Raw genomic sequence first — 72089 nt, forward strand, 5'->3', positions numbered from 1 at the left:
CTGATGCCGATCAAGGTGTGTCCCTTATTCTTATGTTTGCTTGTATAATTTTTAAATGAGATCTGACTGCCTTCATTTTGTGTAGAGTCATTTGGAATACTCTTATATTACTTTTATGGAATAAATGATTGTGTCTGTACTTGCGTCTGCTTGTTACATCTTTTATATTGTTGAGAATTGGTTAGGTTCAGGAGTAGGGGTTGGGTTGGGTTAATGGCTCAAAAATATAATTGTGTAATGCAACACATTCTTGTAACTAAATTTACCTGTCTGTTACATGACAATAATTTGTTAGGTTTAAAGATAGGGTTGGTTAGGGAATCTAAAATCTCAATATGATAATAATGTATTTTTAAGTATAATAACACATATTGCAGTTATACACACAATAATATCCGCAGATTGCCAAGCCTGTGACAGAATAGTCCAAACTGAGGAGAGATTGTTCTATACGTGACATTTTCAATGGCAGAAAAAAAGCTACAGTGATCCTTCGCTTATGAGACTGCTTGGAAAAAGCTAGGCTGGATGAAGTTGATCTGGTGCTGTCTAGCTTGAGAGCCAGCATAGCCATGCAAAACTTGAACTTGATGAAGCTTTTCGCTGGTGGTGACCAGCAATCCTGGTCTTTTCAACCGGTGAATGAAGGTTCCAGGACTTCTAAAGAAGCCCACTGCAGGTGCTACTAAGCTCCTTGGAATGTGTTGACACTAATCCCGTTTCACTTTAACTATTAAAGCAGCTAATATATTTTGATTTATATCAACCCCGTTAAGACCCTGTTAACATGTGTGAAGCTACTGCATTTCAGGAAAGGTCAGAGGTTATCGCTTTTCTGGAACTCATAGTCAATGCTCTCAGTTGGAGTCTCTTCATGTTAGCAGAGTACACTAGGGACAGATTAAACATATGTACTTATGGCTTTACTAAAAGCTTCCCTGCGCCTTGTAATTTTTGTGGACCAGGCCCTGTTTACTTGTTACTACAATTTCTTTTGAAGTGACAGTTTTATGGGGTATGTATGCTCAGAGAAAGCAATTAGCCATGCTTTCCTGGTTTAGAAGTGGGAAGAAGCCACTTGTCAGCATCTTAATTAATGACATGGATGGGCATTTATGGGTTTGAAGTTGCATGACATATACAGTATGTCTGCAATATGACCCTTTTTGATTTGTTGCTAAGCAACTTTGCACTAAAATGAGCATCAAGCATGTTATCTATGCACTTGTTTCTCTTAATTGTCAAACAAACTGATAGATACAGGTTAAGCATGCTTGTCTCTGCATACCTTCAGTTTTGCTCCTTTGCTTTGAAGTTCAAGATGAAGGGAAGAACAGCTGGGACACCTGAAGCCAAGGGTAGAGTATGGGAGTTGGTGTAAAGTGAAAGTTAAGCATTGTGGGTAAGTGTTTGTGTTTGTGACAGGTGTCCACTGTGTCTCGCTGGAAAGAGACAACATCTATATTTAGCACTTCTGACTAGTTTCCACTGATCTTGTCAGGCTACTACATACCCATAATTACAGCACGTGTGTACGTGTTTCTATTTTACTGCATTTCACAGGGACAAGAGGTAGCATTAGTCTAGTGTTTTACTGTCAGATGCTCACAGTAGATATTGAAAGAGTTCTTTTTATGTGTGTAAAATTGTTTTATATTATTTTATATTTCATTATACTGTATTATTCTATTTTTATTTTACTTTCTTCCACTGTTTGTTGGTTTTTGTGTTTTTATGATTTTCATGCAAACACTATAATTTATTAAAATAACTGTTCTGACCATAATTCATATAAATGTTCATGTACTGTAATTACTAAAACAGTTTTTGTTTCATCAGTAAAATTCGTGTTATGTTATGCTCTACTTTACCTCCACCTAGTGGACAGGACCAACATCATACAACAGCAAGGTATGCAGCAACGTGTTCATTTTCAGATGTTATGGGCTATTTGATGTATGTAGAATGTAATGTTGGTATTGCAGGGCCTTGTTCAAATACTACATTTCACTTCTTCATCTTCTTCCTGAAAAAAACAAATAGCATAAATCTTGGTGTCAAATATATGAATGAGAAAAATATTGAAAGTACTGATAGGCAGAGTTGGGAAGGTTACTTTGGAAATATAATAGGTTACAGATTACAAGTTATCCTATTTCAAATGTAATAAGTAGTGTAACTATTTCAATTACTTTATTAAATTAATGTATCTGATTACATTTCAATACTTTTCTAAATTTCTTCAATTGTTAATTACTTTCAAATATTTAAACCGGGCAGGGTTAACCTTACAGTTGTATTTAACACTGATTTCAAATCCAGTCAGATTTTCAAAATCCTTCATCACTTGAATTAAGATTATAATAAATTCATTTTAAAGCACAGCCACCACAAATTCAGACTTTAGCACCTCTTTTTACTTTTAGTTCGTTCTGAGGTTAAATACAGATTTAATATCATTGGTGCCCTGAATTTCACAACTCAATGACCTCGTGAGTCATTAATGTAGGTTATGCTACAATACTGAAATAACTGGAATATTAGATCTGACATCGTTACCAACCTTATTTAAGAAGGAAAAACGTTAGCTAAATATTTTCTGTCAAAGGGTTCATAAATAGATGTGGCTGGTAAAGACGTCTTTAGCTAGCTAGCAGACTAGCTAATTTGTTATGAATAGAGATTAACAACGACTGGACATGCACCAATCAATACAGAGCTAAAATATGTCTTGATTAGGCCTACACATTAGTAGCATGGTGTGGCAGGCGGGAGTAGGCAACGCATTTCCAAATTTATTTAATGACTGCTTGGTTAACTGTAGGCTAAGTTCCAAACCTGCAGATGCTTCCTATGGTTCGACATTGAAATCTTCGATTTGGATTGTATTTTAATAGTTGCCAAACATATTTTGCCCTGAACTGTTATATTTGCGTCCTTTTCTGATTACTGGATTTAATGCACTTTTAACGCATTTTTATCACTCGCCATTGTGGCAACTCTCAGACAGGTTGTAGCCTAAAGCTTTCAGTGGCCATGTGGATTGATGTAATTGGCAGACGTAGTGAGCTGCAAATTCAAATAAGAGAACCCATCAAAAGCATCAGAATAGCATCGCTTTACTAAACAGCCTTTAAATGGCAGGAGACATCGTGCACATCAAAAACAGGCTAAGCAACAATAGCCTTTAACAATTATTCAGCATATCCTAGATTTTTACAGAAAATATTCAGATGTAACTGCAACATAATTAAAAAAAATTCTCAGTAACTGCAACAGATTACAGTTACATTTAATTTGTAATTAAATTACGTAACGCCATTACATGTAACTAGTTACTCCCCAACACTACTGTTAGGGAATTCATAGTCAGTCAAATGTCAAGATGATAGATAGATAAGCATAGGGATGATTGCTTCTGAATGGGACGCACCAACACAGGAGCTGGATGCAAGGAAAGTTGGAGTTTATTTATATTTTTGTGCAGCTGGAGGTTTATTGGGATGTAGCCTACAGCTTGAATAATTGTTCTTTATTCTTTATGCTTAGTGTATTGTGTTTCAAAACATGGATATATTAACTTTTACTAATTTCTAGTTCATCTGCATTGGACAGCGATGTGGTGTTTGCGTTTGTGGGCTGGTTATGGATTCATGTTGTCTGTTAGTTCATCATTCTTTTCTCAAGTCTTTGGAAAAGCTGTATTGAGATCGCTTCTCAAGTTTCCCTGATGAGCAGCTCTGACAAGAGCAGCATGGTGGAAGGGGATATGTTTGTGTGTGTGTGTGTGTAAACTAAAGACTATTGGCCATTTGTTTAAATGGGACTAGTTGTTCCACATGTCCTGCCTACACTTTCTGTTAAGTGTAGGCAGGACTTTCAGTAGGAAATGCATCAAAACACCAAATCGAACGTAAATTGAGTATAAAGTGACCCAGTTGCCCAACGTCATACAGTATGCTTGCTGTGCTCTATTTACATAATTGCACTACCAAATGAGCTCTAAAAGCATTTCACAACCTGTGCCTGCACACACTGTCTTTTCAAATTTGGTGGCAATAAAGTGACTGATATGTGTATGGAAACTGTTTAGCTGAACGTTCTTTCAAGGGAACAGAGCTGTGGGTTTCCCTGTCAACACCATCTTCTCAGTAGCAGATGAGGTCAGACAGGAGGGGGGTGTTATAAACTGCCAACAGGATGAAATTTAAGACCCCCATTCCCCCACCCCATCTGTGACACCTCCAATCTGAGCTCACGTCGTTCCTCTTGATGTCTTCTTAGATTTATGCAGTTCTCTGTGGACTTTCTTTCGGTTTGCAACATTGCGATAGGTAAGACCTATGAATATGTTAGATCTGCATGGCTACACCTGTTATACTTACACCATATAGCTGGATTTGGGATTAGTTTATGTACTATCAGATTCCCGTGAAATTATAAATTGTCCGCCTGGAGTGCAACATTTCATGACCTTTGTAAGTTAGATGTATGGACACCTGCAATGAGGACAAACACAAGACAGAGCAGCTGCAGCATTATATACTTAAAGTTAGCAACATGTTTAACCTCTCATATCTTTGTATTACAAGTTATAATGTATAATATAACTGGTATTATAAGTTATTTTAGTGTGTATGTATGTATATATATATATATATATATATATATATATATATATATATGTATGTATGTATGTATGTATGTATGTATGTATATATATATATATATATATATATATATATATATATATATATATATATAACATTATAAGTATATTTTATGTGTAAATAAACTTTGAACTAACAAAATCGGCTAATTTATAAAATTACAAAAATACTTTTGGTTTGCATGGAGTGCTGACGGCAAAAGACATTGCGTTGTGGAAATGTCGCTGACACAAGTACTTCAGACAAATGTATAAACATATATGCCAACCCCTTAACATCATTCGATACCTGCTATAATAGGTTCGTCCTCTGCATTAAAAATGTAACAATAAGTTAAGTTTGAAGTCACGAATCCTAGCTTATGAATATTAATATAACCACGCCGATGTTGCTTCCAAGCCTTTTTGCCGCTTTCAGTCACGTGACTATTTAATATTCATGAGCTAGGCCTTCACCGTAGTAGGATTGGTGATTTCGCTTTCAATCTAGGAAGTCAAACATTTCGCGAATTGATTGAACGTGCTGAAACATCGATAGCGAGATCTTGTGTAATACGATGAATAAAACTACAAACGAACGTCTAAACTGAGACGGTAGGCTGTTGTTTACTTTTACGTGATTTACTATTGGTGATGTGGAGCAATAGCCATCATCCATACATAAACCCATCTTGTATCAGCATCTATCCTTCATATCAATAACACTTGGCTTCGTTGCACAAACGTTTCAGATACGTTTTTATTTGTTAAGAGAAACATTTGTTATGCGTTTTGAGGCACTCATCAATAAATCTGTGTGAATTTGGGATTTGAGATTGCTATGGCAACATGACATCAATGCATGTGGACCAAAAACATGAACATCATAGTAAGCAGGGATCCAAGTGATGCAAACCTTACGTATACATTATACAAATTCAAAAATAATAGCATTTTTATTAGTGATTGACCTTACTGTATGTTTTGTACTAAATTACACCTCTGTTATTGTTGGTTTTATCTGCATCCATTTTTAATGACCTATCTTTGATTGACTTGCCATTGCTCTGAAGGACAGGAATTGGGGCTTCACCATGGCAGGAGACGAAGTTCGGCAGAGAAAGGGAGGTGGCCGCAAGAAGTCCAAGAAGGGGAAAGGGAAAAGTGGTCTGGATCGGACAAGCAGTCTAGATGGGCAAAATGACCTTCTTTTACCCACTCCTATTACACCACCCAAGAAGCCTGTGGAGGAGAAGGCCAAAACAGCCCAGGCTAAGATAGAAGATGAGTCTGCCATATCTATCTGCCTGCAGGTGGTGTTCCCCTATCTGCTGGCGGGGATGGGGATGGTAATGGCAGGCATGGTGCTGGATAGTGTACAGGTAAGACAACTCTTGCACTCTGAGAGCTTTCTGGCACTGTCTATGATGTTTTGTGCCTGGTATTATTTTCCAACTGTTACACATACATGGTTGATGCTATTTCTGCTAATGTGCTCTTTTTATATCCAGCGAGTCATAAAGTGATATTTATGAGCCACAGTTATGGGAAGCAGAGGGTAAAATTAATGTGATCATTTAAAATGTGCTTGGAAATAGAGTGACTGGACTAGAGTCTAATCGTGATACATTAAAGGAATGGTTCACCCAAAAATAAAAATTCTGCCATTATTTTGTTAGCCTCATATGTAAGACCTACACTCACCTAAAGGATTTTTAGGAACACCTGTTCAATTTCTCATTAATGCAATTATCTAATCAACCAATCACATGGCAGTTGCTTCAATGCATTTAGGGGTGTGGTCCTAGTCAAGACAATCTCCTGAACTCCAAACTGAATGTCAGAATGGGAAAGAAAGGTGATTTAAGCAATTTTGAGTGTGGCATGGTTGTTGGTGCCAGACGGGCCGGTCTGAGTATTTCACAATCTGCTCAGTTACTGGGATTTTCACGCACAACCATTTCTTGGGTTTACAAAGAATGGTGTGAAAAGGGAAAAACATCCAGTATGCTGGCAGTCCTGTGGGCTGAAAATGCCTTGTTGATGCTAGAGGTCAGAGGAGAATGGGCCGACTGATTCAAGCTGATAGAAGAGCAACTTTGCCTGAAATAGCCACTCGTTACAACCGAGGTATGCAGCAAAGCATTTGTGAAGCCACAACACGCACAACCTTGAGGCGGATGGGCTACAACAGCAGAAGACCCCACCGGGTACCACTCATCTCCACTACAAATAGGAAAAAGAGGCTACAATTTGCAAGAGCTCACCAAAATTGGACAGTTGAAGACTGGAAAAATGTTGCCTGGTCTGATGAGTCTCGATTTCTGTTGAGACATTCAGATGGTAGAGTCAGAATTTGGCGTAAACAGAATGAGAACATGGATCCATCATGCCTTGTTACCACTGTGCAGGCTGGTGGTGGTGGTGTAATGGTGTGGGGGATGTTTTCTTGGCACACTTTAGGCCCCTTAGTGCCAATTGGGCATTGTTTAAATGCCACGGCCTATCTGAGCATTGTTTCTGACTATGTCCATCCCTTTATGGCCACCATGTACCCATCCTCTGATGGCTACTTCCAGCAGGATAATCCACCATGTCACAAAGCTCAAATCATTTCAAATTGGTTTCTTGAACATGACAATGAGTTCACTGTACTAAAATGGCCCCCACAGTCACCAGATCTCAACCCAATAGAGCATCTTTGGGATGTGGTGGAACGGGAGCTTCGTGCCCTGGATGTGCATCCCACAAATCTCCATCAACTGCAAGATGCTATCCTATCAATATGGGCCAACATTTCTAAAGAATGCTTTCAGCACCTTGTTGAATCAATGCCACGTAGAATTAAGGCAGTTCTGAAGGCGAAAGGGGGTCAAACACAGTATTAGTATGGTGTTCCTAATAATCCTTTAGGTGAGTGTATATGACTTTCTTCTGTGGAACACAAATTGAGATGTTTAGGAGAATGTCAAGGCTGATATTTTACATTCAACGATAGTAAATAGGTACTGGGGCTGTCAAACTCCAAAAATGATGGAAAACCACCTTAATACCTCAATAAAAGTTGTCCGTATGACTATGTGGACTATTTTCCACTATTTTCTTTTGTGCATAGCACAGCTGCTGTAAAGCAGTGGAGGAAACTACTAGTGTTATTTACATTTGTTTAAAATCACTGTATAATGCACACACATATTGACTGTAGAAGTAACTGTTTGACAATTTAAAAAATACTGATAATGTGTGAATGCCATGTACTTTATATCCCCATATTATGGACTTTTATTAAAATCTCTGACTACATACGTTGACAAAATAATATTAAGTTTACATTAATTTCGTTTTCCTTTGAACACAGCTGTTTCCTTTTGAATGAACTGTAGAGTAATGGCATCTAAGGGCACTTAAATACCCACCAGATGGCAGCATTTATCGGTAAATCTGATATTGAAAAACAGATGAAGATTAATAAAAAGTGTAAATATCATAAAAACATCCGAAAATTAATGCTGTTTTTTAATTGTATTTCTATGTAAACATGAGCTAGTTGGACGTGTTTGACTGCTTTTTTGAGTGTCTTATGCAAGAGAGCTGCACTTAAAAAAAAAAAAAATTCTTAGGAACTTCAGCTTTTAAAAACGGATCTCGAGACACTCGCGTTCTGTTTAGCTTTTTTTAGTGCAGGAACGTGTCTGGCCCCCTCATCACATCAGTGTGTAGTAGTGATTTGGGGCTGAATGTGCTGCGTCACCATGCTGTGCTCACAATGAAGCTGTTTTCTTTAGCTGAATCATGCCCCCTCGCTCTTGATGTGTCCTCTACGTGGCAACTGAGTAATTGAACAATGCTTTTACAACCCCATGGGTTCTGAGTCTGTCTATGTTTCTCAAACACACACACACACACACACACACACACACACACACACACACACACACACACACACACACACACACACACACTTGTTTTCTCAGACTATCTCTGTTTCTTCTCCTTAGTCTGTTGAGCACTCAGCCCCATTCACAGCTGATAAGACAGGTTTTAGTACGTCAGAGGGGACATAAGCTGAGAGAGAGACAGAGAGCAAGCTGGACAGAACGAGAATGAGCTAGAATAGGGACAGACAGAAGACGTCTCGAACGGCACTTAGAGGATGGAGGAGAAAGGAAACGTTAGAACGGATAATGGTACCAGTGACAATTAGAGGGCTTGCTACCTTGGAAGGAGTAAAAAAAAAAGCTTAAACATGTGTTTCTGACACATTCTGGACCTGTTTGACCAGGCCTGGTGACAGAGTGACTAAAGACAGTGGAAGACTATACATTGAGATGACAGGATTTTGTGAGTCACGACTCCAACTGGGAATGCGACACTAACACGGTTTGGACATCATAGTGCTCACTTGTATTGATGTTCCTGCCATATGAAAGAGATAGAAAGAAAGGCAATTTTGGGAAATGCTTCAAGAGTTCTCCAGGGATGACCGTGTCAAACTTCTAGATGCTTCGTCTTCTCAGACATATGATGGTCTCAAGGTTTTGGAAGTGAAAACCGATGAAGACTATGTCTCTCAGAGAATCCACTCAAGAAAATGATTACGAGATGCATAGCGGAGATTGTTGAGAACAACTTGAACTTGGTTTTGATGTAGCAAAAATGTTTTTTTTTTACTTTTGAATGTGAAGGCACCTGTTCGATGCATTGATAGCAGAACTAATGACCGCTACATATCCTTGCAGAATATTTATAACAGCTTCCTGGGTGCCTCAGATTTTTTGGCCTACTTGTGGAACAATATGAAGAAAAGTTATCCTAAATTGCCTTGTCCTGTTTTTCAGAGTCAGCATCTTCTTCCAGACCTAATTACTTCATATTCATCATATGCCTCTTTGTCCTGATGTGTCCTTTGAATTTAAACATTTTGAAAGAAACATTCTGACATCTAGAAGGGTGTTAAACCTTCCAGAAACCCAGTAGAACTCAACAAACCCTTCAGTTACAGCCCCCAGGTAACAGAGATGGTGGTCACTCAGTTAGAGCTGGAGCTCTGTTATCAGGGGAAGAAGCTCAGAGGATTCAACTGCAAGCTCACCCGCTCAGCTCATGGCTTCCTGCCTGAGAGCTCGTACATCATTGCTGCACATGTCTTGTTGCCATATCTGCTGGGAGGGCTGGGGATGGTGGTGGCTGGTATTGTCATGGATATTATTCAAGTATGACCAATTTAGATAAGCTTTGGTGAATTTTGTTGTATGTTGTTGAAATTGGAAGTTTGAAGGTCTCTAGTGTTTTCAAACTATTGAAAGCACAGTATGGATAACATTTTAAAAGTACTGTGAAAGAACCATGGCACTTGATAATAGTGATAATGATGATAATAACATGATACTTTGATATACGCTCACTGAGCACTTAATTAAGAACACTACTGTCCTAATAAAGAGGCCGACCTGGTCTTCTGCTAGTGTAGCCCTTCCGCCTCAAGGTTTGACATGTTGTGCATTCTGAGATGCTATTCTGCTCATTACAATTGTACAAAGTGGTCGGGTTAGCTGCCCCTAACAGATCTGTCAGCTCGAACCAGTCTGGCCATTATCCGTTGACCTCTCTCATCAACAAAGCTTTTCCATTCACAGAACTGCCGCTCACTGGATGTTTTTTTGTATCCGGCACCATTCTGTGTAAACTCTAGAGACTGTTGTGTGTGAAAATCCTAGGAGATCAGCAGTTACAGAAATACTCAAACCAGCCCGTCTGGCACCAACAGTCAAGCGACGGTTGAAATCACTGAGATCCCATTTTTACCCCATTCTGATGGTTAATGTGAACATTAAATGAAGCTCCCAAGCCATATCTGTGTAATTTTGTGCATTGTAATGCTGCCACACAATTGGCTGATTAGATAATTGCATGAACAAGTAGGTGTTCAGTTGTACCTAATAAAGTGCTCAGTGAGTGTATACCATGATGCCCAGTGGGTACAATATTTGCATTCCATGGTATTTACAATTGAGTTTTATTAATGGTCAGTGCCAATATCAATATCTAGAGTGCAGGGAGGCCAATATAATGTATTTACTACTTAAAATCACAGCAAATATTTAAAAACAGAACATCTGCACTATCCATTTACAAGGCTGTTGACACGAAGTGGAATTATTTTGAATTTTTCAGGTTCAATACAAGTTAAACTCAATCGACAGCATTTGTGGCATAATGTTGATTACCACAAAAATAAAGTAATTTTTCAGTAAGGCACTGATAATGGAAGTGGATTGGTCCAGTTGAAAAACTTTATCACCCTAAAATCATGTTAACATGTATACTTTTTGTGTCTTGTGGCTTTACTTTTGAAACAGTGTGTTAACGTTTATGGCTGGCTCCATTCACTTCCATTGTACAGTATGTTTTATAAAAAAAATTTTTCGAGTGCTTTCAGAAGTTGTAGACTGCGTTCTTAAAAACATGTCATAATACCACACTGTACTTGCAAAAATCTCTAAAATGTCCTGATTGTCAAACTTCCTTTGCATCTTGCTGAACAAAACACAAAGTGAATCTAACCTCACTGCCTTGTGAAACCAAATATCCCCAAGTAAACATATAGAATAGTTTGTATCTACAACATTCAATCATTTCATGGTATAACAACAGTACTCTGCACAATCAAATGTCAGCTTCCAGTAACGGTCCCTTGTGTTCCTGACCTCCAGATACAGTAGATGTGGTTGGCATGGACTGTGTTTTTGTGTCTATTAATTGAATTTCCGTGGAGGCGGATGAGATAGTCCTAGCAAGATATGAAGCTCTTGTTTTAGAAAGCTGAGAGAGAGCAAGAGAAGTGGGCTTGCTCCCAGGACTGGGCTGTGATGAGACATCAGCCCCTTAAAACAACTTGGACTGTGCATGAGTTAAAAATACTGACCTTTGGCTGGCAGGTTGGCTGGCACCAGTCTCTTATCCGTTCATTTAAACATTAAGGTTATTTTTAGCTTCATAAGTGGATTTGTAAGCAGGGGAGCACTCAAATTGTATACTGACACATACTAAATGTGGCACAGCATTAAGAGGCCATTCATTTTCACTGAGAAGCTCCACCCTCATAGTTTGCCATTATGCAAAGTCACGCAATTGGTTTAGCTAGAAGTTGACATGCCACTAAATCTAAGGGAACAATATTTTTAAAGTGCTACAGAGCCAGCTTTTACATTCTTTGGGGAAATCAACCTACAAATGGCTTACTTACTGTAGGCTATAATTGTCTCTGCATTAAGAGACATTATTTTAACATCAGGAAAAAATTATTTTTGGAAGTTGGTTCACATAAAAATATGTATGTATATGCATTACTGGTCTGAATTGGCTCCAAACTGTTTTCGGAGATGAGACTAATCAAAATCAGCTGAGGATGTCAGTGAATTGTAACAGACTGAACTGTAAGATTACAATGTAAACAGAGCACTATATTAATATTAATTAGCTTATTATGACGTTGGTTAACCCGTGTAGAGCTATAGATCAAGTGACCTAATTAATATTCATGAGCTAGCTCAGGGCCCTGGAGAGGCTTAACCCGGCCTTGAGTACTATCATACTGCATACTGCAAAGGGCATACTGCCTGCTATTCTTAGAAAATAGTAAGTGGAGCATTAAATTATATTATAATTGCTATTTAGGCCTTGAATAAAATGTTCAAACTTAATTTGATTTAATTTAACTGTAATTAATTGCAATTAATCATGGTACATTAAAATATAATAATACATATATTTACTTTATACTTTGTCTTAATTAACTTGCAACAAATCAGTCAGCCATCATTTATTTTAATTATTTAAATATGTAAGTTAAAATGTTCAGTTTCAGATAGAGTTAATTAGACACATTTTTACAGGTATAAATCATACATGTATAGGTTTACATGCCATAAAATCAGTAGATATACATGCTGTAATTACAAGTTGGGAAAAATCTAATGCTATTTTCCAGTGGATTTTTTATATAATAGGATTGGGTAGTTTCAATTCATATAAAGCTTTATTCACAAGATAAAATGTGTACAGCATCAGTCCATTGTTAGACACTATACATACAGATAAAGAAATTGAATGCTGAAGTTTAATTTGCTAAAGTAAAAAAATGTGTCTTTTTGCTGTTCAGTCTTGTACACACGCATTTGTCATGTGTAACGAATAAGCATGCACTGCTCCACACAATCAGATTCTAGGATGTGCAGTTTAGTCAAGCATGTACCTCCTGGAAATTTAGATATGCCAATTTTAGCCACAGGAATTGGGGAAAACATTAGTGAAGTTTTATGAAGTGAAAAAAAGTCAACTATTAATCAAAGAAATTTTCTCCTGAAGTCCATGATTATCTCCACTGTTTTGAGCCTGTTCAGCTCAAGGTTGTTGTGACCACACCAGAAAGCCAGCTGATCAAGCTTCCATCTGTATGCAGACTCGTCACCATCGCAGATGAGGCCGATGATCGTGGTGTTGTCTGCAAACTTCAGGAGCTTGACAGTGGGGTCTTTTGCAGTGCAGTCATTTGTGTACAGGGAGGTGAAACACCATTTGGGCCTGAAGCTTTCCTAGTCTTTTGTTTCCGAAAGATCCGGCACACATCCTCCTCACAGATCATAAGTGCATATAGAGTAGCAGGAGGGGGTTTGCAGGAGGTGTTTGTGTGTGAAGTGAAGAACAGAGCGGGGGAGGGGTGTGAGACTGGGCTTTTCAAACCTGCAGAACATTCAGGTCATTAGCCATTAGTTGACTCTCTACAGAGCGAGGGGGAGGTATCTTGTACTTAGCTAATGATTTTTAGGCCTTTCCACACAGATGAAGGATCGTTGGCTGAAAACTGTTTTTTCAGCTTTTCAGAGTAGCTTCTTTTAGCTACTGTGTGTTCCTGGCCTGGTTTTACAATGTTTTATCCCCACTTCTGTATGCATCCTCTTTAGCATGACAAAGCTGTCTGAGTTTTCCTGTAAACCATGGTTTATCATTATTGAATGATAAAAATGTCCCAGTAGGAATGCACATATCCTCACAGAAACTGATATATGATGTCACAGTATCTGTGTGATGTCACAGTATCACACGTGTGTGACTGCAGCCTCAAAAATACTCCAATCAGTGCAGTCAAAGCAGGCTTGTAGTTCCAGTTCTGCTTCATTGGTCCAACTCTTTACAGACCATACTACAGGCTTAGCTGATTTTAGTTTCTGCTTGCAGGTCAGTAGAAGATGATCCAGACAATGATCAGAGGGTCTTAAAGCTGCACGTGGTACAGAGCAATATGCATTCTTTACAGTGGTTTAGCTGTGGTGCAATCTAATTCTTTCTCTGGTGGGGCATGTGATGTGTTGTTTGTATTTTGGCAGTTCATGGGTAAGGTTAGCTTTGTTAAAATCTCCCAGAATAATGATAAGAGAGTCCAGGTGTTGTTGCTCCGTGTCTGTGATGTGATCAGCCAGCTGTTGCAACGCTGCGTTCACACTCGTGGCAGGATATAAACACTCACCAGAATGAACGAGGAAAACTCCCGCGATGGGTAGAAAGGTTTACAGTTGATGAATAGCGCTTCTAAATTAGGACAGCACATCTTCTTCAACGCTGTTACATCTTTACACCAACATTCGTTGATGTAAAAGCATGTTCCACCACCTCTTGTTTCCCCCAATAACTGCGTGGTGCGATCCGCTCTGAATAGCTGGAAGCCCGGCAGATGTAATGCGCTGTCCAGGATGGCGTCTTTCAGCCAAGTTTCCATGAAACACAGAGCAGCGGAGTTAGAAATGTCTTTATTTGTTTGAGTGAGCGGAAGCAGTTTGTCCGTTTTGTTGGCGAGGGAGCGGACATTCGCCAGATGAATACTCAGCGAGTCCTAAAGCCATGTAGACGAAGATGCACAAGTGCACAGGCTCGCTTCCTAAGCGTGCATTTTTTGGATTGCTTGTAGAGCACCGCTGTGCCTCCAACTAAGAATCAGAATAATCAAACACTGGCAAAATATTATCAGAAATGCTCTGCTGAATATTCAGCAGTTCATCCCTGGTGAAACTGATTGGGGAGGTGACAAAAAACATTAAAGTAACAAAATCTCAAGAGAGCTCCACACCGAAGCAGCCATCTGCGGTGCCATCTTGAGATTTATCAGTACATGCTCTATTATAGATTTACAATATCATTAAAACATTTTTGATGGATTTTTTGGAAATTGTTGAATTACATGTGTCTCTTTTGATATTTATTCTATATACACTTTTTTCACAGTACCAGGTCAAACTCAATACCATGAAGAACCAAGACAAGATAACAGTTTAAAACCATTTGTCTTAATATTGCTTTTTATGCGTTTCAGCACTGGGACGTATTTAAAGTGATCACGGAGATCTTCATCCTGGTACCTGCTCTGGTCGGTCTCAAGGGAAACCTGGAGATGACTCTAGCGTCTCGACTATCTACTGCTGTACGTAAAAACTAAAAAAAGCAAAAAAGTGGTACATTTGTCACACTTTAAATGTACTATATGCATGTCATTGCATTATTTAACAAAATATCAAAGAAAGTGGCATTTATTTTAAAGAAAGGTATCTCAAGCACACTTTTCATGCTATCAATTTCACATAAAGAAGTTTGTTTGATTTGACATGCTAAAACAATAGCTACGTATACCAGTCAAAATGAATACAGAAAGAATCTCCAAAGTTTACTCTGAATGGTGCCAAAAACATAAATTGAGCTGCAGTTCTGCAGACGGAAACACCTTGTTGATGAGAAAGGTCAGCAGAGAATTGCCATAATGGTTCGGGGTGAGTGAAAGGCTGCAGTAACTCAGATAACCACTCTGTACAATTGTAGTGAGCAGAATAGCATCTTAGAATGCAGAACATGTCGAACCTTGAGGCGGATGGGCAACAATGGCACAAAACTACGTCGGGTACTTAATTAGGACCATTAGCGTTCCTAATAAAGTGCTCAGTGAGTGTGTCTATTAAAAATTACAGACACCTATTGGTTAATTGCAAAAATGGCTCAGAAAAGTGAAGTTAGTTCTGAGAAAAGCTCTAGCATCATTTGTTTGAAGATGCCAATTAATTCGATAGTTTATCTAATGACAATGACTTTCAGACATTCTTAAGCATGACACACTTATTACCTAAATCAATCTGTAACCGTGGCATTTAAAGGCATAGGTATTATCAAATGTGCCTCAATGATTAAATTAAGATGCTTCAGGCTGTAACCTACTTCACTGCTTTTGATGGCTCTTTTGCAGGCTAACATCGGACAGATGGATGACACCAAACAGCAGTGGATGATGGTGACCTGTAATCTTGCTCTTATTCAGGTGGGTGAGTCTCAAACACAAAGGGCCCAATGGACTGGGAATCACTATTGATATTTTTGTGTAATCCACAGGAAACAGGCTTTAAGTAGTAGCTGTCAAAGTGAAAATATATAGGTTACAAACATGAATAAAAATCATTAAAGGAATATGTGCAATTACTGTAGAAGACTTCGTGTTGAAGGAAACCTTAAAAACCTTGAATAGTGTCTAGAATACCAATGAGTACTCATTATAAAAATTTATTTTTAAACTCCCTTAATTATAAAGGAAAATGATCTGCTCTGATGAGCTGCTGTGATTGCCGAGTTGGTTCTCTGCACACTGTGAATATTTGGCTGAGTCCCTGTGCTCTCCTCCTCAGGTTCAGGCTACTGTAGTGGGCTTCCTGGCAGCTCTTGCGGCCGTGGCTCTTGGTGCTGTGTCCAGAGGCAGTGTTGAACTGGACCAAGCGGCTGTGCTGTGTGCTAGCAGCGTTACTACTGCATTTGTGGCAGCACTGTCTTTAGGTACACCGCTCTCTTTATAATTTAAAGTCAACATGAAATTGACTCTATTTTCCTTTCTTAAACACCCCATGAAATCAAAATTATTGTTTTGTTTTTTCAGATCATGTTTGTTAGCTTTAAGGCCAACTCTATGCAAATGTTCTCTTGTACATGGACAGAACACTCTTATATACACAGATATACTGTACGCATTTTGTACAGACTAGTGTTGTCAAAAATGCCGGGTCTACCCAGTACCCATGCAGAGTCGGGAACTTTCGAACACTCACAACAAGCAAAAGATTGCGGCAAGCAAAGCTGCTGCTGCTGCGGAGTCTCAACTGAATCATGTTGAAAAGAAAAGTGGAAAAAGCCAGGTTTGGAAATTATTTGCATTTGAGGCTGATGAAAAGGGAAACATCATAGATCAGCAAAAGCCTATTTGTAAATGCTGCTTTCACAATTTTCTGACGAAAGGAGTATTTTTTTTAATTTTTTTTATGTAGATCCCAAAGTATTATAATGAGCGGAGGCGGAGCTCTTTAAAGGAAACATCCCGGCGTAACATCTTAAATGCAGTAAAACTGCTTTATTAAAGTTCAAATAATACAGAAGCAGCTCATGTTAATAACTATAAACTCAGAAACTGGCATTTCTCTGTGTGGTCGGTGCCTCTTCTATGAGTTGCGTGAATGTCCCGATCTAAGGGGGAGAGAATGAAACTGCACCCGGCTGAGAGAGACTCTGCCTCGGTCGCTCCTCCCTCAAGCTAAATGCAGCTAGACTAGAACTTATTTAATCATAATATATATATATATGTCACTGTGCATTTCTTATCATGAAGAAAATTGGCAATATGCAGCTTTATTAATACGAGAGCACTTTGCACATTAGTTTGGAAATAGTTTTTTATTAATTCTATTGTATGCTTGTTTATTTAGGCTTTATTTTAGTACTTTTAAAAACTTAAAATAAAAGTTGCAAATGTTGAAGCAAATCTTATATAAGTGTTCAAAAATACTTTAAGCATATATTGTTCAGTTTTGTTATTATTAAAAAATAATATATTTAAATTAAAGTGTTGCTCAATGGCATATTTTTGTTCTTAGTTCTGCTGCTAATGTTTTGTAGACTTGTAGAGTGTTGTTTAGTAACCTGTTTTTGCTTTGGTTCCGAAAATGGTATCGGGTAGCGTGAAATTTCACTGGTATTGGTACCGACTACTGAAATTTTGGTACCGAGACAACACTAGTACAGACCAAAATATTGATGACTCATCTTGCACTACACAGATTTGTTGTCCAAAATAATAATAATTTCAGAACTACAAATACACAACTGAATTTGGTAAAATTGTGCATGTCCAGAATTCAAATGATCAAATTTCAGACTCAGTTAGTCAAAATGTAACTTTCTATAAAATGTTCTTTTTCTTTAAAACTACCTTTTTTTTGCTAAAAACCTCATGGATGGGGTAAAATAACATATAATAACTAAAATGACAATTCACTTTTACAAATGCTAAAATCAAGTTTCGCTCTATAATATTTAGTTTAATTCTGAAATATGTCACATTATGGAATTGTAATGCATTGAGAATACTGTATGAAATATAGTATACAGAAATGCATATGTTGTACTGTATAGGCACTCTCACAGAATAATTTTGGAACTTGGTTATTGACAACGGAAATTGCAACCTTTTGTTTTCATTGTGCTTATATTTTTAATGAATTGTTTTAAAACCTTTGAATGCAAAAAAGGATAATGCATCATAATCTTTTAGCCTTTGTGTCTTTCATATACCTAACATGTCCCCTGAAATCCAGTAATCAGTTCTACTGGTCTTTATTCTCTGTCTGCAGGTCTGGTTATGATTGGTGTGATCATTGGCTCCAGGAAGGTGGGCATCAACCCTGATAATGTGGCTACACCGATAGCCGCCAGTCTGGGAGATCTCATCACTCTGTCTTTACTGGCTGGAGTAAGCAGCACTCTGTTCCAGTACAGAGGTGTGTGAGCATACAGTAATTTAGTCTTCTTGACATTTCCTAATAATTCCATGTTTTATGCATGGAAATACATATTGTTGCTTATGTTACAAAGCAGGTTGATATTTATTAACAACCTTAAAGAAGTAGTTCACCCAAAAATGTAAATTCTGTGTTCATTTACTCACCCTCATGTTGTTCCAAACCTGTATGACTTCCTGTGGAACACACACAGAGATGTTAGGCAGAATGACCGCTTTAGTCACCATTTTTGTAATTTGTGTCTCTAAAGAATTCGCTGTTTAAAATGTCAAATACTGCTTAACAGGAAGCATTAGACATGTCCCCTTATTTAACACATGCATACACAATGAAAAATACTGTTGGAGACTATATTTTTAACTGTTGCGAGAATATGGTACTGTTGTTACATCAAGGTCCCAGAAGAGGGCAGTAGAAATGTACTAAAAACATTTTGGTTTCTGTGATTAGACACTGAGTGAATTTAAAGAAAGATACAGTACTGGGAATCTCCTCCCCTAGGGAATGTCCTCTTGCTCTTTTGTTTAAAAACACAAATTCCAAAGAGGAAGTTGTTACATGTACAAAGTTCCAAAAATATGTTTAATCCATCAGAGGTGCAAAAGTGTTTAAAAGTGAACATAAGACTAAGTTTACATAAAGAAAAAACAGTCTAAAATCTAGACCCATTTATGGGACTAAGAGCAGTACCTACTCCCCTCTCTAAACAACTTAGGCTGGAGTATATTTGCACTCAAACAGTGCTGGCATAACCTTGTCCATGTGCTCAAACACTTGTCATCCATCTTTCTCTCTCTCCCCTAGTGGCGGCTGGTTTAAATACTCAATTTTCCCGCCTTTGCTAATTGGAACAAATCATTATTTAAAATGTAATTAACCCTCCCCATTCTTTAATACAAATCTTTGAATAAATACATAAGAATGAGTTCAAATGAGAGTTAAAAACAAAACTAATAAATAGGACTGATGAAACTTTTGCACAATAAAACCCCAATAAATATTGAAAATTGGCAAGTAAAACAATAAATAAGTCCTTTGAACACGGTAAAACCCTGTGATGAGACCGACTCGCAGGCTCTCCATCACAAAGTGCTTATTTAGAAACCTTAAAACCCTAGATTTTCTTAATTTACTTCTGTATGATTTAATGGGATAATATATATTGTCTCATCAATATTAGATTTGTGTCATCATTACTCACCCTCATGTTGTTCAAAACCTGTATGACTTTCTACGATGGAACACAAAAGGAGATTTAATTCAAAATGTAATGTTTTATTGTTTAGTTTCATTGTATGGAACAAAGATACAATGAAAGTGAATCTTGACTGAGATTAACATTCAACCTAACATCTTTTATGTTATGGAAAATGTAATCCTTTGGGGTTTGGAACAACATGAGGGTGAGTAAATTATGATATCATTTTCATTTTGGGGTGAAATAACCCTTTTAAGTTTTACAGGTGGCATCAATATAATGTCAAATGTTTGTGTATGTTCAGATGTATGGTACTTGTCCCCTCTGGTGTGTGGCTTATTCCTTCTACTCATTCCTTTCTGGGTGGTCATCGCCAGACGCAGTCCTCAGATTAAAGAGGTGCTCAAGTCTGGCTGGCAGCCTGTATTAGTGGCCATGTCCATCAGCAGGTACAAAGACATCAGAATAAAACATCAAAATAAGTATAATCAGATTTAAATTTAAAATTTATATTGTGCCTGTAATAAGATTTACTGAAAATAAAAATATTTATGTTTTCATGGTTATGGAAAACCTGGAAATATCAGGGAATTTGAACGTATCTGTGAAAGTCATAGTTATAAATAATATATACAGTATATGTGTGTGTGTGTGTGTGGATATTGTTTATTATTAATATCACTATAAAAATATAGCAATATCATTTTTCTAGTTATAATCTGCTGTAAATGTTTCAAATAAGAGAGCAATATCTATACAATTACTTGTCCATTAATCATTCATGACTGAAAAGTCATGGAAATTAATTTGTCTAAAGATGTGGGAACACTGTTGGCTAGATTTGAGTTTTATTCAGTTTTAATTCAGAAAATCCCCCCAAAATTCTGTTTGTACACTGTTTATAAAGATACTTTTTTAGACATTACTCATTCAAGATGTGAGTTTAATTATGTTATATAATAATGATTGATAATAATTTTATATGACTGTGAATTTTATTTTAATGAATCTTTCCCCATTTAAGTTTTGGAGGTCTTATTCTTGATAAGACTGTGAGTGATCCGAACTTTGAGGGAATGGCTGTCTTCACACCTGTCATAAATGGTGAGTAATCATTAAGGATAAAACACTTCTCGTTTCTTCAATATTCATATTTGACTTAAATAGTTTATGCCAAATGTACAAAGCATTCTTTGCAATGTTAAAGCTACTTATAATTTAGAGTAATTAAACTACAGTTAAGTTACCCATTTGAAAATACAAACTACAAGCTACATGTAAAAATGTTGCAAAATACACTGAAGCTATTTAAAGGGATAGTTCACCCAAAATAAAAATTATCTGATGGTTTACTCTTCCATCATGCCATCCCAGATGTTTGTGACTTTCTCTCTTCTGCAGAACACAAATTAAGATTTTTAGAAAAATATCTCAGCTCTGTAGGTCCTCACAATGCAAGTGGATGGGTACCAAAATTGTAAAGCTCCAAAAAGGACATAAAGGCAGCAAAACAGTAATCCGTAATACTCCAGTGGTTAAATCCATGTCTTCTGAAGCGATATGACAAGTGTGAGTGAGAAACAGATCAATACTCAAGTCCTTTTTTACTGTTAATCTCCACTTTCACATTCTTCTTCTTTTGTTTTTATATAGAATAATGCAAATCACCATGGAGGAGAATTTATAGTAAAAAAGGACTTAAATATCAATCTGTTTATCACCCACACCTATCATATTGCTTCCGAAGACATGGATTTAACCACTGGAGTCTTATGGATTACTTTTAAGATGCCTATGCTTTTTGGATCTTCAGTTTTGGTCACCATTCACTTGCATTCTGAGGACCTAAAGAGCTGAGATATTCTTCTAAAAATCATACATATCTGGGATGGCATGACTGTGAGTAAATTATGCAAATTTTTGTAGCGCTTTGCCCCACTACACCGCTATTTGTTGGAAAAAGTAGCTTTTTACTAGAAAAGCTACAGTATGTTATTCTGAAACAGCTGAACTACTATCACACTACTGAAAGAACGTTAATAGTGTCGCTAGTTTTAGTTAGTCGCTCCCCAACAGTGGTACAATATAACAGTTTGCCTGAAAAACAAGTTTAGAAATTTGCTTAAGTATTTCTCTCTCCAACTTCTAATCACATTAAAATAGATCACATCTCTCATACTCAGCTTGAGTTACTGCACAGCTTGTTGACTTAGGACGGCAATTTGACTCTGCTGCCAAAATAAAACCTTTTTCCCAATAAATCAGGTTACTGGTTCTTTGTTTGCAACTTTCTATTGTACATGAAAGAATTCAAGAATTTTGATGGGAATTTAAGTAATAGATTTAAAAACCCAAACTGAGGTTGTCAATGGCAGAGTTTGTTTGGTTTTACGTAAAATATTAACTTGTGGTGATTTGTGAACTTTTTCAATCTGTTTTTAATTTTCTCTATCTTCCTATCCAGCTGCACATGTGCACTACCAATGTTCTGTCCCTCTAAAACAATTACTCAATCTGACGCAAGAATATGTTGCCAGAAATTGCATGCTTCCCAATGGGAATAGAGTGCGTAAAAGTTTGTATAAACTGTCTGATCCAGCTAATAAATGGGTGATTCTCATTAAACCTGTCAGTTAAATGTCATATTTAACCCCAAATCAATGCAAAGAATATTAAATTAAATTAAAATGAAGCCTACATTTAGGATATGTAAGCCTACATTAAGATATTTTTGCATTGTGTCATTATTTTCAGGACACTTAAAGCAATAGTTCATCCAAAAATGAAATTCTCTCATCATTTACTCACCTGCATGCCATCCCAGATGTGTACGATTATCTTTGTTCTGCAGAACACAAACAAAGATTTTTAGAAGAATATTTCGGCTCTGTAGGTCCATACAATGCACGTGAATGGTGGCCAAAACTTTGAAGCTCCAAAAATCACATAAAGGCAGCATAAAAGTAATCGTATAACTCGAGTGGTTTAATCCATGTCTTTTGAAAGGATCCAATTGGTTTTGGGTGAGACAAAAATAGAACCCCTTTTTCACTATAAATCTTGACATCAGCAGTCTCCTTGCTGATAAAGATAAAACTTGATTACTCTTCCTAGCGCCGTCTAGCGCTCTGCACATGCGTCAAGCACTGGGAAGTGTAATCGAGCTTGAAATCATGATTGTGCCAAGAGACTGCAATGGCAAGTTGTACAGTGAAAAATTAGTTATATTTTACTCTGTTCTCACCCAAAACCGATTAGATCACTTCAGAGGACATGGATTAAACCACCTTTAATTCTCATCACCATAAGTCTTTTTTTTACTGTATTACAGTAAATAAACATTGTTGAAAAAAAAAAATTTTCATTGAAATTAGTGAAAATGTAAAGCAGTACTAAGCGAGTACTATTATGATGTATAAATACTTTAAATTTTAAATAATGTAGAATTTTGTCGCGTTCTGAAAATATCATAATGACCGTCTGTTTCTATGTTGCAATAATGAAAATTGGGGGTGCATAACTGTCATTTAAATAACGTCCTTTAATAGATCCAAAATCAAATTTCTTATTTGTTACTTTAATTTTGAGTAAAATAGGATCAGGAAATTTTTTGACAGGTTTTGTGAGAATCACCAAAGAGTGCAGTAACTTCTCTGCAGTAAACTTTTCTGACATCTTCTATGGCTATTTGTCTGGATCTGGCACAACGCAGACTATTTTTCCAGCTTAGTCCCAGACAAACTGCTTTTAATGAGGAACACAAGGTGGCAGTGATTCAGGAAGACTAATTTGATATCTCATTAACTGGTTCGATATTCAAGTTAAGGAATGCCCTCCTGCTGTCATACAAAACCGTCATTTGGCATTTTCACATTATAAGTGTGGAAAAGCTATTAATTGCACACATAATACTTTGATGTGGCGAAATGTGCTGAAAAATATACATATTTATGTCAGTGTGCATATTCTCCTACCTAGACGCATGCCATTGACATGAATAGTTAATACGTTCCATTTCTTTCTGAAATGAGTGAATATGAGAATTGTAATGGTGTAATGATTGGAAAGCTCTCACATTCTTTCCTCTTTATTTTCAGGTGTGGGGGGAAATTTGGTGGCCATCCAGGCGAGTCGGATCTCCACCTACCTTCATTTCTGGAGTGTCCCTGGAGTGCTGCCCTATAAGATGAGACAGCACTGGCCCAATCCCTGTGTCACGTTCTTCTCCTCTGGTGAGGTCACTTCTAAACTATTTGTGTGCCAAACATGGATTCTCTCACTCCTATGGGTCCTTGAGATAAAGTTCCTAATTTTGATCATTCTCAGTCATATAATTAAATGAGGCCCTTTCACCTTTGTTGTTTTTCTCCAGGAGTGAACTCCAAGTCAGCTCGGGTGCTGTTCCTCCTGGTGGTACCGGGTCACCTGTTGTTTCTCTTTGCCATAAATATGCTACAAGGTGGTCACACTGCCATCACGCCAGCTTTTACCTGCTGCTACCTGGGCGCTGCTCTACTTCAGGTGAGTCCTATGGTTTTTGAAAAAGAATTAACTTTGATCATAACCCAACACCAAGTTTAAACCAAGAGTCGGAGCGGTTTACATGGGAAAATGTGAAACAAGCAATGTAATATACGTTCACACTGATTGTTTCACATAGTAGCTCCATTTTCCAAGGAAAAATGTTTTGGGGATTCTTGAAAAAATTGCTAACCAGAAGGAAGGAAAAAAATAATTGAAGCTTAGAAGTTAATAACACGATTCGTTTCACCTCCTACTATTACTTAAATTAGTACGTATGTGTGAAACTACGTCCATGTTTTTCAGTCCTACAATGTGACATCTCTAAATAACAGATTTTCAGTATTAATAAGACTAAAATAAGTTAAAGCTTTACTTGAATGCTAAATTATTCTATGCTGTTTGCAAAATTGTAAAAACCACTTCATAGCTTAAAACTAGGAATGCACCGATGTTATTAGCTGCTGATATTTGTTGGAAAATATTTGAACAAATTAAAACCATGAGCATGTCAGTCATAAGCATGAAAACGCTGATATGAAAAATTGTTTTTCTAAAATTCTAAAAGAACTCTGGGAATTTTAATGCAAAATTGGGTTGCTTAGTGAGTAAAGACACTGACTGCCACCCCTGGACTGGAGTTCACGAGTTTGAATCCCAGGGCATGCTGAGTGACTGCAGTCAGGTCTCCTAAGCAACCCAATTGGTCCGGTTGCTAGGGTGGGTAGAGTCACATGGGGTAACCTCCTTGTGGACGCTATAATGTGGTTCTCGCTCTCAGTGGGGCACATGGTGAGTTATGCTTGGATGCCGTGGAGAATAGCCTGAAGCCTCCACATGCGCTATGTCTCCGCGGTAACACGCTCAACAAGCCGTGTCATAAGATTCACGGATTGGCAGTCTCAGACTCGGAGGCAACTGAGATTTGTCCTCTGCCACCCAAATTGTGGCGAGTCACTATGCCACCACGAGGACCTAACAACCCAAATATTGAGAGCCCAAATATTTTGGCATGTAAATAAAGTTTAATCATGAGTTTTCCCTCACAGGTCGGGATCCTTATTTATACGGCTGACTTGATTGTGCGTTTGGTGTGGAGGAAAGGACTGGACCCTGATAACTTCTCCATCCCATACCTGACTGCACTGGGTGACCTGTTGGGCACAGGGTTCCTGGCCATGTGTTTCCATCTGGTCATGTCAGTGAAGGGGCTCGGCCTGTAAAACACCAGGCCGCCTCCACCTACTCCCAGCTATATCTCTGGAGCCTCTGCCGCCCCGGCAGGCTGCAGTGGCTTTAGAGATGCAAACTTGCTAAACTCAGCATCTATGGGAAGCAGAGCTTGGTTTGGACAGAATATAAGCCACCTCTCCTATAATAACAGGATGGGTTGAATGGAAAGATAGAGTTTTGATTAGTGACAGGTATGGACTACTACCTGACAGTCTGTATACAGTTTTACATGAGCTCTAGGTATGTGTCCATTTGCCACAATGCAGCTTTCATACAGTCACCTGATTACTGACCACAAATGGTCAATCCGATTTTTTTATGTGCTATGTATAAACTGAATTTGAAGTTTACAAGATGTAAGGACCCTGAAGGATTCTGGGATGCTTGTCTTGTGAAGTATCGGTTAATTAGGATTTATTTTAAGGTACATGGTAAAGTCACAAACCTTTGTTGGAGTTCATTCCTTTGTGTAAGTAAATGCATATTAGTTCATGATCACTGCTCGATATTTCTACTGGATTATGAAAATATGGTTTATTTAGATGTCGTGGTCAGTGTGCCTTTAAGATTCTAATATTTTGCATTTGCAATATATAGTTCTTTTTCTGAAATACCATATTTTAAATAAAGACAAAATAACCATAATGTATAGATAGTACTGTGCAAACGTTTTAGACACATAATAAGAATTATATCTTCAGCTTTAGTGTGTCAATAGGAAAAATAAATTTTAGACTCTCAAACATTACTTTTGCAAATAGAAATGATTAGAATAGAAGAACAGGGAGCCCTGCAACAGATGTCATGTTCCCATAAATCCCCCCACTGAACATTATGTCAGTCTGAGAGTTCATAAAGAGACAGAAGAAATCGAGACAGCCTAAATAGATAAAAGAACTGTCGTGAATTCTCCAAGAAGTTTGGAACATCCTATCTGCCAACAACCAAGAAAAACTGTGTCCTGGTGTCCCTAGGAGAATTGGGGCTTTTAAGGCAAAGGTGGCCTCACCAAATATTGATTTAGCTTTTTTTTTATTTTTACTGGACTTTGTATGACATCAAATGATAAAAAAAATCTATTTATGTCATTATTTTTGAAGACATCCTCACTCGAAACTTTTTCGTAAGTACCTAAAACCTTTGCACAATACTAATATATATATATATATATAAACATTTATAAATAGATAAAATATTAAACATTATATATGTATTTTATATACACTATTTAATATAAAAATAAAAGGAATGATGAACCCTAAAAAAATGGAAAATCTGTCATCAAAAGCATCATTGAAAATGTCCTTACAACTCATGTAGTATAGTTTTTCTGATGTCATTTAATAGGTTTGGATGAGAAACAGATCAACATTTAAATAATTGAAAATCTAGAAACGGCTATATATTTCTTTGGTGCGATTAAAGTAACACCGTTCTTTTGAGTTTGATATTTTCCAACAAAACCCCCTAATTTGGGGGGCTGATTTGTTCATTGAAGTAATGAATGTAATTGGTTGTTCTACTTCATTTGGATGAATAGATGACAATGACACTGAAGTTGGTGTGGCAGTTTTATTTAAGACAGTTGTAATATCTTCACTCAGGCTGAATTATAGTAACCCCTGACACATCGTTTGTTTACAGCTTGAGTGTTGTTGTCCCTAATATGGTTAAAGAAATATGCTTTTGCTCATACCAAAGGCAATCTGCCTTTACATTAGATTTGAAATGGCTGTGACCATAATGAATCACTGTTGGTTGAAATGTATTCCCTGTTGCCCACTAAAAAACTAAAACAATTGAAAAAATGTTCTTCATCCTTCAACGCAAGACTCCATACTGGCTAGTGCACATTGGCATTCACAGTTTTGCAGTACATATGCATGCCCCACAAGCTTTCAAAACAGGTGCAAACTGTGAGAGTTACATCACATGTGGCAAATACTGTTGCCACACTCTCAACGGTTCAACTCACACAGTGAATGGCTTTCTTAATCTCACATTTCCTCATACATATGTATTAACCTGCTAAATACATTCATAGTTTCAAAGACAGAATAATCAAAGTAATGGCATTTCGCCAGGACAAACACATGGGGAACTCTGAACCTTCAAAATCTAGATGCAATTTTTAAGTTTCTCTTTAGATGAGAAGACATTGCCTGTTTAAACATATTATAAACCAACCATAAACTAGATTCACAGATAACTCCTGCTCATTTTAAATTCATAATGAGTTGCTGGAAGGTGTACGTGCCAGCTCAATATTGTAACAAGTTGGCTAGATTAAAACATTTCCCAACAGAACACCAGAAGATTTGTTATGCAATGTTGCACACAAGGTACCCACTGTGCATCAGGCTAGCAATGCAGCCCAAGGCAAGGGATGCATGTCTGCCAGATGTTAGTCAGATACTACCACCTCACCCTTTCTATGGTTTTCAACCATAGAAATTTGTCTCAAGTCTTTGACGTGGACAAAAATAATTTCAAAATTAAGGGTAATTTAAACTGCTAAAAAAAAACAGGGACACATTAAAGTTTCTGTGAATGATCCAATTATAGTTGGACTTTTAAACTGTAATGTAGTGCACTTGTGCACAAAGGGTTGGATGCATGAATCTAAAAGTGTTCTAAGGGACTGATTAAATCTATGGTTAGGCTACTACAAAGCATAAGTCTACAGATACAGGTACCTCATTAGAAACATTTATTGCACTTAAACCCTTATTACAGTTTCATAGACAAGTGATTCCACCAAGATTCTGCTGGTGTTTGACCTGCAATGCCCAGTGGGTAGTTTGCACCTCACCCTGCAACCATAACTCAACAAGAGGAGCACTGATGAATGTACAACCTTTCCACAACCACAGCTATGCACTGTGTGTTTACCCAAGCCCGATGCCTGCTAAATAAAGAGGTGACTCTGTGAGAACGACATTTAATTTCAGAGTTGGCCAAGGTAGACAGTCCAGTTCATAACTTAAAGCAGCCTACCTTCATCCCTTAGTTTTACTCGCTATACTTCATCTTTATGTTTGCCGTTCTGTCTCACGCATGGGTTGAGCGCTAAATCTTTCAAAGTATACTCTCTTGACCGTAAGCCCATATGGACTTGTTCAACGCACGTGCACTTTGGCAGCTTTGTGGTAATATTTTAGCTTAGTCAAAGGCAGGCGCATGTGCTGATGATGTGCAAAGATGTGGAATGTCTAGAAAAACACGCTGCATGCAGACAATCGGCGCAAACTGTGCTGACAATTAAATTTGCACCATGCGCACCGTGCGCGAGATGTCCCGGCACACAAAAAACAAAGCATAATTTGGCCACTGCATATCTTCAAAAGGCCTTATCTTTTCAAAATCACAAATGATGGTTTGTAACATTTTGGCTTGGGCCTTGTCCACACAAATAACATTTTCCACTTCCTAACATAATTTTCCAAAGTACGTGTTACTAGAGTGTTTTCGATTGTCTCCATTTTTGGTGGAGGAAAACGCCATCGCATTGTAATTGTGAAAGTAGATCATAGTCCTGGTGACTTGTAAAGGGTTACGGTCTGAAATCATATCCCAAAATGTTAGAAAGGAAGCTTTGAGATCAACCACATTACGTTCCTCAAGGAATTTCATCAAGATTAATGTCAAGGCTTTGCTGGATCAAGTTCAAAAGCAATATCAACAATAAATAAGCTACATTATACCATAAATATCATTTGGGTGTTGAAGATCGAAGGAGGTGAAACATTCATAGCATTTGTCTCTTGATGAAGAATCTTGCTTCATTTATCTACGTTCATAAGGACTAAGGCACATACTTTGAGCTTGGTCTTTATTTACCGAAGCCAAAGGAATTACAGCCAGTATTTCATGAACTTTCATGGGATGTAACACCCCTGCCAGCAGTAATCTCTTCACAGTGCTGAATTTCGCCTCAAGGGAGTGAGGGTGACGCCACATTCAAGGTTCATCCTCTACTGGTTCCCTCAGGCAGTTCACTCAAATACAGACACAAGAGTGAAATTTAATCGTCAGTGCACACAAGACTCAAATCCATGTGCAGATTGAAGATGAAGACTTGGAATCAGTTGAAACACGTTGTGCAAACCCTCATCTCAACTTCAAGTATGCCGGCACAGAGTAGTTAAACAGTAAGAAGTCCATTCGGTAGAGGTTAAAGAGTTTCTTCTGGTAAAACGGACTGATGTTGTCGAAGAACTTGGCGGCCATGTCTCCTGTGGTCCTGGTGCTCTTGGAGGTGGCTGGAAATTTGACCTCTCCATCAGCATCTGCTAGCTTTAGAATATAGCGTGAATCCTGCTCTAGAGTTTCGTATTTGCCCACCACGTCATAATGGATCAAGCAAGGGTGGCAAAGCGAGTGAACCCTCTCCCAGTGCTCATTAAAAGGTTCTTCTCTCTGAGTCTGGGGGTCTACTAAATAATACACAAACTCCTCAAAAGAGACATCGTTGCCTTTTTCCATTGCTTCGGGTTTGGGGTCCTCCCGATGCCTGCGAATGATTTTGGTTCCGTAGCGTTTATGGAACGCTGTGTTGTAGCTACGTGTGAACTTGTTCCGGTAGGCAGAAACTAGTCTCTCAAATGGCTCGCGAACAAAGATAAACTTTAAGTATGTGCGAAGGCGCTTGTTGATCTCGGCCTTGGAATACTCAGAGAGTGAATGTAGGTTGCCCGCCACGTGGGCCTCGTTGGCTGGAATAGCTAGTGGTTCGCGATAGCGACCTTCACCAGTTAGTACCATCATCACACGCTTCCAGTTGGTGCATGCCACTTTGGGAACATAGCAGTACAGCAACTTGTGTTTATCGTCCACTATGAGGTGTCGGAGATCTTCCGGGCTGAGTACACGTCTTTTACGAGTATGCTTGAGACAAGTTTCCTCCAGGAGTTCGCGCCGGCCCTGTAGAGTGGCCTGCACTGCAGACTGCTCCAGCTGGAGGATATGAAGTGGTGGTATAGGAAAAACAAAGTGAAGATGGGGAGGTTAAAAGAACATATCAAGCATTGAACAATTCTTGCCTTGAATGACAGTCCAGTGCATTATGCAATGGAATAAAAAACTAAATAGGGATGGGCACAGGTACCTGGGTACTCACAAGAATGATCGAGCATGAAAACAACTACACACAAACGTGTTAAAAGTTGTCTAATATTTAGAATTTGTTTACGGCGTATTTATTTTTTTACCTTGCGACCCAATTCATTAGACAGCAATTTGCCTTATCAAAACGATGCATCTTCATTTAAAAAAAATGGTAGACAGAGCAAAGTTCCTCAATGGAACATAACTAATTAAAAAAAAAACTAAAAAGGCATGGTCACACATACCTTCGCACTATAAAATTAAGCGGTCAAAGATGGCGTGGGCAGATGTTGAGTGTGTGTGAAACCAACAAAAATATAAATGGTCAAGCAGCCTCTGTTCAATGCTGCACTTTATACCTTGTCCATTGTGATATTCAGTGTAGCTGTGTACAAAGCATAGCCCAGACAGAGGTCACTGCCAAACCATGCAACTGCCCATTGGTCAATGCGGCAAATTCACCTGTAAAATTTCATCAAACTTGAACCAAGATAAATTCTTCGCCCGAAACTCACGATTGCACAGATTCCCATTGAGAATTCCCATTACATCACCATGTAAAGGTATGTGTGACTGTGCCTTAAATTGAACTTGACACAAAATCTTTTAAGTACGATGCTCATGGCGCAAGATGCTGAAAAAGCATCATTATAAAAATATGCTAATAAAAACAAAAATGAACAATTTGTAAATTATATTCATCCTTTGCTATATTGAAAGCACTACAACTACACATTATATGATGTTTTACCTTGTGAATTTCATTGTTTTTTGAAAATGTACAGTCATTTCAAATTAATTGAATGCAACTCACTCCAACAAAGTTGAGACAGGGGCAATTTAGAACTAAAAACTATTTAACGAGTTAAAACAACAAGGCGATGTGAAACCGGAGATGTTAAACAGGTGAGGCAATTGTGCCATTCTACTGTATTCTGTATAAGGAGCCTCCAAATACAGCCTAGAACTTCAAGAGCAAGGATCGTTCAAGACTTGTCAATTTGCCAACAGATGCTTCAGAAAATAATCCAGCACTTTGAGAACAATGTTCCCCAAAGACAAATAGGAAGGATTTGGGGCATTTCACCTTCTAAAGTGCACAATATACTTAAAAGATTCAAAGAATCTGGTCAAATCTCGGTGTGTAAAGGGCAAGACGAAAACTATTTCTGAATGCGCGTGATCTCTGATCCCTAAGACGTCACTGTCTTAAAAAACGTCATTCATCTGTAATGGATATCATGAACATTGGCTTTGGATTACTTTAGTATACCATTGTTAGTCAACACCATTTGCAGCTGCATCCACAGATGCAAGTTAAGACTTTACTGTGCAAAGCAGAAGCCCTACATCAACACGGTCCAGAAGCGCTGCCGACTTCTCTGGGCTCGGCCTCATCTTAGAAGGAAAGTAGAACAGTGTAACTGTGCTATCTGGGCCAAAGAGGAAAAGGACCATCCAAGCTGTTATTAGCATCAGGTCCAAAAGCCAGTGTCTGTATGGGCCAGGGGTGTTTCTGTGCCCATGGCATGGGTAACTCACACATCTGTGAGAACACCATGAATGCAGACAGATATGTACAAACTTTACAGCAACATATACTGCCATCCAGCACGTCTTTTCCAAGGACATCCCTGCATTTTCCAGGCGAACAACTTCAAACCACATACTGCCCGGATTACCAGTGCATGGCTGTGTGAGCAGAGAGTGTGGGTGCTAGATTGGCCTGCCTGCAGTCCTGACCGGTCTCCAGTTGAGAATGTGTGTTGCATTATTAAGTGCATTAAATGGCAATGAAGACCCCGAACACTTGTGCAGCTAAAGACCTACATAATGGATGAATGGGGGAAATCCACTTTCTAAACTTTACAAACTTGTGTCTTCAGTGCCCAAATGCTTAATAAGTGTTATTACATGAAATTATGTTTCACAGTGGAAAAACTCAACTGTCCCAACTTTTTTGGAGCAGGTTGTAATCATCTGAATTACTGTACATTGTCAAAAAACAATGAAATTCACTAAGAAAAACATAATATAATGTGTAGTTGTTGTGCTTTCAATATAGCAAAGTGTGAATATAAATTTACAAAATCACAAAATTTTGTTTTTATTAGCATTTTTCATACTGTGCCAACTTTTCCGGAAACGGGGTTGTAAAACAACAATTTAAAAAACAGTGTAAAAATACTTTTGTACTCTGTAAATGTATCCATTGTGAACTCAAGAAGACAAAATGACCATGCCCATCCCTACACCAAACAGCAGAACCCAGACCTTGTCCAGATAATCTTTTTTTGGGTGGTTGAAACTGAAATCTACAGGAACTTGTGGCTGAGAAAGAAATATAGGCTTTGACAACTGTGCAGTTATGGGAACTGCAGTACATCCAGGCACATGTATTTGTGTGACATTATGCAATAAGACAGTTGCTCTGTTTGAGGGAAGTTCTTGTCAAACCATGAGGCATATGACAACTACGTGAGAGTAACATTTTGCCTGAGGGATGATCAACAGATGGCTAGGATAATGGAAAGAATCCCAAAGGATTTGATGAGCTTGTAGTGATAAACTTGAAGGGTCTTATCTAGACTTTTCACAGAGATCTTTAAAACAATAATTTAACAAAAAATTTACATTTGGTAATTTAAATCACCTTCATGCTGTTCCAAACCCATTCAACTTCTTTACTCTGGAACAAAAAATTATAGGTGGTCACTGCCTGTTTTCATTAAATGCCAGAACATTCTACAAAATCTCTCCATTTGTATTCAAAGGAAGAACGTCTAGCAAAAGGGGAGTAAATAAGTAAATAATTCTCTCATCATTTACTCACCCTTATGCCATCCCAGAAGTGTATAACGGTCTTTCTTTTGCTGAACACAAATTAAGCTTTTTAAAAAAATATCTAAAAATTGAGGTCCTTACAATGCAAGTGAAGGTAGCCAGAACTTACAAGTCAGTATAAATATGACTCCAGTGGTGATATAAGTGATATAATATGTGTGCGCGTGTGTAACAGAACAATATTTAATATTTTTTTCCTATAAATTATCCTCCCTGCCCAGTAGGTGGCGATCTGCACAAAGAATGTGAATCGCCAAAAACAAAAGAAGAAAAATGTTAAGTTAAAGTGAAGATTTATAATAAAAAAGGACTTAAATACTCAAATCATATCACTTCTGAAGATATGGATTTAACAACTGGAGTCATTTGGATTACTTTTAAGCTGCCTTTATATGCTTTTTAAAACCTTCAAAGTTCTGGCCACCAGAAAATCTTCATTTGTATTCTGCAGAAGAAATAAAGTTACATCTGGATGGCATGAGAGTGAGTAAATGATGAGAGAATTTTCATTTTAGGGTGAACCATCCCTTTAAAAATACTGCATTGTTAGGTTTTTGCTTTAGAGTCTGATTCTAACAGGATAAGGACTACAAAGCACACATCTTTGACAATGTTGAACTCAACGTATCTGTACTGCCATGGAAAATTCACTAAGACGGGGAGTACAACATCCTGAAATCTAAAACCCTACACAGAAACACCAGCCTAATCAATTTTGTCCTTAAAATTATTTGCAATTTAAGAAAACAAGGCTTGGAAAAGTTTCATAATGACTCATTTGTTCCTTTCCAACATACTGCATTGTTTACAATTTTTGGACAGCCTAAAAGCTTTTCGCGAAAAACTTGTAAATATAAAATGGACCTCACGGTTAGTGCTGTGAATTCAGTACGGGATGCATTTCATTTAGTTTTGTCAGTTGGTTTGTGAGTGTCTTAAATTATGATAATGTAAGCTAATGGTGAGTAAAGTGAGCTGGTTTTGGAATGAGAGGTTGTTTTTTTTAGCAATTCAAGATCCCTTGCTGTAAAAAAACTGTCCCTTCAACACCAGGGGCCCGTGGAAAGCACTTTGTCCTCTGTTAACCATCCAACAATTCATACTCCAAAATGATCTTCAAAAGTTTTGCCATCTTCACTTTTCCTAGGTCTTTCAATCAATGAAATACTCACCTGGTAATTTTCTTGTAGTGTCTGCAAAGGACTTCGTCTTGATTTAACTGGGAAACTGTTTCCACTCGAAAGCTGTTCGAAGCTACAAACAAAACATAAATGCAACGGATCAGAAATGGCAATTGATAACTAAAAGCAGAATGATAAAATTTCTAAAAGTAAAACTTTTTGATATCTCATTAGGGTCCCGAACTTGCTGTCCGAGATGATAAAATGAGAAATCATAAAAAAAAAAAATGGTTTAAAGCAGGTGTCAAATTCATATAAATGTGATTTGTTTGTCCATGTTGGTTTCATAATTTTTAGAAAAACATGTATAGCGTTTTCTACAAAAAATATATGAATACAAATTTAATGACATTACACTTTGAAAACCTGTGAGTGTATTCAACTTAATCATTTATTTCGGTTTATCTTTTTTTTTTTAATGAATCACAAATGCCATGGACTTGGCTGGACTCCCAAGTCTCAAAGGCTCGAGTCCGAGTAAAAATGCATCCAAGTATCATGCTATATTCAATCACATTGCAAAATTCTGGCCTGTTAATAATACCTTGAATATCAAAATCCACAAAAGGAAGATCCTTTTCCTATTTGGCTCCTAAACTATGGAATAGTCTTCCGAACATGGTTCAAAACTCGGATACACTCTGTTTAAATCTAGAATAAAGACTCCTCTATTCAGCCAGGCATACACCTAATTTATCCATCAGCTCATAGTTATGCTGCATTAGTTAGGTCTGCAGGAACCGGAAACACTTCTCATAATCTATTATCTTGTTTTAAAGCAAATGGCATTAGGCTAATATTATTCTTTTTGTTTCCCCGTCTTAACCTCAGGATACATAGCCTGAGGTTACAAGAGTCTGCCAAATCCAGCTCCGGTCCTGCCTGATGTCCAACTCCCACTACTATGTGTTGCTAAGTGATGACGACTAAGTGTGCCATCACCTCCGATGATGTGTCAGGCAGTTCGCACCACCCTTTGCAGGGCTTTGCAGTTGTGCGCGGTGCTATTGCCGTACCAGGCGGTGATGCAGCCAGTCAGGATGCTCTCTACAGTGCTGGTGTAGAACCGTATGAGGATGTGGTGGTTCATTCCAAACTTCCTCAGCCGTCTCAGGAAGAAGAGGTGCTGGTGAGCCTTCTTCACAACGGCCTCAGTGTGGACAGACCGTGTGAGTTCCTCAGTGATGTGGACAAAGAGGAACTTGAAACTGCTGACTCTCTCCATTAATGGTTCTCTGTCTTTCTTCCTGAAGTCCACCGCAAGTTCCTTGGTTTTACTGAGATTGAGGGAGAGGTTGTGCTCCTGACACCAGCGTGTCAGAGTGTGCACCTCCTCTCTCTGTAGGCTGTTTCATCATTGTCAGTGATCAGACCTACCACGTCGTATCATCAGCTAACTTAATGATGACATTGGATTTATGTGTTTCCACACAGTCATGTGTGTAAAGGGAATACAGAAATGGGCTGAGAACACAGCCCTGTGGGGCTCCAGTGTTGAGGGTCTGTGAGGAGATGTTGCTGCCCATTCTGACCACCTGACGTCTGCCTGACAGGAAGTCCAGCATCCAGCTGCATAGTGAGCTGTTTAGGCCCAGAGCTTCACATCAAGCTTAGAGGGCACTATGGTGTTGAATGCTGAGCTGTAGTCTACAAACAGCATTCTCACATATGTGTTCCTTTTTTCCAGATGGGAGAGAGCAGTGTGTATTGTACTGTAGATGCAATGGCATCATCAGTGGAGTGGTTGTTGTGGGTAAGCAAACTGCAATGGGTCCAGTGAGGTGGGCAGCACAGAGCAGATGTGATCTCTGATTAACCTCTCAAAGCATTTGCTGATGATGGGGGTCAGAGCAACAGGACGCCAGTCATTTAAGCAAGTGATTTTTGATTGCTTTGGTACGGGCACAATGGTGGATGTTTTGAAGCATGTGGGGACTACAGACAAGGAGGGGAACAGGTTGAAAAGGTCCGTAAAATCACCAGCCAGTTGGTTCGCGCACGCCCTGATGACATGTCCCGGAATGCCGTCTGGACCCTTCGCTTTACGAACGTTCACCCGTCGGAAGGATCGCGTTACATCCACAACAGAGACGGAGAGTGAACCAACCTCTGAAGCATCGGCCGCGAGTGCTCTCTCCGCGAATGCGGTGTTATTTCCCTCGAAACAAGCATAAAAGGTATTTAGCTCATCCGGGAGAGATGCAGCTGTGATCACGACAGAGTTTATATTCACTTTGTAGTCCATGATGTTAATTCCCTTTGTAGTCCACGATGTTAATTCTGCTTCTAGAGTCGGTGGTGGTGAACTGTTCTTCAATCTTATGCCTGTACTGGTGTTTTGCTGCTCTGATAGTTTTGCGGAGTGACATAACTGGCTTGTTTATGCTCCTCCGCGTTCTTGGAATTAAAAGCGGAGGTCGCGCATTAAGTGCCGCGCGAACATCGCTATTAACCCATGGTTTCTGGTTGGGGTAGATCCGTTTTGGTCAGAACAACGTCCTCTACGCACTTCCTGATGAAACACGTTACGCAATCAGCGTAAACCTCGATGTCGTCATCAGAGGTGGACCAGAACATCTCCCAGTCCGCGTGATCAAAACAGTCTTGTAGCGCAGAGTCTGATTGGTCTGAGGGTGGGTGCTTCCGGTTTCAGTTTCTGCCTGTAAGCGGGCAGAAGCAGAACGGAAGAGTGGAAACGGAAACTTACTTGGTTTACTAACTTTAAATCATGACTTGTACTACACATAAATAACTAATATTGGCATTATATACATGTTGTTTAGCCAGAGGGGAAACTAGCCCCCACAGTGGGCCTGGTTTCCCCCAAGGTTACTTTTCTCCATTAACCAACATCTTATGGAGTTTTGTGTTCCTTGCCACAGTTGCCTTAGGTTTGCTCCCTGGGCGTCTTAATATAAATATAATTTACTTATTTTTTTTATTATTTAAGGTGCAATTTACAATCATGTTTTTTATTAAAGCGCACTATTATGACAACATTCTGGCATCATGGTGACAAGTTTTTCACCTCTCACTCTTACACTTTAGAAAATGTACTTAAGAAAACTCAGTTTTCTGTGTTTCTTTGGGGTTAAGAGTCTTATGTTCTTGTGTATTGGGAGCATAGTTCAAAGCGCTCGGTCTGGACGATCATGTTATTGAGCGATAAAAGATTAGAGTTGTTAACTCCGAGCATATGGGGGACCTGCCGGCTCGTCCACAAATCCTGCCTTCTACTCACCTCACTGATCTGCTATAAAATTCCTCCAACACATTTGCATTCTCTATAGGAACAGTCTGTTCTTCTCTGTCCAAGTCATTTTCCCCCTTAATACCCTTCCCACCCATTACACACATATATATACACACACACCCACCCGCTCGCTCAGCCTCTAAGCACATCTCCGTTGGGGCCCTTGCTTGTCGGCGAACGTAAGTGATTGGTTTTGCACATGTGCCAGCTAAGTCAAATGGATACAATAAACTGCTGAGAGAGAGAGAAAAGTGTGCAAGCTAGCAAGTCTGAACACTGAAAAGAGAGAGTAGGGGAGTGAACAACCATGATTAAAAAAAAGAAGAGTAAAACAAAGATAAGTATGTGTAATGGATAATATAACGACATGGCTGGAGAAGGAAATGGGGAGGGGGTTGAGTACATATACAGACCTAAATCTGTGCTATAGGAGTGGGCACTGATGTCTTCTCCAGCCTTTCATATACATACATATTTCAAATGGACAGATAAATATGAAGTGAATATCAGACAGCAAAAGTTAAACTAATGCAGCTTCACACATATGTAGATGAATCACTTTCACAACAAACAAAAAAATCTTTATTTTTGGAATGGTTACCTTGACAAATCAGCTACAGAGCTATCGAGAATGACAGGAAATTGATATTTCTTCTGAAGCTTAAAGTCAAAGATGTCATGTGGTGTAACCGTCCAGAGACATCTGGTCTCATTAAAAGCTGAAATTCTTGAAAAAAGAAATGTCGGCAAGACTAGTGCAGAATAATCTTTTAATAATATTTCTTACAGAAAATAAGCAGTGAAACGTTTGTTTTAAAACATTTACATTTTTTAAAACTTTTGTCCACAAAATCAAATTCAGGTGGTGCAACCAACATGTAGGAAATCATTTTGTTGTTTATGTGTTAAGAAAAAAGTAAACCAGAGAGGACCCTTTAGACATAGACTGAGAGTGGTTACATAAAAATGACAATTTTTGGGTTTTTTTTAAGGCACATTTTGTTCTGGTCATATGGAGTAACCCTGAAAAAACATCATGATATTCATGCAAAAATTCATGATAGAAAATAAATTTTTACCTTGAAAAATGTGTTTGAAATTAAGTTGAGTACACACTCGTGTAATACCTTTCACTTGATGGTTGCACACAATACCTTTTTTTAAAGTCATTAAACAACAATTATTGAGAAACTGCTATAAATGTTTTAAAAAAATTAATGAAACTAAATTGGACACAAAGGTTACATATCTACAAACTTGACACCTGTGTTTAAAACTAGATTTTGATGAGATTTCTAATTTTTATAACCTCAGGCAACCTTATTTGTCAATGGCCCATATTCAGTACACTATATACTTTGTATATATTTTGGTTAAACTTTGCAATAAAATTCTATGAGTTAAAAATTTAATGCAATAAGAACATGAACGCTTTTTTTTTTTTAATCAAAGCATTTATTAATATTGGTCAATGTTAATTTATGAAAATAAAATTAGTTAATATTAAAAGCTACAATATGCAACTTTGTTGTTAAAAAATTAAATGTTATTTATGAGAGAGTGCAACAAAAATATGTCTTCCAAACCATGTCTTTACTCAAATAAATTTCGTTAAACCTATAATAATGATTTATATTTTAGAGCTGTCGGGACGGATTTTGCAGGAAATTACATACATCATTCGTCCGTGCGTGCAAGCAAAACTTTCTGCATTTTTACATTTTCAAAAAACATAATTTAGTGTGATTTTATAAGCTGTTTTCCTCATGGGGACCGACAAAAGGTCCCCACAAGGTCAAAGATTTCGGGTTTTACTATCCTTATGGGGACATTTGGTACCCACAAAGTGATAAATACACGCTCACACACACACACACACAATACTGTAATCGGTGCAGAACTTTTCACTTGCTAGCACTCATGTGTACTTTTCTTTATAATGGCAATAATTTATATAAATAAATTCTTTAGTCCTAGGCTTGCCAAGGACATGTTAGTCTTGAAATAATGTTGACCACTGGTTGGTAACCATGACAATCTATAAATGAGTTACTAACATGGTCTATTTGGCCAGAATATCCTGCAGTTATAAAAAATTTACAACGCTTGACCTCATCAGACTAGCAATCGTTATGTCTAATTCTAACAAACGTTGCCTACATTTTGTAACCATTTCAAAACATCAATGATTCCAATAAGTAAAAAAAACAGCATAAGATATAGCACTTATCTGCTCAGATGACATGTTTTCGAATATCCATCTTTTCCTTTCTTTCGTTACTTATTTGTCCATTCGCTCTTATAAGATGTCCTGTATCCATGTGTACACCGGTGCTTCGAACCACATTCATCCACGCAGATCTGAAGGACAACTTACATCATTACCAAAACAATGTTCTTCTGCAAGCCACATGCAGTTTTATTCTTTAACCACTAGAGGACCAAGTTACATAGTGTAGCTTTAAGTAATGTAGTTAACTAATGTCATAAAAAAATAAAAAAAACATTATGGTAAAGAGTATACTAAAACCAGGAATTCAAGAGATTGTGATAGTAATGTCAATGCTGAATTAAATTGGATAAATAGTATAATTTTTTAAAAAATAAAAAGGCATAACTTGTAATTAAAACCTTTAAAAAATAAAATAAAAATTCCATATCAAAATAAGTAATTACTTAACATTATTTAAAGTATCAGGAGGTCCTTCCAAGTAAATAATTTATGACATCAGGGTTCAGCTGACAAAAATAAAAAAATTGGTAACCACTTGACTAAAGTGTACATTTTTTCCAGAATGTTCATCTGTTTTTTCTGTGTACAGGCTACAGCAACTTCATCATGAATTACCCTGACATTAAAATAAACTGTAGTGTGATTAAATCTGAGATAATTTTTAGGTATAAATATATCAGTGCTGTCATCACAAACTTCTTTCCTATGACACTCATTATCAGATGAAAATCATTTGTAAAAGGAAGTCTTAAAGCGGAAGAGACTGTTAGAGGCTGCCTGATTCACAACCACAGAACGATCTGAATGACAACAAACTTCCTCTTATGACACTTATCGGATTGCTACAGAACAGAGTTACCACCAGAGAATCAACGCCAGGCAGAAAATACAACTAAATAAGTTCCTCGAAACAATCCTAAACGACTAGCTTGACAAAGAGCACTAAACAGATTCCAAAGGTGGACAACAATGAGGCCCCTTTTTTAACCTTGTTAGTATGCACTCAGAGTGAGGTACCTCAAGTCAACAAAGGTTATTTGCTGGAATGCATCACAGGCTTGTGGCCATTTATGTTGGCTTGTGAGGGTTTACAAAGCACAATGCATGAATCAGCGGGCTTTAATCAAAAGTTTGCAAGGTAATGGGCAGGAAGCCCTCCTGCCGTCCTGCAACTGCTCACTTAACTAATCGAATTCTGCTCGGCCTCATGTGGAGAGAGTCTTTGTTCTGCACTGTGGCTTGAGAGTTTTGTTTTACTCACGAAATTAAATGATTTATTGACTCAATTGTCTTCTCAGCAGGTGTTCTCATGACTACAGTCTAAACAATTAGGCTGCGATATTCCAATGACTAAGGTAACAGCTTTGGGGATCACCAGGGACATAGTACTTGAGTATTTGTACCTCTTTTCTATGCTTAAAGAAATAGCTCACCCAAAAAGGAAAATTCTGTCAACCTTATCTCACTCTTTAGTATAGTACTGTTGTTCCAAACCCATATGACTTTTTCTTGTGTTTGCCTTTTGGGTGAATGAATCCTTAAAGATAGCTCAACAAACATTTTTAATCTCTCATCATTTACTCATCAATCCCTCATGCCATCCCAAGATCCCACGCCAAGATTTTAGAAGAATATCTCAGCTCTGTTGATCCATACATTTACATTGTACATTTATGCATTTGGCAGATGCTTTTATCCAAAAAGACTTACATTGCACTTATTACAGGGACAATCCACCCTGGAGTTAAGTGCCTTGTCAAGGACACAATGGGGGTCCCTACAGCCAAGGGATCGAACAGGCAATCTTCTGCTTCCACTTTCTGTGCTTTAGCCCACTACACCACCACCACCACTCCATACAATACAAGTGAATGGTGGTCAGAACTTTGAAGGTCCAAAAGCATATAAAAGGCAGCATAGAAGCAATCCATAGACCACAGTGGTTTAATCCATGTCTTCAGAAGCAATATTATAGGTGTGGGTGAGAAATAGATCTATGTGTCCTTTTTCCTATAAATTCTCCTCCCTGCCCAGTAGGTGGCGATATGCATGAAGCATTTGAATCATCAAAAACAACAGAAGAATGTGGAAGTGAAAGTGTATAATTATAGTAAAAAATTACTTAATATTGATGTTTATAACCCACACCTATCATATCGCTTCTGAAGATATGGATTAAACCACTGGAGTCGTTTGGATTACTTTTATCATGCCTTTATGTGCTTTTTGGACCTTCACATTTCTGGCCACCATTCACTTGCACTGTATGGACCTACAGAGCTGAGATATCTGGGATGGCATAAATGATGAGAGAATTTTCATTTTTGGGTGAACCATTCCTTTAAGTAAAAGCAAATGAAAACACTTACGTTTCACTCAAGTATTTTTTGGCCAGATACTTTGACTTTTAAGGGAGTACAATTTTGACAGAGCATCCATACTTTCATGAGTTTAATTTTGCAGTATTTTTTAAACCTCTGCTGATAAAGATTCTCTAATGACATAAGAGGTTACCAGGAAATGCTGAAAAATCTATGGAAACGTATGCATGAGAGCTTGCACTTACTGGAAGCCTTGAGGTAGAAAAGTGTTGTATGTGTCATTAAACCCATCACAATTAGTAGATCAGTCATAAGTGAAGCAAACAAGGTTAAAATTAGCTAAGGGCATTTTAACAAGCTGTCAGACTATATGTAAAAGTTAACATGTGTAGGATATTACATACTACACGTCAAACACTCTCGACTCCTACTCATTTATCCAAAAAGCTTTACTGGAAAACCACATTATAAAATATAACTGCAAGCAGCAATTACCAGAATCCAGTGGGTATGGAAGCTCCCGTAAAAAAGGAGATGAAAAGGACATAGTGAATTTTGTGTGCATAATTCATGAATCAATCCAAAATGTCCACTATAGGACAGTTTCAGCAAACTTTTTGTACCAGGAAGCACTTGAGCCCGATTATGAGGCAATATTCCAATTAAGCCAACATTCGGATGAGTAGAAATCCAAATAAGATCAGTAACACATGTTAGTATTAATCAGAAATGTTTAGTCATATAAAGACCTTACTCAGAATATCCACTGTATCAGAATATTTCATTTACTCTATATCTGCATGTGTCAATAAGTAATTCTGGGTGCTATGAGATGCTATGGCAGTTGTGAAAAGACATACAATTAAAGAAACAGATTTTTGGTCTGAGAAACAAACAAACAAACAAACAAACAAACAAACAATCTTATTACAAATATTAAAATCATCATAAATAAATACAAAAACATGCCAAAGCACAATATCATATTTGAAAAGGAGGCTGGATTTGCACCCAAAATGACATCACAATGTTAATATTAGGGGTCGACGATTTGACCAAAATCTTCTATAATGATATGAATAATTTTTGATTACGATAACGATATATAGATCAATATAGTTATATATAACTATACTTTTTTGGAGAAAAAAAATAAAATATATATATATAAAGGTGGTTTATATATTAAATAACTGTATTGTAATGCCTATGTTTCTATAATCCAGTCAGTGAATTCAATTTATAAATGAAAACTACTTCCTCTTATATCATTTTATCTTTATTTGAAACTTGACAAACATAGCTCAAGTAAATAAATTAAATAAAATAAAAATATATCAATTTGTTTTTAAATCAAAATCCCACAATGTAAAATTTCACATTATACCAAATTTCAGTCTGATGTTTATGAGTAGTATTATTTTTAGAATTATAAATATTCCACAAGAAACTCGAGGTCTTTTCAAAGCAATGCAACAAAAGAACTACAAGTAAAAAAAAAAATATATATATATAAAAAGTGTTGTGTCCGTTTCCCTCGTCAGTGGTGGTTCGAATTTTGGGATTTCTAGACATTTGACTTCCTCGATAGCACTTAGTAAACAACTCCGTAGTATTCAAATGGGTCACGTATGTTTTGTGGCTTTTTGTCGCAATAGAGTACCTGAATCAAGTAGTGCAAATGATCCCACTCTGCACTCTCCTGTCTGTGGAGCATGAATGGGAAGCCCACTGGATTTGTGCATACTTGCATGATTCAGTCACGTGCAACACAGCTGTGCATGTCAGATGTGAAGCACATTAAGAACGTGAGATGAATGGTCATTTAATTTGCTTAGCTGGCCCCAAATTTGGCTTGGATGGTCACCGTAATATTACCAGTGCCTTAAAAACCCTGTTCATGTGAAGCCGTTACATTTTACGTGAATAGAATGAGGTGCACATGTCTTGCCACGCGGTGGCGATTTTGCGTAACCGCGATATAGACGATAATCCAAAATGTATACCGGTTGTTACATTTCTACCGGTTTATCGTGTCTACCACCCACCCCTACTGTAAAAATTGGATATAACAGGCTTTATTTGTTGTTGGTACCATTATGCCACAAAAGCTGTCGATTGAACTTAACTCATCTTGAACCTGGAATATTCCTTTAAAAACAGGATTGAGAATTAATAAATTGAATTACTGTCCTTAATCACCATTTATGCTGGACTGGTAATGAATGTCTCAAAAATTCTCCTTTAGTTTTTACCTTGTTGTTGTTTTTTTAATTCATTGGCATATTGCCGTGTTGTGTCCTTCGGTGAACTGTTTAAAGGGAATAAGTAATCTTACTATAGAAATCATTTTCCTTTCTGGCCTAAGAAAACTAGAAGCAGAACTCCCATGTGCATCTGAATGTGCCATAAAGCAAAACCCATTGCAGAATGAGAAATGTCCTTAATCAGATATTTGGATAGAGTTACATCCACTCACAGTGGCACAGCAGGTTGTACTATACAGTATTCATTCATGGCATGAACTTTACTCTCATAACTATAGATGACATTTTGAGAAGAGTGAGAGACAGATTTAGAACTGTATGGCAGGCTGTAATATGATATAAGGAAGTGAAGAAAAGCCGGGCTGCTCTCTTGCTTTTTCCACAGAGACTCCGTTTGAGGGTGTCACTCTATCCCTGACTAACACAGAGCCTTGACTGTTCATCCCAAATTCCCAAATTCCATTTTAGGATGGAAGTTCTCCCTATTTTTATTTTTTTCCTATTTAGCGTTCTCTCATTTTTCAATCCTAAAAGTGAGAAAAATTTTTTTTAAATGATTTTTTTTTAAAACTCTCACATCCCAGGTTAATAGGTTAAGACAACTAGAAGTAAGCAATGAGTAGTTTATTTATCCTGAAAAGTTTAACACTGTGACTCCTATCAAAACATTACTCTGTTTGTTTGAGCATTCTGACCAGCCTGACATAACAATACTATTTTAACTAATGGCATGAGTTTTGGGCAGGACAATAGGTTTGTTTGTTCTGCTAGAGGTGAAGAAATCACACACTTCCCCTTTAAACTACATCTCCAGTATGAGTCCAGTTTCATTGGGCCTGGGATGCCTGAAGCGAGACAAAAAAGACCAAAAGAGTTAGTGAAGTGCTGCCCAGTGCCCTTCCCTTTCACAAGCACAATAAATCAAAAGCATCTTGCATGCTGTTCCTCATAAAATATAAAACAGGACCGTTGGGAAAGTTGGAGCTGTAGAGCGGTCCAGCTCCCAGAGTTATGTCACTTTATGGGTAATATAATGTCTGGACAAAACTAGCAATGGCTGATGATGTTATACCAAACACATGAAACAGAAAATGGATTCGCAGGAAGTTTACATTTCAATCTGTGAATATATTGCGCAAGAGGACATTAAAGGAATGGTTCACGCAAAAATGAAAATTCGGTCACCATTTACTCACCACCATGTTGTTCCAAACCCATATGACTTTCTTTCCTCCATGGAACCCAAAAGGACACATTGGGTTCCATGGAGGAACCCAATGTCACAATTCACTTTCATTGTATGGAAAAAAACAAAACACTACTGAACGTCATCTTTGTGTTCCAAAGAAAAGTCTTTCAGGTTTAGAACAACAATAGGGTTATCTAATGATGACAGAATTTTCATAATGTGGACAATACCTTTAAATGCAGGTCTCTCTTCAAAACTCATGCATTAGTGTGTACTGGGTGGTTTACCCCAAAAACAAGGGGTTAATGATTGATGTAGACTTTTTCTAGCAGAAATGCCCTACAAAACAAATGTATAGAGAAAATGTGTTTTTAATTGAGATTTAAAAATTGATTAAAGCAGGAGCTGTTCTTATGTGCAGGAGCAAACTGTCCCAAAGCTTCAGGGCAGCGACTGCAAAAGCACAATCACCTCTTAGCTTTAACCGGGACCTGGGAATGGTCAAAATCATCTGATCAGAGGACCCAAATGACCTAGAATTCTTATGTATGTGCAGGAGGTCACAGAGATGGATCGGCACCAGCCCATTTAACGATTTAAAAACAGTAGCGGCTTAAAATCAATTCTGTAATGGACAGGCAGCCAACGAAGAGACTGTAGCATATAAATGCTACAATCAAGACTAGAGCTGAACGATTCATTTAAATAGAATATCGTGATATGACGTAGAGAGATTATCAAACCACAAAGGCTGCGATTTGAATAAATAAATAGTCTGAACACGCTGCTCACTGTGCTTGCTTTAAGTGTGCAGCTCTGTTCTTTGAGGTGTTAAAGGACAAAAGTATACTTCGGTTGTCCGTGTTACTGATCGGAACATGAACATTTGTGCATATCACCGGTGCATGGGCCTCTTGCTGACTGTAATAAAACAGTATCTAAAAACCCAAAGTATACTTCGGTCAGATGTGTGACGCAAATCTCATCATCAGTGGAGTGCTCGAGAACTGAACGCCTGCAGCCCCATTTTTTTCCTGGAATTATTTGAACTAATTAGTGGGTCCACAAGGTGGCAACACTCACATTTGAACCATTGCTGTCACAAAGAAGCGCTAGAAGATCACTGGTAAACATCAGGAGATGAAGGTAAAAACTACAACAGTGGATGGTGTGTAGGAGGAGGTCAGGACATACCTCCATTTGTATAACTCTAATCTGAAGGAATATAAAAAGACATCTTTATGGGTATAAACTACTGAAAACAAATAGTCCGGTGTCTTGTAGCAGTCATAGCACACTTGTGCCAACCGTCATATGGAGTATACTTTAACAGGCTCACTTTCGACTGCACGTAGACACCGAGCGTTCGCATTCAAATCGAAGTATACGTTGGGCTTGAGCAGTGCGGAGAATGCGTTCGTATTTGCTTGCAGTCATAGAATATACTTTAGTTGATATAATAGCTAAGCCGCATGCAAGTTTCGAAAATATTACATAAATATGGTACTGTTTTATAATAATAATCATAATAATAAAAAAGTTGTATATTTCAATAATCATTTATTTTTATATAAATAATAATATCTTTGTTTTTAAGAGGGAACAGTATTTCTATTGGAGCATGTTTGCCCATGACTTAAATTTGTTCAAAAGTAAACTCTTACGAAGTTCTTTACATTTATTTATGTTAATCATATCACGGGGTCCAAAAATCCCCCTAATCATGATGTATTACAATAATTTTAGATTTACCCTTAACTGCACAGTTTTATCGGAGCAAACTATAAGGGAGCTCAGTGAAACTATGCTTGACTGGCAAGATTTAATGGGAGGCCGCTGTCAAACTAGACAAGCAAAACGTGCGATGTGAGAGGAAGTCAGCAATCTTACCTCTGCACACACGAGAAGCAGTAACTGATGTTAAGATAAGCAATAAAACTTTGCTGCACATTCAGCAGCCACACTAGTAGCCTTTATCAGATAAGAACAAAAACATGCTGGGACTCTGAATGCAATATGATAGAAAACTACATATTTTTTAAAAGCAACAAGCCAGTGAGTTGCCTCAACGACTAGTCGACGAATCGGACTTAACTAAGCCCTGTATAATTAGGATGGTTTCGGGTTAAACTGACCCCAGCAGACATTTTTCTTAAGGAGTGTTTACAAGACGCATTGTTGCGTTTAAAAACAACTAGACGCTGTGCAACAAAATGGAAAAAAAGCCGGTCTGACGTAAATTCTTGGATTCATGAAAGTTGTCGGGTTTTCAAAATGTTAGTTGGTATGAACGAAATTTGCACCTGACCACATATAAATCATGCGTAAGACATCTGAACATCCGTGTTCTTTCAGGCAAACTGCCATGACTACGTTTTGATAGAAGTGAAATTAAAAGTAATTAAAAAATTAACCAATTATTAAATTAGCAAAATGAACCTCAAACAAAATATTAAGTAGTAAAAAAAGCTTCATTTTAATTTTAAACCATAGCCTATACTAGCCTAAAAACATTTTACTGCTTGAATTAATTTTTTCCAAATTATAATTTTTTTTCCACCAAAACTCTTTTCAGCAGAAGTGCTTGATTTATCTAGAAAGTAATAATGCCCACTATTGTGACTGGATGGACAGGTTTTTTATTTGATATGAGCTCATTTTGTATAGGCAACAGTAAATCGTGTTCAGTAGATAATGTAATGTTAATGCTAATTGTGTTAAACATAAATAGATACACTGTAGGTAGGTGCAATACAACGGTGGAAAAAATAGAAAAATCCTGAACACTGTCATTAAGCTAGCAAATCTTTAATATCTAACAGCGTTTCGGTCAAATGTCTTCTTCAGACATGCAACTGGAAGAATCTTCAGAGAAATTAATAGCAAGTATATCACTGTTCCCATCATGATTTACTCTAGAAGTTTCACAAATGATGCTGGCGATGTGCTGTGAACTGAACCAGAGTACAAAGTGTTTGTGAATCTGGCAGAACGTTTTCGGGAAGGTCCATTTTACTCGCAATTTACTCATATATTTACGAAAGTTTCATGGAGGCCCAGTGTAATTTGGATTGTTCCTATGTTTTAACCCCTAACCCAACCCGAATTTTAATAGGAAAATAAAAAAAATAAATCAAACACAAAAACCCACTGTAGCTCAATTATAAATGCACATATAAACGTATTGACTGATCAACGAGTGTATTGACTGATCAACGAGACGGTTGTTGGACGACTAGTCGACCGTCAAGACGCATCTCTAGCTGGGATACTTGCAAAATCCATTTCTATAAAAAGGAACAGAATCTTCATAAAGGACCGAGTCATCATAAGATTTGGTACTAGGGCAGCACAATTAATCGATAAACGAATCGCGATTACGGCTGCCAGGATTATGTAATCGTGAAAACTGACGATTACAGCGTTCAATTTAAGTCGGCTCCTGTTGCATCAATGATTTCCATTTACAACGTGTTTTTGTAGCGGTTAGGTATCCGTGAGTGTGCAGAACATTGTGTGGCGCGTCGTGAGCTTGCATCGAAATACAGGTCTCAAACAGTGTAAACCTGCAGTGAGTGACATCAGTCATTGTAATGGGAGAGTCTGTCCTGTTGCTCGATTTCCATGTGCAATATATGGATGGTGAATGGTCCCCTGTCTCGTCACTACAGGACTTACTGAGTAACTTAGTCGATTTAAATCGGCTGTTATAAGTTTGAATATTGAATATGCCATATTATTTACTGTACGTGGACTAATAATGTAAACAGTAATTTAGCAATCATTTTAGTTATTCTATACGATAGATATCCATTTTAAATATTTGTTATTTGCCTTACCTTAACAAACATTATTAAAATATAAAATACAATACAATAAAATGCTTAAAAGACACTTAAAAGTAACTGGAGCACAGCTCGTATCCACCATTGAAATCTGCTACTCCACACGGTTGCTTTGTGACGTCACAGTAATTGAATATTTTAACCGACATTATTATATCACAATTACAATATCAAATGCAAGACTTTTGCTATAATCACGCAGCCCTATTTGGGACCTTAGCTCCAAATTGACCAACGTTTTGTTTAGTCAGCAGATGTGACTCTAATGCAGCCGAGAGCTAAGCAATGACCCTCAACTTTACTGGAAATGGTCCAAGGGCCTTTGACAAAAGCTTACTTATGGTCCAGTTGAGCATCTAATCTCTGCTCTGACTCACTAGGCACGTACAGAAAAGGAAAGAGTTTCATATGTTTCTCATGGACAAACCACTAAATATGTATTGGTTGTACCTCATCTTTTGCATTCCAAGTTTTATTGTTGTTCGCTTGAAGTAAAAAGAAGCATGTCAACAGAAAGAAACGGGAAATTGCTTCCAAGATTCAATCCGATGTCACAAGAATTTGTCACAATAGTACCAGGCGGCGGATTCGTATCAATTCACACAAGTTCATTTGAAATAGTACGAGTTATACACCTACCAGTGATACTCACTTCCCTCTTATCCTTGTAGTTCCCAACATGCTGTTTGTTCCGTGATCATCCAAGACTGCATTTTTGTAACTTTAACTCCAAACCCAAACGTCATCCCTAAACCCAACCACAAAATGTAACACCTTACCCCACCCAGAGTGTATGCATAACCATGATATTAATGTTAAAAGGCCTGATGTGTAAAAGAAAGTGAAACATCTGGTTTCCGAACAAGTCTCCATCAAGCGTTTGTTAGGGATGTATGGGAATAGTATAAGAAGATTTTGAAAGACTAAATGTGAAAAACCCTTATGCATGTGTGGGTACTGGAGCTGTTGCTATGGTTATGGATGGTGGCCGCGTGGTACTTGATGGCCAGGTGTCATGGGCTGAACATGAACTTTTTAAACTTAACTGAAACTCGGTCTACACACAAATTACAAAATATAACAGAGGAATTCGATCTACCAGACTCAAAAAAAAAACAAAAAAAAAAAACAGCTGTTTGGGAGCATTTAAATGACTGACTGAACACAAGGAGTGTAAAACATGCAGACAGAAGTCATAGAAAGGTACACATCCTACAAATGGGACAGGATGCTCCACTAGCCATACAACAACAAACAAGTTTAATAATTATTTGCTTATAATGTTTAAGCATGCTTACAGCATACTGTGCATTGCGTGTTGTTACTCAGCAAGTAAACTTTAATGAGTATGATTTAAGACGCAACTTTTCAAAGCATTGCTTGTGTATATTAACACATTTCAACATTAAATGTCAATTTTCATCATTATCGGACTTTAGATTGCCTGCTGTAAGCAATGTACCTGTTATTATGCATAGTCACACAGGTTTATTTGTAAGGTGTTTTGGACAGTATTTTTATTTTCTTTATAGTCTCTTGCCAGTTTTCTTATTATAGGGCTGCCCTTAGCGAATCTCAGAAATATGTCCAGTAAGACGTACAATTGTGATACGCATTTTTTGTATCAGTACTAATTTGCAAATGATTGTAAAACTGGTTAACCGCTACATTTTTCTCTGAAGGTAATCTAACCATAAAAACTCACACTGCGGCATCCCTAGCGTATGTGCATATCCCATTTACCGGTGGGACCACTTTTTGCATTTACCAATTTTGTCCCCACTTATTGAAATAGCTTTCATCAGGTAAGTGTCTAATGCACAGGATCAAACATCTCCAGTTCTTAGTTTCCATTTCATTTGTGTGTGTGTGTGTGTGTGTGTGTGTGTGTTATAATAAGTGGCGATCCAGCAGTTTGTTTTTTGTTATTTTTAACATTGAGTGCTCATATTTGACATCATCAGCACCTAATATTCATATGTTTCACCACTGCATTACTTGTTTTGTAAATTTCTCTCTGTGATAGAACCAATGAGAAAAGAGAAAGATAAATTCAAAAGCATTTTAAATCCCACATATCAGTTGCACCATCTTCACAAATGCATGTGTTAAAACATCTGGTTAAAGTACATCGTAAGAAAAAACAAATGGAATTTTTGTAATACACAAGCTGTTTGCCTCTGGCAGCAGCATTTTCACGGGTCACATCCTGAAATATTTTGAGCAGACTGTACCATAAAGTTCTACTCACTACACTAACAAGTCTAGGCAAGAGCAGGGGCCAAATCGAGACAGGGGAAGTGGATTACTCATTTAATTTGTAAAAAAGGGCTGTCTAAATTCTGGCTAGCTGTACAATCTTGGCTGTGTAAGAAAACTTTCACCAAAACACTTTGTATTCCCTGAACTTGGCTCAAGTCTATTGTGTCTTCTGGGCAAAGAGAAAGAGAATTTAGGTGTTGTTTACAAAATTGAAAGAAAGAAAAAAGAGATTGGCTATCACTTTTAGGCCCTCTTTTCGTTACAAAGTCTTTAATGCACTAGAAAGTATTCATAACCTCATATGCACACACAGAGATGGGTGTTTCTTCAGCTTCAGGCACTTTTAGCACTGTGGACTTCTTTAAAGTAATGTCTCGTTAAACACTCTTACTATTGATTTTTTTTTTTTTTTTTTAAATAAACAGTGCATGTACATGAATCACTAGAGAGTTATCATTTTTTTCATGTCATGTCATTTCAACCATATCTTAAATTCTGTATTGCGTTTAATAGAATTTAGTGGAGGAAATAACGCTGATGGGAGAAAAACAAAAATGGCAGACTCCTTTGTTTTGCTATAGCCAATTTCATAGATAACATTTTATGCATCCTAAATACACACAATAATATTTTCACACTTTTAGCATAATTTGGAAAAATTACAGCTTGATTGGAACGAACACCTAATAAAAATACTCATCTCAAGCATGCTTTTCACTGACACTTTTGCCAACTTGATTTTGGAAAATTGGGTTTTTAATTGATGGAAATAATATTTACACAATACATATCTAAATGGTTTATTTCACACTTTGTTTAGATTATCAGTTTAAACATGTAATCATTTGTATTTTAAAAGCCTGGGTCTGGGAAATTACTAAAACAGTACAATCTGTAAATAAAAGGCATTTCAAAAGTACCAAGAATGTTATCCAAGTCAGTGTACTTGTAACCATGTCATATAACAAAAACAAACAAAAAAATGAAATCTGTTTGTTTTATAAAAACATCAACCCACAGGATAAGAAATTGCCTGAAGTTGAAGAAACATCCAGATTTAGCAAATCACCAAAAATTATTTTGACACACTTATGTATTTGTATTAAATAGCAACATATTAAACCAAGTGGCAATTGCTTTAAGAACGTGTGATTGTACAACTTTCTTTAAAGGGTTAGTTCACATTTACTCACCCCACCTCATGCCATCCCAGATGTGTATGGCTTACTTTCTTCTAAAGAACACAAATGATGATTTTTAGAAAAAAATCTCAGCTCTGTAGGTCCATACAACACAAGTGAAGGATGATCAGCCCTTTGAAGCTCCAAAAATGAGATTAAGTCAGCATAAAAGTAATCCATAAAACTCCAATAGATGTGATCAAGTTGGTTTTGGGTGAGAACAGACCAAAACATTACTCCTTTTCCACTGTACCTCTTGCCATTGCAGTCTTTCAAGCTCACTCTGCGCATGCGTCAAGCACTAGGAAGTGTAATCAAGCTTGAAATCATGATCATGCCTAAAGACTGCAATGGCAAGATGTAAAGTGAAAAACGAGTAATATTTAATTCTGTTCTCACCCCAAATCAACTGTATTGCTTCAGAAGGCACTGATTAACACTGGAGTTGTATGGATTACTTTTATGCTGACTTAATCTCCTTTTTGGAGCTTCTAAGGCCTGATCACTAAACTCTTGCATGTATGGACCTACAGAGCTAAGATTTAGTTAAAAAATTATTGTTTGTGTTCTTTAGAAGAAAGTAAGTCATACACATCTGGGATTAGGGCTGAAACGATTAGTCGACGTTATCAACAACATTGAAAATAAAAATGTTCATGTCCAATAGTCGTTAGAAATCATATTAAACTGTAATGATGATGCGCGAGAGCAGCACTGCCGATTGCGCCTGACTGAGGAGAGAAAGAAATACGCATCTCACAGTCCAGATGCAATCTAAACTTTCCAAACAGCTTCACTTTATGTATAAAAATGTATGAGGGAATTATAATGCAAAAATACAAAATAAGTAAATACAGAAGCACTCTCGTTGTGGAATAAGTAGAGATGGAGCTGCTGCGCCGCTGAAGCAAAACTTGCGTGACAAGCGTCTTTAAAGGAAACACCCTGGCGTTACAGCTTTAATGCAGTTATATTTAATGTGTTATAGCTTTATTAAAGTTCAAATAATCCAGAAGCAGATCATGTAAATAACTACAAACTCCGAAACTGCTGTGCAGTCAGCACCTCTTCTATGGGTTGCGCAAAGTGTCCCGATCTAAGGAGGAGTGATTGAAGCACCCGTCTGAGGCACACTTTGTCACAGGGAGGCTTGTCCCTCGAGTGTGCACACTTAATGCAGCTAGATTATAACGTGATGCTCGCAACTTATTGAATCATAATAATTGTCACTGTGCATTTCTTATCGTGAAGATAATTGGCAATATGCAGCTTTATGTAGAGTTTGTTTTTTGTGAGTTAAAGATGGATTGAAGTGAACAGAAAGGTTACATTATACACTGCAAAATACACTGTGATATAAAGCGTTAACCGATAGAGATTTAGCTATATCATGTACATTGTTATATGTAAATATCCATGCGTGCAGCGCTGCGAATCTATAAGTGGGCACGCTTCACGTGAGACTGAAGCCAGGCTTGAGTGGCGAATTAGTAAAATTTGCGCACACTGGTTTAGCGCCAAATTCACTAAAGGAATTATGCAGATCGGGCAACGCAGCAAACGCGCCAGTAAACTCGTTGATCCTAAGTGCTTCCAAATACTTTTTAGGGCCCACTGTATATGGTCTCCAATAAATTAACTTACATGAATCACAACTTTATGCTTCCACTGATCTTGTCCAGGTGGTTTTCATTCATTACTGTCATAGGCAGCACAGGTTCACCCTCGTACACGGTCATGAATGCAAGTAATTTCTGAGGCCTGTCCCATAACTCTGGGGTAAAGCAAAAGCCACTGACCTTTCATTCCCCCCTTCTTCTCTAATCTCATGCCTCCATCTCACACTATCCTCATTCAAAGTGATCTGTCCCTCCCGAGGTATTCGCGGGCATCAGAGGAAGGGTTTAAAAGGTTTTGGAATGACCCAGAGTCTCCCAGTGGGGGCTTTCCAAACATTCATGGGGCAGTTTTTCTCTCTCTCTGCTTTGTTCCCAGCAGGTTTGAACAGCCTTTTTTTGTTCCCTCGCTGTTCTTAACAGGCTGAAGTCCACATGTGCACTCAGAGGACAGTCTGATGCCCTTTTTAATATCTCAGAGGAACTGCTGTTACGTGGCATGCATAGCCACTTTGGACTGTGTTGCCAAACTCTATCTACTTTACCTAAGCTTGTCAAATAGGAGTGCTAACACATTTTCAGGGATTTCAATTCCTCTTTGTCATTCAATGATCTAACTTAGCTAGAAGCAGTTTTAAACAGACCTTTAAAATGGTGGTTTAAAAGTGGTGGGTTGTTCTGACTGCAGGGAAAATCCCATGCTAAAAGCAAATATCAAAATGCAAATACCATACTATTAAGTAAATAGAATCAACAAATCATCAGCACTTCCCATAACTTTTGTTGTTGAGATGACATGCTGTGTGCGTCCAATCAAACTCAGTGGTATTTTTTACAAATTCATCTGTCACCGGGTAGAAGATAAGAGAAATTAGGCAGATCCTGACATAGACAGGTGGCATGATATGCCCGTATTCGTGAAATCTGTGAACAAATCTAGGCAAGGTAAAACAAATAAGACAGACTAAAATGAATGAAGGATTCACTTGTAGCAACGATAAACATGTTTTGTGATGACCACCATGTGTTGTGAGCAAAGTTAACACATTTATATTTTTAATTTTAAAGAAGTCTTTTGTTTACTTGTGTATGATATAAAAATGTAGGCAACTTTGGTGTTTGGTCGCCGCTTGATATTCAATGTAATATCTGGGTTGGGAAGCAAAACCTATTTAGAACCACTGCTTTTGAAGATTACTGAATTCTGTCTGCCTTCATTTTTACTCGGGACAACTGTGAATTATTACAGAGTAATCTTGCACTTTTACCCAAAGTGACATACAGTACACTTCTTTTGCAACCTGAGGAGAGCCTTAATCAATGGCACAAGGGTGATAGTTCATGTCTCTACAACCTTTCAGTCACCAGGCCAGAATGTTGCAAAACAACACTGAGTAGCCTTGATCCTTGATGGTAAACACTGACCCCAGACATTTAGGATATCCAGAACTCAGAGGAACCACATGACGAAACATGCATTTTCATTACCTAGCTAGACGTTTTCACTGCAAGAATTAGGATGTGGCCATGTGTTGTTAAAAAAAAAAAAAAAAAACAGCCTGCTCTGCAAACCTGCAGTTGGCTTGTGAAAAGTTATCTAAACAATTTCTCTTTTTTTTTTTTTTTTTTATTTGTACTGATTAAAATAACTTGCAGTTAAAAAATAATAATAAAAAAGCATTTTGTTTAGTTTTATTGCTTATGAACATTAGGTTTTGTCCTCAAACTCCAATCTAAATTTCACTAAACAACAAACAGCAAAAAACACCCTTATTTGGTTGCCCAGGCTGGTTTTAGAAGGGGTTTTAGCACTTTTCAGCTGGTCAGGCTGGGAGACCAGCTAAAACCATCTCAGCTTAAGCTAGTTTAGTTGGTCTTTCCAGAGGGAAAAGCATTTCAAAACGACATAATTTGACTTTCCTGCCCAAAAGAGTAATATATACTAAGATCATGGAAACAAGGGTTACATTTGTACGTTTAAAGAAGTTTGTTGGTAATACTCACCTGATCTTGAGATGTTCTGGATGTACAAGATGAGAATGAAAAACGATCCGACGCATGTCGCCAGAAACATCCGACCCACTTTCGGCTTTTTCATTCTGATTCTCCTACAGCGGACGATGCCCGACTCTCGACCGGCGACGGAGGTCGAGAAGGGCATTTGTCGCAAGAAGAATCCTAAAAGCGTTTATACTGCGGCTTCCTCATTTTAGACAGAAAACTAAATAATTTATATACATGTATATATATAAAAAACTAAACCCGAAACGCTCTTTCATCCGAAGCAACCCACTCGCCCAACGTTGTACACGAACTATTCAACCCTCGTAAAAAAAAATACACAAACAAACAAACAAAACTTTAAATGTCCGAATCCATTTCGGCGAGTCGACGCTTTCCGAGCGGGCGGAATAAATTAGGCATAAATTCCATTGATCATATATAGGCCCCTATGTATTCTGTCTCCGTACGTCACATGTTGCTGTTGTCAGTGGAACTAAACTACTTCCCCTAAACATGGAGGGCATTGTTTTAAAAAGTTTCGTCTATGACATCACACCCACCAGCATCTAGCTGGGGCCCGCAGGGAGCCCACGATAGTGACGTCACAATTGGAACCCTTCTTGGAGATTCGAACGCAAAACTCGTATTTTGTAACGTCACTAAGTGAATTAATAAAGTAAACAACTCCTCTAAAGCGTTTAGGGTGAACCAGCGTTTTTCAGAATGAAAGTCAACAAATATATTTTTAATGCATTTAAAGAAGGAACATCTAATGTTTGCCCGTGTAAGATCTCATACACACAAGTTAATTATTGAACACACAAACCTATTTGTCACCTTTCTATTACCACAATACAACAGTATGTGTACAAAATGCGTTTTGACAAATAATGTGATTTTAGTGACACCTGGTGGAAACATAGGACATTGTGATTGTTTGCTCCCCATGGTTTGTATCATTGTGTGTGTTTGGGGGGGGTTGGATGGTACACTGGCTGGCCTAAGCACAGCTCCCATTACTGAAACTTTAGCAATGATTTGTTTCTAAGATTATTTGTCACTGTTGTCCTCTGTTCCATCTGTTCGAACTAGCTCAAGCCTTATATTCACTACTGTTTGCATGGATATGCACATAAACTTTGATTAGGCCTGAACATGCAATGTTAAAATAATCTGATATAGAGTTTCGTATATCAGATTTAGATTTCCATATTATAAAAGGTATTGTGTGTGTGTGTGTGTGTGTGTGTGTGTGTGTGTGTGTGTGTGTGTGTGTGTGTGTGTGTGTGTGTGTCTAACTTTAGTGATAAACCATATAGGTCATGTTTATCATGTCAGGTCACACAACAGGAAGAGGTCTGGTTTGTGCTGATTCAGCATCAAAGTGGCTCCAAGTACACAGTGAGTGTAAATTCTGTGGGGGAAAGCATCCTACTATTTATATAAATCAGTGTCAGAAATTAACTTTGATATTAAGGGGGCAATATTTGACCTGGATTTGATTTTCAGGGACATTTATCTTTATGAAAGCATTTTTTCACCATTAAAAAGAACTCATCTGTTTATATCAAATAATGTACTTTAAAATAATCGGTTCATTAAATGGATAGTTCTCCCCAAAACAAATATTTTCTCATAATTTACTCACCCTCATGCCATCCCAGATGTGTATGACTTTCTTTTTTCTGCAAAACACAAAATTTTATTTTAGAAAAATATCTCAGCTCTGTAAGTCCATACAATGCAAGTGAATGGTGGCCAGAACTTTGAAGGTCCAAAAAGCACATAAAGGCATCATAAACGTAATCCACACGATTCCAGTGGTAAAACCCATGTCTTCAGAAGCAAAATGATAGTTGTGGGTGAGAAAAAGGTCAATATGTAAGTCCTTTTTTATCTCCACTTTCACTTTCTTTTGTTTTTAGGTCATTTGCATTCTTCGTGCATATCGCCACCCACTGGGCAGGGAGAAGAATTTATAGTAAAAAGGAAACTATATAGAAAACTATTTTTCACATTCACCAATCATGTCACTTCAGAAGACATGGATTTGAGCACTGGAGTCATATGGGTTACTTTTATATCCTTTTATATACCTTTATATGCTTTTTGGACCTTCTAAGTTCTGTTCACCATTCAGTTGCATTGCATGGACCTAGAGAGCTGAAATATTCTTCTAAAAATCTTTGTGTTTTGCAAAATAAAAAAGTCATACACATCTGTGGTGGCATGAGCGTGAGTAAATTAGAGAAATGAATTTTTTGGGTGAACTATCCCTTTAACACAAATTTTAGAATTACTACCTTTTAAGAATTAAATCAACATCAATTTATATTTTATGCCATCATTTGTATAATTAGAACTAAATAAAAAATAACTATATCAGATTTTACAAATTGAAAACAGAAGAATTCATAATGAGGGCATTTTTTGCCATCATATTTTGGATTTAGGGAGCATTTTTGCATGAGCTTCTCTAAATTTCTGACCCTGATATAAATGCAAAATGCATGTAATCCAATGAGAATGAACTGAGTTCCATTGACCGGGTGACAAGTGTGCATGTGCAGTGCGAGTTGCATTATTTAGGTCACTGGGGAATTGAAAGTGTCAACATGAATAGACAGACATTGACTGATGCATCAATATGTGTTTTATATAGAACATGCGATGTACGTGTAATGTTTGCTTAGTTACAGAGTTTCCTACTCATTGCCAAGAAAGGAGGGTATAAAGTTGGGCTTTAAATCTCAGCTAATAATTTCCCAGAGGTTCTTTGTTCAGTTAATGGCATTTGAGGATCAATTGGATTAAAGAAAGAAGCCTATTGCTGGAAAATCTCAGAAAAAGACTTAGTTTTCCATGCACATAGATTTAGATATTGTGGTTCTGTCCAAGACACTTGCTTAATGCTCAAAACATCTCCTTAAATCTTCATGGTTCTGCTGTTTTTACACAAATATTTGTTTGAAGAACAGTCAGCTCATGCCTCAGGGAGAAGAGCTCTGTGGTGGGGTGGCATGGTTGTGCGCACTATGGGATCTGTAACTTTATGCTTCCTTTTTAAAGGTTTAAGGTGAATATAAATGATTTATTCCTTCACTTCTTCACACCAAGCAGATCCTGGGGAATCAATCAGTGCTCATTTGTGCATGAGTGAAATTTTACTAGAGTCCTTGACTGCTTTTATTGGGTGACATTAAAACACATCATTGGTTGAATGAAGTAAAATGCATTCCATGTATAGTTGAAGTGTAGCCAAACTGTTTCTAACAGCCCTGGTCAGGCCTGCAGTCAGTTCTATAGGACACAATGAGGTAAAACTAAAGCCTTTTTTCTCACCTTGGCCAAATATGTTCATGATTGTGATAAACAGTATAATCTTTAAGTAGGTGATGGTCAATGTGCTGGCAGTCCAAACGTCAGTCTTTACATTCAACCTATCCAATGGTCACAGATTTGTCCACCACCATAATGGTGATTTCTGTTTAAGGGTCATTTGTATAGGTGTCCCATTGTGTCCAGTTACACTTATTTTTTTTGTGTAAAATTCACATTGATACAATCATTTATGAAGTTTAACTTCAACTTTGCAAAATGTTTAATTAACAATGCTTTATGGGGAAAGAAACGTCAATTAAATAGAAGCAACTTAAAAGCTAAAATATTTTCATTCTTATGATGGTTTAAAATATTAGTTTTTGCCATTTTGAGGACAAGAGCACTGCCACATCCCCACCAAAACATCTTTGAAGATATCGCTGAGCAAATAATCACTTCAGCCTTACTCGACATTTAGAAATAACTTTTTAATGTTATGTTTTCAATGGCTTATGTAGTGCTTGCTTTGGCTAACGTTTCACTGTCTCTGTAGTCAGCACCAGCATGCCTCCACTAAGATCAGCCAGAGCTTCTCTCAAAACCACCTTTATATGAACCCATTTTATTCAAGAAGTGCATCCCACAAGGCTGCTTCATTCATATCAGATATGTAACCAGAAACACTCCTTGTCCTTTTGCCCTCAAACGACCATCTTGAGGTCACAGGCTTCTTTTGGAGGTTTATGAACGTCGGTCATTTTTTGGTCTGTATATTTAAAGCAGCAGGACGGGTCAATGACTTCATGGTCCTTTTTCACTACCAAACAAGAGAAGGCAAGTGTTTAATTTAAAAGATAACAGAGCAATTTTAAACATTTATCTTAGTGGAAACCTTCTAGGATAAAGGAAATAACATTAGATAAAGTGAGATTGTAAATAATGACGTTGGGACAAAATTACAGCTAATCTGTTACATATTAGAACAAATGTTTAGACAATGATCTGTATATTACAGACATACCCAGAGGAAATTTTTTTATCAATTTAAAGGTTGCTCTTTTATGACCAGTTTTGGTCACCAAACGTTTGAAGTTCCAAAAAGCACATAAAAGCAGCATAAAAGTAATCCATAAGACTACTGTGGTTTAATCCGTCTTCTGAAGAGATCTAATCAGTTTTGGTTGAGAACAGACCAAAATATAACTTCTTTTTCACTATAAATCTTGACATCAGCTGTCATCAGTCTCCTTGGTGATCACGATTTCAAGCTCGATTACACTTCCTAGCACCATCTCGCTCTCTGCCCATGCATTAAGCGCTTGGAAGTGTAATAGAGCTTAAAATCATGACCGTGCCTAGAGACTGCAATGGCAAAATGTACAGTGAAAAAGGGGGTTATATTTTGGTCTGTTCTCACCCAAAACCAATAAAATCACTTGAAAAGACATGGATTAAACCACTGGAGTCTTTGATTACTTTTATGCTGCCTTTATGTGCTTTTGGAGCATCAAAGCTTTGGTCACCATTTTGGCCAAATCTTCATATGTGTTCTGAAGATGAAAGAAAGTCGTACACATCTGGGATGATATGAGGGTGAGTAAAAGATGAGAGAATTTTCATTTTGAAGTGAACTATTGCTTTAGAGATCTCAATTTGTTATTTTTCTTTCCTGTGCGTTGTCATGTCCACAGTAGATTTTTCTTATAAAACAATAATTTTCAGTCCAGTGCTAACACTTGTGAACTTTAATTAAATTCCGTTAATCACAGTGAAAGGTTTATGGAGTGCTCCCACATATGAATAGATAAGAGAATATATTCTTTGCCACTGGACTGGAAAACAATCTCACCGTCCTGCTAAATGTTGGTGTTCTGCCTCTGAGCCACACTGCAGGTCACTGTTCTTGCTTTAAACGTAGTTCTTGATGGAACTGGAACTTAAAAAATATTTTAAAGTCCATGAAATAAATGTCACTCATGGACAGTTTTAAACTTCCTCAAATATGGAGCTCCAATACTCAGATGTATTAGGAATCCTTCCCTTCCTATAGGTGATAGACCAGTCAGATATGAGGAGCGAAGAGGTGACAGATTGATTTGAGATGTACAAGACAATGTGCTGGGTAGAGACTGATTGGTGAGAAGGTACTGTAGATAGATTTCCAGAACATCAGAATTTGACTGCGGATCCTACAGGCAATTAATACTGATATCACGATTTCAATGGCGTAACGTCATTACAGAGTAATGTAATCACTTCTTAGCCTTGCATCTGAAGCCACAAAAAAGAAAACTGTAATTTATGTGGTGGCTCCGGTTTACTCTTACTCTGAGACTCAATTAGGCCTACTGTAACTTCAGCCAAGCAGCAAAAGTCAAACCCTGTGTAAGGTTCCTTTGTGGAACAGAGTAATGAAATACATTAAAATATAAAGCAGAATATTGACACAGATTGTGTTTTTGCACCTGCCTGCACTGTTATTTAATTGTTGATTCATGTGAACATGGGCTAAACATAAGTCTTTTACTGTTGCACATCTTGCTGTTTTTTGGTATCTCACGCAGCAGTGCCACATTCACGCAACAATGGACAATTTGCCGCAAGTTTGCCTGTGAAAATTATCAGTAGCGAACTTGCGGCAAGTTTTCGGCAAATCATGAACCCTCGATTTTTGTAAAGGAAGGCAAAAAAGTGTTTCAAAAGGTACAAGTTTGTGTACTTACAGTCTTTCATGAGGGCATGAACTACAATCCCATAAAGCATTGGAAATGAAGCAATCAAATATAAAACTATGAAAATATATAAAACTATTGATTGTAGGTTGTTGAATATAATTATAAAAATTATATATTTTAAGTTTATTTTGAAACATTCAGATAAACACAAATGTATTAGTAGTTTGAGAGTGCAGGGAGATCGACTCGTTTGCGTCACTCAGAGTGCATCATGGGAGTGGGCGGTCCCTTCAAGCCTTATTTTGTGGGCTTTGTTGGCTGCATTCTTTGATTGTTGAAGCTTTTTCTGCTGGACCATGGGTAATGTAGTTGCTCAACAGGAATTCTACTATTAAAGATGATTTTTAGGCAATGAAGTTGAAATAATGCAGACGGATGGGTTCAATTGAAACATATACCACCGACAAACAACCTTGGAGCTCATGGTAGGTCTGTCTTTAAAGATGTATAAGTTAGCATTGAAAATCAATTTGTCTATGGAAGAAATGAAACACATTTTTACTTCTGGAACCAGACTGTTGCGCTATATTGGCTAAAATAACTATTAAAATGATATGCAATCACTGTATGATTCATGTTGTCTTAACTTTGTAAATATAACAAAGAATAACTTTTAAATTATATGTCACATATCATGTTATTTAACTGAAGACATAAATGGTGAATTTAAAAATGTCTCTGTTCTGTTTTCTCACAAGTGAGTTCACAAGCTAGCCATTTAGCCTATTTGCTTATCACTGGCTTCTTCTCCTATTTATTTTCATCATCATTTCTCCTCACTTTCGCCACCTAGTGATATGGTAGTAATTTGTTAGAAAACATGCACAGCGAAGTGAAGCATTGAGAAAAATCAAAGGCAGTCATCCCTACTAAGACTAGGATGGAAAGATCAGCAACAACAGTCCCTAAGTGTGACACCACCCACCCAAATTAAGTTGTTCTGAGTCTCCTAGTGTAAGACCATCTTCAAAGTAGAGTGCTGCAGTACATTATCTCAGCCAGTAGGTGGCAGTGTGCGCCATACAGTTCAACACTTAACAGGGAGTACAGCTCTGTTGAGAGAAGAACAAAACTCGTGTAAAAATATGAGATAATTCAAACACACCTCTTATATGTTTCAATAGTGAGATTACTGTTAATTGAAAGTTATTATGGAAAATATCTAGCTTATTTATAAAGGGGTCTCTAGATGTCCCATGGTAGCCTACACATGAGTGTTTGTGCACTGCATACTGTAACAATATACACCAAAATTGTATTTGTTTTCTCACAAATGTATTCGAGAAAGTTACATTTTAAAGAGCACTAAGAATAGTAATTTTTTGCATAAATCAAGGCAAAGATACATGTATCACCAAAACAAAATAAAAAAGTGTTTGCATTCTTTTTTTTAACCTAGATGTTGCATAAAATATACAGTGCATGGACCAAAAAACAAAAACAAAAAAAAATTGCATGCTTTAATATTTCGTTGGACCACCTATAGATTTGATTATGGCGTGCATTCGTCGTGGCATTGTTTTGACAACCTTATGCAATGTCACAACATTTATTTCTGTCCAAGTGTCATGATGACATGAGAGGCAAACCACTCCGTAAAGTCTTCTCCAGCACATCCCAAAGACTTTAATTGGGGTTAAGGTGAGGATTCTGTGGTGTCCAATTCATGTGTGAAAATGATTCCTTGTGCTCCCTGAACCACTCTTTCACAATGTGAGCTCTATGAATCTTGGCATGTTGTTTAAGAAATGAGAAGCTACACACTGCATCAGTTTGGGTTTTGAATTGTTACCAGCTGAAAAATATGAATCACTGCTGTAATGATCCAGTCGTTGGCTCTTAAGTATCTGCTTATTTAAATCCAAATGGCGACTTTTTTTTGTGGCCAGGCAGTGTGTGTATATATATATATATATATATATATATATATATATATATATATATATATAACACACACACACACACACACACACACACACACACACACACACACGTTGTGTTTCCATGTTTTATGGGGACTTTACATAGACATAATGGTTTTTATACTGTACAAACTTGATATTCTATCCCCTAAACCTAACCCTACCCCTAAACCTAACCCTCACAGAAAACTTTCTGCATTTTTACATTTTCAAAAAACATAATTTAGTATGATTTATAAGCTGTTTTCCTCATGGGGACCGACAAAATGTCCCCACAAGGTCAAAAATTTCGGGTTTTACTATCCTTATGGGGACATTTGGTCCCCACAAAGTGATAAATACATGCTCACACACACACACACACACACACACACACACACACACACACACACACACACACACACACACACACACACACACACACATATATATATAAAATCCATATCCTTGCATTGCCTGGTGGGCAACACATCAAAAGCTTCTTGATCTCCCTCAGTCCTCTCCTGTCAAAGAGACACTGAAGAGATGTAAGAGCAGACCAGAAACAGCAGGTCATCCTAAAGACAAAAGGCATTAAAGGTCATATCCAAAACTTCAACCAGTCAAAGTTGTTTTATCTGAGTTGGGTTAGAGCTGTAACATGTCTTGACTGTAGTCTCTCTCCATTATTGTCAGCAGAGTAGCAGGTTGGAACTGCCACACACTGATCATCAGCATAAGCAAAGAGTAATAGTCTAATTCTAGAATGTACTAGTTAATATTATGGTTTATACCAGCAATCGGTCCATTGGAGAGTTTACACTAGCATCATGCCAATTAGTTTTTCACAGGCAAGTACCACTTACATCTTCAGAAAATAGGGTAGCCTACAAATCGTTACTCGATCTTTGCTATCCGACATGTCAGTAAAAGCTGACATTTTGTCCTGGAGATTAAACAGAACGAGAATAAAAAAAACAACCATGTTCCTATGGCAATGAAAGATGAAACAAGCAATAAAAACACTCATAAAACTGTGGGAGAAAAAGGTAATTGGACTGGCGAGCATTAATATAATACATTTTCTAAACAAATAATTTTTATAACTCTTTTCTAAACCCTTGCTCACAACTTACCTAACCCTTCAACAATATTAAAATAGTAAATGTTTGTTCGGAGTGTCTCTCATTTAGAACATCAAAGTCAGACTTTTTAAGAGGTGCTCTGGCTGATCCTCTGTACTCTGTTGGATATCTCTCATATACAGCACAGCTTCTCTTCTAAAACACAACCAGACAGGATAAAACCGGCATGGATTTTATATCAATTCTAGAATACAGTAACCTTGTTAAAGTATTTAGACCAGTAGGCAAAAGGGAAAACACAAAACAAGGTGCTTAGCAACAGGGCTGTACCAAGGTATTCTGGGCCCCTTGATTATATATTGCTCTGGACCATTTTCCTATTAAAAATGCATTTTAGAATTTGTTGTGGGGCCCTTCTGGATCCGTGGGCCCCTAGAATCATTTCCACCTTTGACCCCACTAGCTACGACCCTGCTTAGCAATAATACCTCTTAAAATCGACTTTACCAAGCTTGAACCAAAACCAGTAATAGTGACCAGTTCATAATGAATCTTAATACTTAACATCTGATATAAGACAAAACACATATGAAAATGTATAATTAAACATAAAAAACATATTCCAATTCATACAAATACATAAATTGTTTGAGAGTGTAAGGAGACCAAAGGTGCATTCCAAATTGCCACTAATCGCAGGGTTGGGGGTTCGATTCCCAGCCCACACGACATGACCACATGCTGAAGTGTCCTTCACAGGGTTGGTGGTTCGAGCTCTGATGTGTGAATAAGACGCAGTGTTAAGCGCTTTGAATACTGCTAAGGTTAAAAAGGCGCTATATAAGTGCAGACCATTTACCTGCCTGCGATGCTGGTCTGAAAAGACAATTGTAAATAAAGGAGAATGTAGCAACTAGCGAAGCTTCCATCACCTTTACCATCACCTCACGCTGAGGGAATATGTGCGTTATTTGAAATATAAGTGTTGGACTGATTTTGGCTAACATGCTAAAGCTAGCGGCAACACATCATGTGCATTTGAAACGTCACTTCCATCAGCTGAAATACGGGCAGCGTATGCTTCCGTGTAGTAATAAACCATTAGTGTTCCATTTGAGATGATACTATACTTTAAAATGTATACATTGCATCATTTGGGACACAGTTCAACTCAGTTACATTATTTACAATGCTTTGTAAATGGGAAGGGTGGTCACTATCAAGTTCTTTGTTGTGATCCAGGTTTCAGAGGTTACAACAATGCCTTCTCTGATTGGTGGATCTCGCTTAATGGTGGAGTAGAGCTCAACAGGGTTCCAGGTTCAATACAAGTTAAGCTCTACGACAGCATTTGTGGCATATTGTTGGTTACCACAAATAATAATTTATACTTGTCTGGGTGTTGCTATGCGGTTGCTATGGCCTGCTTACTTGCCAACAACCTATACCAAGTGAGCAAGAGTTGAAAGCCACTTATATAGTTATTATAATAAAAATAGACATTATAGAGTTACATTTTTCACTTAGTTGCTTTATTGTAGCTTTAGCATTTTTACTTGTCTCTTAATTCCATCATACCATTTATTGGAGATAAATAGATAGAACAGTTTTGCAGACATTTTAACAAAAAAACTATAGGCTGATACCGCCTTACTTTGTCATCAGATCACTGTTTTGCTATTTATTGTTTTGACATAAAAAGATACAATGTTAATAAAACTAAATTTTGAGATAAAAACTTAATATGATAACATGACAATTTATGTGATTTAAAAAAAAAATAAGTTCTATACAATAAAACTTTAATTGACATATTATTATAGAACAATTTCCAATCAAGTAACACCTTGACTCACAAAAGGTACAGTTGCTTTATATAACATGTAAAAATAGGATATTTTGCACTTGTAAAACATTTTGTGCTTGTTTTTACAATTCTAAACAACAGAATTCACATGTCACACATTATGATGGAACATTGCAAATTCATATAATGCATTTAACATGCTTTACAATTTGTTCTGGTAGTTATTTCTTTATATTACACACAGAAAAATGTTTTATGTAATAATGATATCAGTGCATCCTTAACATTTATCCATATACTGTAGTTCTGTGATTATACAACTAAATATCTCTATTTTTGACCCTTAAAACTTTCCCATTTTCATGTATCCCATAATTTAATAGCAAAGTAGGACATCTGGTCTCCCTAAACAGCAGTCCCTTACACATATGAAATGCAGTATATCAGTATTGTACCATGTGTTATCACACCTTAGAAAAGTTGAAATTTGACCTTCTCCATTTGCTCCTAACTTTAGAACTTCAATGAAACAAAGCATCATTGATAATAAATGAGCCAACCATTATTCAGTCTGAGGGAACTCCAAGGTTGCCTTTTCAAAGCAGAAGCCTTTGAAGATATTCAGCTTGTACAGAAAGTTGGTGCATGCTCCTATATGCAGATCCCTCCTCCACTTATCAGCTCAGCTCATTCAGAAGGGGGTTAATTCAGGGTGACATTTCATCACAGGGGCTCTATAGATAAGCTTATACAAGAGCCTTCATCTGGCTTTACACTAAATGTGAATTTTAGCTTAAGAGCACAAAGTCTTTCTTTTGCAAACAAATAACTTTGGTACAATACACCAACATAAAATAATGACAAAAAGGAAACTTACTTAAGGAAAGTATTGGCCAATACCAAATAAATTGACAGTTTTATTATAGTAATAATGGCTGTGTTAATATGGCATTTTGGAAGAAATTAAAGGTTTAAAAAAATAGTTATAGTACTTTGCATGTGTGAAGTTATACATTAAATTGGTTGACATGTAAACATATTCATATTATTCAGTTGTGTTTTATAGTATAATATTGATGACCACAAAAAAAATATAAAATCTGGGTTACAGTGAGGCACTTACAATGGAAGTGAATGGGGGCAAATCTGTAAATGGTAAAATACTCACCGTTTCAAAAGTATAGCTACAAGTTGTAAACAATATGCATGTAAACATGATTTAAGTGTGATAAAATGGCTTACTAACCTTTTCTGTGTAAAATTATTGTCAATTTTACAACTTCATTGCCATGACATTGTAATGTTAACAAACCATAAAATGACTGTAAAAAAACAAGATGATTTAAACAACTTTACAGCTCAAATAACATGAGTTTTAACAGAAGAATTAATGTAAGTGCTTTTATAAAACTATAATCTTCGCTGCTGCCTTTAAATCCATTAGAGGACAGTAGTGCATCATTTATCAAGACTAAAAAAAATTGCAGCCTTTATCATCGCTCAAAGCGTTTTCCAATCATTTTTGCAATCAAGTAGAGGTTTACTCTCCCGACAAGCCGTAATACAACCATTTGGATAAAGGGATGGTACCTTTGCTCATGACACTGCATCAATATACCCTTACATTTTTAAGTGGGACTATATAGTCCAACACTATACAAACATGTTGGTGTAAAAAGTATATTCTAATAAATGCACAGTTCCCAGTAACCATAGGAGCATTTCCAGATGAGCTGATCAATATTCTGATGTTGTAAGCAATCCTGAAAGAGGACCAAATTGCCCCACGCTGAGGGAAAACGTTGAGTGTTTCAAGTCATTCAAACTTGAGAGGTATTCCTCTTATCGTGATTGGTTTGTCAGTTAATCAGTGGATGTAGGATAAACACGTACTCATCGACTATTGAAATCATTGAGGATTTTAATTCTCAAATAACCTCTCATCTTATATGAAGAGATGCCCAGAGTGCCCTTACTTACCGTCTTTTCATTGTCAAATTACCACACTTTTCAGCCAAATAAGCCTCTTTTACAGCTGTATCTGAATTGGTCAGACATATACCGAGAACTGCAAAATAGAGGATGTCAAAACAGAAATGAGAAAATTTCAACATGGAAAATTGTAGAGAGGTATATAATTGGACAGATGCATGCCATATCAGAGCAGGTCAAAGATTTTTGAAAATCGTTTGTATGCTTAGGTGGTTATGGAGGATTACAGTCAGCGGCTGATACAGGAAAGTGAAGGGGCCTTCTGTGGTTTCTCAAAAGCTTTGCGGTTCTGAGTGACACGGCATTACATTATTTATTTACATCCTCATTCTATAATAAAACAAACCATGACTGAATTTGCTAAGGCCATTTGAAAGTCTTCTTTTTCCCCTCCTCTGTGAATTATCATAAGAAGATTATGAAAGTTCCATGATGACAGAGCAGAAGTATTTCAAATGCCTTTGATCTTGCGGCTGCAGTCTCAGGTACAGCACAAAGCCTTTGACAGGGATTTGCTCTGGGCTGACTCTTTTTCAAATGATAATTACTGTTTTGTTGCTGTGCTTGACACAGATTTTAACAAGCTAAAGAAGCTTGAAAATCCACCTAAATAACCAAGGTGCATCTACGGTAGCACCAGTGGTGGGGAATAGTTAACTAATAATAACAACGCTGCTAACTGAACTACATTTTTCAATAGTGTAAGAGTAGTTTAGCTAAAAGTGTAGCTTTTCCAGTAACTAGATTCTCCAACAAGTAACGGTCTAGCAACACAAAACACGACATTTGTCACATTGTATTAAATGCAGCAACGGTGCCGATGGAGTAGTCAAATGCGCTCACCTAAACCGTCCTCACTCTCATATATATCACTGGGACATCCACATAATTTAAAGGGATAGTTCACCCAAAAATGAAAATTCTCTCATCATTTACTCACTCTCATGCCATCCCAGATCTGTATGTCTTTCTTGCTTCTACTGAACTCAAATGAAGATTTTTAGAAGAATATGTCAGCTCTATAGGTCTTCACAATGCAAGTGAATAGGTACCAACATTTTGAAGCTCCAAAATGACAAAGGCAGCATAAAATTAATCCATATGACTAGATGTGGCTATGACTAGAATTAGCATTCTTCATGCATTTCACCACCTAATGGGCAGGGAGGAGAATTTATGATAAAAAAAAAGACTCATATAATGATCTGTTGATGACCCACACTTATCATAACACATTTGAAGATATGTATATAAAACCACTCTTTTTATGGATTACATTTAAGCTGTCTTTTTGTGTATTTTGTCTATAATTGAGTATAGTACTCTTGTTTTAAATCCACTCAATCTAGAATTATAGTTTCACTATTCATTATTAGTAGCACTATTTCTTTTTGGAATAAAAAGAAAAGAAAATCAAATAAGAAAGTTTCTCTAAAATGTATTTAAATGAGGTTAAAGGGATAGTTTACCCCCCAAAATTAAAATGTTGTCATCATATGGGAGACATTGTGTGTGCAGGGTAGTTAGGGTTAGACCTTTGCTTGTTACAGTCTTGAGACATCTGTTGGCTTATTCATTAAATAATGAATAATTGTGTGTCTGATTGGTCCAAATGCTACATGTGGAAAAAGCAGCTTGAACATTCTGCACTGTAACTCTTTAGTGTTCCATGCAAGAAATAAGTCTTATGTGTTTGAAATGACATGAAGACGAGTAAATAACAGAATTATCATTTTAAAGTGAACTATCCCTTTAAGGTCATTGGTAACAAAAAAATTGACCAAGAGCAGTGTGATTATAGTCTAGTGCAATCAAACACAAATCTCAAATCCCCCCTTCAAAAAAAAGATGACATAAAAATGTGCACATCTGTAGTTTTTTTTTACATGGCATGGATGACTAAGCTGAGAAATGGCAGTATTTCCAAATTAAAATTTAAGCACTAAAATTGCTTAATTGTGCAGTTATTTCACCGGGTTTATTAACATAAGCAATTCCAGGGACGTAGCACTACTATAGCAGAAAATTGCCATTCTGGCTGGAGGGAATTAAAAAGCTCAGCTTGTAAACGGTAGACTGAGAATTCTAAGCTAGCGGAACTGACATTTTCAGTTTCTCACCAATTATGATGCCAGCCCTGTACCTCCCTCGCCTCTTGAACACACTTTTAAACATTACAGATTAACATACACCCGTGTTGGGGTGGGGGACTATGATATATTATTGTTACCATATGATTATTGTTCATAACTTCAAGACCTTTCATGTCACTGGTTTTAGTCCTGCTATATCCTAAACATGACATCCTGGTCTTTCCTGTGATACCAGTTCAGGGGCTAGTTGTCACACTTTTACTACAGTGAATATTTCTTAGGGTAAACTGGAAAACCTAATGTTGCTTTACTGGAAAAATCAAGTTGTCTTAATTAAACATTTCCTGAAATGTCAAGTTTTGGGCTCATAACTCAAATT

At 37.3% G+C, this 72089-nt stretch overlaps 2 protein-coding genes across 4 annotated transcripts; one reads left to right on the top strand and one right to left on the bottom strand.

Moving 5' to 3' along the window:
* The first annotated feature begins 4201 nt into the window (after positions 1-4201).
* On the top strand, positions 4202-25465 carry LOC127618487 (solute carrier family 41 member 1-like). 3 transcript variants are annotated; one of them, XM_052090962.1, is made up of 11 exons: positions 4202-4334; positions 5722-6030; positions 15015-15122; positions 15933-16004; positions 16366-16510; positions 18355-18501; positions 20025-20169; positions 20745-20824; positions 23818-23952; positions 24093-24241; positions 25291-25465. In XM_052090962.1, exons 2-11 carry the CDS (start codon positions 5743-5745, stop codon positions 25462-25464), a joined length of 1443 nt encoding a protein of 480 aa, XP_051946922.1. In that variant the 5' UTR covers positions 4202-4334; positions 5722-5742; the 3' UTR covers position 25465. The 3 variants fall into 3 exon arrangements, with proteins under 3 accessions (XP_051946922.1, XP_051946921.1, XP_051946923.1); XM_052090961.1 differs by lacking the exon at positions 4202-4334 and adding an exon at positions 5123-5263; XM_052090963.1 differs by lacking the exons at positions 4202-4334; positions 5722-6030 and adding an exon at positions 8729-9861.
* A 4116-nt stretch (positions 25466-29581) lies between these two features.
* LOC127618489 (carbohydrate sulfotransferase 11-like) lies at positions 29582-57283 on the bottom strand. The gene is made up of 3 exons (XM_052090966.1): positions 56773-57283; positions 34597-34678; positions 29582-30430 (listed from the first exon to the last, which is right to left on the bottom strand). Exons 1-3 carry the CDS (start codon positions 56931-56933, stop codon positions 29585-29587), a joined length of 1089 nt encoding a protein of 362 aa, XP_051946926.1. The 5' UTR covers positions 56934-57283; the 3' UTR covers positions 29582-29584.
* Between the last annotated feature and the right edge of the window lie 14806 nt (positions 57284-72089).

This window comes from Xyrauchen texanus, chromosome 25 (genome assembly GCF_025860055.1).
Source record: "Xyrauchen texanus isolate HMW12.3.18 chromosome 25, RBS_HiC_50CHRs, whole genome shotgun sequence".
In the NCBI taxonomy this organism is placed as follows: Eukaryota; Metazoa; Chordata; class Actinopteri; order Cypriniformes; family Catostomidae; genus Xyrauchen; species Xyrauchen texanus.

Coding starts and splice junctions, on each gene's coding strand:
- LOC127618489 (XM_052090966.1), bottom strand. CDS start 56,933: ATGCCCTTCTCGACCTCCGTCGCCGGTCGAGAGTCGGGCATCGTCCGC. Junction 34,679..56,772: donor AACATCTCAAGATCAGGTGA/GTATTACCAACA, acceptor TTTTGTTTGTAG/CTTCGAACAGCTTTCGAGTG. Junction 30,431..34,596: donor CACTACAAGAAAATTACCAG/GTGAGTATTTCA, acceptor CATATCCTCCAG/CTGGAGCAGTCTGCAGTGCA.
- LOC127618487 (XM_052090962.1), top strand. CDS start 5,743: ATGGCAGGAGACGAAGTTCGGCAGAGAAAGGGAGGTGGCCGCAAGAAG. Junction 18,502..20,024: donor CACTCTGTTCCAGTACAGAG/GTGTGTGAGCAT, acceptor GTGTATGTTCAG/ATGTATGGTACTTGTCCCCT. Junction 20,170..20,744: donor GTGGCCATGTCCATCAGCAG/GTACAAAGACAT, acceptor TCCCCATTTAAG/TTTTGGAGGTCTTATTCTTG.